Source organism: Hyalella azteca, unplaced genomic scaffold (genome assembly GCF_000764305.2).
Source record: "Hyalella azteca isolate HAZT.00-mixed unplaced genomic scaffold, Hazt_2.0.2 contig14037, whole genome shotgun sequence".
Lineage (NCBI taxonomy): Eukaryota > Metazoa > Arthropoda > Malacostraca > Amphipoda > Hyalellidae > Hyalella > Hyalella azteca.
Window position 1 is genome coordinate 1 of NW_025943937.1, and position 72,089 is coordinate 72,089.

At 38.6% G+C, this 72,089-nt stretch overlaps 5 protein-coding genes across 5 annotated transcripts; all 5 read left to right on the top strand.

Moving 5' to 3' along the window:
* Positions 1–12,038: 12,038 nt before the first annotated feature.
* On the top strand, positions 12,039–13,775 carry LOC108677604 (SNARE-associated protein Snapin-like). The gene is made up of 3 exons (XM_018165851.2): positions 12,039–12,639; positions 12,876–13,041; positions 13,466–13,775. Exons 1-3 carry the CDS (start codon positions 12,494–12,496, stop codon positions 13,598–13,600), a joined length of 447 nt encoding a protein of 148 aa, XP_018021340.1. The 5' UTR covers positions 12,039–12,493; the 3' UTR covers positions 13,601–13,775.
* A 25-nt stretch (positions 13,776–13,800) lies between these two features.
* On the top strand, positions 13,801–16,284 carry LOC108677603 (methyltransferase N6AMT1-like). Its single transcript, XM_018165850.2, has one exon. The coding sequence runs from the start codon at positions 14,291–14,293 to the stop codon at positions 14,945–14,947; it is 657 nt and encodes a 218-aa protein (XP_018021339.1). The 5' UTR covers positions 13,801–14,290; the 3' UTR covers positions 14,948–16,284.
* A 1,470-nt stretch (positions 16,285–17,754) lies between these two features.
* Positions 17,755–38,580, top strand: LOC108677598 (putative uncharacterized protein DDB_G0282133). Its single transcript, XM_047883920.1, has 7 exons — positions 17,755–18,100; positions 31,312–31,491; positions 31,984–32,075; positions 32,881–35,552; positions 35,835–36,186; positions 36,616–36,852; positions 37,261–38,580. Exons 1-7 carry the CDS (start codon positions 17,985–17,987, stop codon positions 37,314–37,316), a joined length of 3,705 nt encoding a protein of 1,234 aa, XP_047739876.1. The 5' UTR covers positions 17,755–17,984; the 3' UTR covers positions 37,317–38,580.
* A 1,580-nt stretch (positions 38,581–40,160) lies between these two features.
* Positions 40,161–48,729, top strand: LOC108677602 (40S ribosomal protein S3). The gene is made up of 4 exons (XM_018165849.2): positions 40,161–40,337; positions 44,994–45,313; positions 45,594–45,781; positions 48,497–48,729. The coding sequence occupies exons 1-4, from the start codon at positions 40,293–40,295 to the stop codon at positions 48,706–48,708; spliced, it is 765 nt and encodes a 254-aa protein (XP_018021338.1). The 5' UTR covers positions 40,161–40,292; the 3' UTR covers positions 48,709–48,729.
* Positions 48,730–49,716: 987 nt separating this feature from the next.
* LOC108677600 (ras-related GTP-binding protein C) lies at positions 49,717–58,515 on the top strand. The gene is made up of 8 exons (XM_018165848.2): positions 49,717–49,907; positions 53,623–53,798; positions 54,502–54,730; positions 55,099–55,282; positions 55,710–55,855; positions 56,165–56,307; positions 56,603–56,757; positions 57,283–58,515. Exons 2-8 carry the CDS (start codon positions 53,659–53,661, stop codon positions 58,005–58,007), a joined length of 1,722 nt encoding a protein of 573 aa, XP_018021337.1. The 5' UTR covers positions 49,717–49,907; positions 53,623–53,658; the 3' UTR covers positions 58,008–58,515.
* The last annotated feature ends 13,574 nt before the right edge of the window (positions 58,516–72,089 follow it).

Genomic DNA, 72,089 nt, shown 5'->3' on the forward strand with positions numbered 1-72,089 from the left:
ACACAGCACTGCCAGTGTTGCACACAGCACTGCCAGTGTTGCACACAGCACTGCCAGTGTTGAACACAGCACTGCCAGTGTTGCACACAGCAGTGCCTGTGTGAATCACACTTCGGTGAATGGTCAATGCGCGTGACGGCACTGAGATCAGTGACGTCACAGGCGAACAACGAGCTACATCCGCAAAAACGGGCTTCTGATGGGTCAACCTTATGCTAGTTGAACCATGCAAACGAGGTTAATTGTAACACTGAACTTTAATTGAAGCGGAAAAATGAAAAATGCTTTAACACGTTGACGCCGAAGTGGTACATCTGCGTAACACAAAGTGTATTTCTCCAGGACGTAGTGATACATATTTCAGGGTTGCCAGATGGCCTAAAAACGGCCACGTCCGCGAACAAAAAAGGCCTAAAACTCGGTATATACTAGTATATTTGTAGGTGCCGGTGTGAAAATTTTATTTCCTTTTTGCTGTTTCTGAAATTTAACCAGGAAGTACCCCTGGCATAAATTTTAGCCGGCCAACGCAATTGAAAAAAAAACTAAATCGCGAAATTTGTCCGAAAAAAATGTAATACCCGTTTGGGAATTGAACAAAAGGAAGTAAATATTACCAAATGTAGACATGTTTACTGAAAAGAACATGTATTACACTACTTCTCTACATAATCTCCGGACAAATTTAAGCATTTGTCGTATCGTGTCACGAGTTTTTGTATACCAAGTCATATTCCTCCGCCGCCAGTGTATTGAGAGACGCAGTCACGTGTAACGTGCTCTTTCAGTTCTTCGTCATTTTGATACTGTCCCTGCCACGAAGTCCTTGAGTTTCGTAAACAGATGAAAATCTAAAGGAGCCTGGTCCGGACTGTAGGGTGGATGGTCGAAAATTTCCCTCTTTAATTTTTGGAGAAGTTGTTGTGAGTTGTGTTATCCGATTCCGAGCCGTATGCGGCCTGGCATTATGATTATCGTGCAGGAGAATGACGCCAGCGGCCAGTAGACAACAACAGACCTCGCCGTCGATTTTGAATTGCCCGCCGTAATTTTTTTTTAATGTTACACAATATGCATTGGCATTGATTGTGTCTCCACGAGTCATGAAATCGATGAGCAGTACAACTACACCTTGCCCATGGTTGAACACTTGAACTAGTACTAGTAGATATATATAGTTCAACCATGGGTTGCCCCACGGCCCACGTATTACTATTAATACAAGATATGAACTGATATAGTAGTAATACCTAGTACAATATGAAGCAATCGGAACCACCGTGTTAAAAACAGCTCTGACGTCAGTTACAAGAGAATATATATTAATAATATATCATAATAATATAATATATAACAATACAATATTATATAATAGGGATGTGGTATAACATAAAGGTGTCAGCTTTAATTAGCCATTAGCCTGATTCATAGTGGCAAAGCAGAGAGTTTTTTAGACTCTCCTTCAAGTTCAATTTCAAGTCCTATAAGTAGACCAGAAAAGTATCATGGATACCAGCATCATCAAACATAAGATATTGGCTTAAATCTTGGGTAAATGAGAAAATTAAAAATGAACTGATTCTAAAAAATCACTAGTTTGCCACTATGGCCTGATTAGGCCATGTTGGTCGGTCGCAGATTGGCCACCTTGCCGATTTCGAAAATAATTCTTACTACCTACTAACTGCTAGTTTCGAACCCTCACTTCATGGAAAATAAAATAAAATGGAAGATATGCAAGTAAATTCCAGTTAGGGTAAACGCGGTATATTCCGACATCGTAGGTAATTCCGTCACTTCTCTAGCTTTTCCTTTATATTAAGCTTTGTTTTAGTTCCATGCGTTCATTGATGGTTGAGATGGTGACGTCATACATTTGCGTGTCGAAATACTGCAAAAACACTAGGTCTTGGCCATCTAGCGGGAAAATATTGAGATCCAAAGAGAGACAATGCATGCCACGTGGTGAGATCATCGAAAAATGTGTCAAATAGTTGCTGACGCGTAGTGAAGTGTTTTGAGAGTCATGTGAAGGCAACAGAACTTAACGCATACGGTTCTTTTTTATAGCTTTTCATTTCTCGATGCGTCCTTAAAGTGTCGGAATATACCGCGTTTACCCTATTCTGAGAAGAATAAAACGTTTCGTATACCGTTTCAGACGGCGTTCTGTTGGTCATTCCATTTTCACTCGGATACTGTGTCAATTGAAGGAATAAATATACAACTAAAATACAAGTTGAATGGATAATGATGTGATGATACACTGAAAGCCTTCTAGCCTATATAGAGTTAGACAAACAAGTACTTGAGGCTTCACAGGCTTGAGCTCTTTATAAAAGCTCTTAAATTGGACACAACAACAAATTGCATCGATTGACATTTGACAATATATATTGATAGAAGCAATGAAATTTTCACTGGTATAAATAAAAAATAAAGAAACAGAAGTGTACCTATACGGCTAATTATTGCCTATACCTAGTCTGCCTAGAGTCTTAGGCTAGAGAGAATTTTAATAGCTTTTCCTAATCCGGATATGTAATTTTATCGACATCTTTTGACCTGCCCGTGCCCAGTGCCCACATTCCCCACTCGGGCCACTCCCCAGGAGTCGATATGGACAACTTTTCCTGCCTCTGCGTTAAAACGACAACAAAGATTAATAAAAGTCAGTATATTTTAGATTTGCATACCTACCTCGGTACCTCCAGCCGCTCCAGGCTTTAACATTTAGTTCTTTATAACCAAGTCTGGTCGTTTGAATCTAATTATCTACACGTAATCACGTATATATGTATATAGGCTTAGCAGCCACTAGCCAGCATGATGAAATTTTTTTTCATTGCACTGTGGACAGTGGATATGATGTGTTTAACTGAATAACTTTATTATCTACATTTCAACGGAATCAAGCAATTTAATCATTAAAACTAATCAATTCTGCATGTACCATCTTGCATGTTGGATGTTGCCATATTTTTATATCAAGATAGGCCTACATCTTCTTAGTTCTTACAATTAAGCTTGGCCATAGGCATATGGCTCACTTAACAAGTTAGCGCCTTTGAATTGAAGCCGTACATATGCAATATGGACCGAGCTCATAAGGTCTACTGGAAAATGCCTCTTAAAATTGGACTTATGCTAATTGACTCCCCATAAAGTCCTGGATAAACTGCTGCGCTTAAGAATTTTACTCAGGCCATATTGATCCGTTATCATTGAAGTACGACAGCCGTGCACAGAATGTCGAGCCTTTCTCGTGACTCTCCAGATGTATGTCGTTATTGTGGCTGCACCACGGCCTATACTCACCACTCACCAGATGCTTGTCATTGTCGTGGCTCTCCCGCCGTCCCGTGGCCTACTCACCAGATGCTTGTCGTTATCGTGGCTGTACTGCAGCCTACTTACCAGATACTTGTTATCGTGGCTGTACCGCGGCCTACTTAACAGATGCTTGTTATCGTGGCTGTACCGTGGCCTACTTACCAGATGCTTGTTATCGTGGCTGTACCGCGGCCACTCACCAGATGCTTGTCGTTATCTTGGCTGTACCGGGGCCTACTCACCAGATGCTTTTCGTTATCATGGCTGTACCGCGGCCTACTCACCAGATGCTTGTCCTTATCGTGGCTGCACCGCGGCCTACTCACCAGATGCTTGTCATTATTGTGGCTGCACCGCGGCCTACTCACCAGATGCTTGTCATTATTGTGGCTGTACCGTGGCCTACTCAGCAGATGCTTCTCGTTATCATGGCTGTACCGCGGCCTACTCACCAGATGCTTGTCGTTATCATGGCTGTACCGCGGCCTACTCACCAGATGATTGTCGTTATCATGGCTGTACTGCGGCCTACTCACCAGATGCTTGTCGTTATCGTGGCTGCACTGCAGCCTGTACGCTTGATGTGGCATGTCATAGGAAAATGATCATGAATACAATTAGAGTTTAGAAATGAATCATCTTTTTTTTTCATCAAATTTTTCTGGCGGATACAATTAGAGTTTAGAAATGAATCATCTTTTTTTTTTCATCAAATTTTTCTGGCGGACAAGCAGGCGGTCTATAGACTATGGCTACGCACAGGTCATATTTTTTTACGTGAAGTAGCACGTATTCAACATAGCCGTCAGAGTTTCCAGATTTTGATCTCAATTCTACAGTGCTTCTTGCGAGGGAGTTCCTAAGGTAGACAATTAATCCACCCTTCCTTCTCCCTTCTTTCCGGTCCACGCACTAGTGTTGGAATCCTTCCATTGTAATTTCTGCATTGAGGATATCTTTTCTTAGATGCAACTCTGTTAGTGCAATTATAAAGATCCCACCCTCGTCGGCCATCTCATGCAGCACGTCAATCTTGTGACGCGCTGTCAGTGGGAAGAGCCCCTCAATGTTGGCCAGCAGAATGCCAGACTCTTCCCTTATTGGTGCGCTTAAGTGCGTCTCCACCACTCTGCCTGGCGCCCCTGGCCCAACAGCTCCTGCATCTGGAGTTGAATCATTTCCAACTGATGCCTCATTTCTAAAAAAGCACCAAAGGTAATCTCTGGCTCCCCGCGTGCGTCCCTTTCTCGTATGCTTGGGCCACTCCCTGGAGTAGATAGGTCATCCCTCCTTCTCCAAGAACTACCCTCCTCAGCACTCCTTCTACCAGTGTTTCCTGCAACCCTATCACTGCCCTGTATTCCCTGTGATGGTATGGACTGTGAGGGTGAGGGAGTGGGCTGGCGTCCAGCAGAAGCCCTTCTTTGTGGGGGTGAATCATTGTTGCCTCCTCTTCTGTTGGCTTCCTCCATTTGCTTCCGCAATTTTATGTGCAGATTTTATGGCTGGTGCAGCGGAGGAGGCTGGTGCAGTGGAGGAGGCTGGTGCAGTGGAGGGGGCTGGTGCAGTGGAGGAGGCTGTCTCTTATACACATCTAGATGTGTGCAGTGGAGGAGGCTGGTGCAGTGGAGGAGGCTGGTGCAGTGGAGGGGGCTGGTGCAGTGGAGGAGGCTGGCGCAGTGGAGGAGGCTGGTGCAGTGGAGGAGGCTGGTGCAGTGGAGGGGGCTGGTGCAGTGAAGGGGGCCGGTGCAGTGGAAGGGATTGGTGCAGTGGAGGAGGCTGGTGCAGTGGATTTAGGAATTATGAAATTTGTATTTGCATTATTTTCTTAAAGCCTGGTCTCACAGATACCACACATTTTATATTCCCCTGTGTTCTGTTATCGTAGGTGCATTTGCTTAAGAACTTTCAAATTAAAATGGATTTCTTGCAACTTAATGTTATGCACACAAAGTTGGACATTGCACGTAAAAGTATTTCTTTCCTGAACGATGTTGGGTAGCTCACCTTCATATGCTTTATTCCAACACAAACTCTAACATGCAATTTGGCTGCAAGATGGTATAATTAGGGACACCCCCTATGGTAAGAAGAGACCCCCTCCAAAGGATAATATGGGACACCCCTAAAAATGCATTTACAGTAGAACCTCAATTATAGCAAAGGCTCCAGTTAACAAAAAATATCAATCAACAACAACAAATTTTGATTACATTTACCTCAATCAGCAAAAAATTTTCACTTGACAAAAAGTCAATGCATCATCAGTCACCACAAAATTGTGCATAGGGAAACATAGAATGAAAAGTAATTAACCTAAACTATGATTTATTTCTTGACAAATATGATGGTTGTCACTAAAATATTCCTCTCTGTTTCAGCTATGTTCTTTTATGATCTTTTTTTGCTATAGTGAATTTACTTGACCCAACTACAATGGTGTGAAATTACAAGCCTTCCTGTAAGCTTACAGATACAGAAGAAATGCTATATATGGCTGCTGAAGTGAAGTTTGCAGTGGACAAGGTCGTTGTAAAATGTAAATGCTCCATGGCATGTTAATGGATATGGTAATATCACATCAATAATACAGTAATGTATGAATCAGGGTTAGTGATTTTTTTATTTTTTTTTAAATAAAAAAAAATAAAAAATCAATAATTTTTTTCATTTTTCATGATTTTTTAAATTTATTTGATTGTTTGATTTTTTTCAGCTTTTTTGTCTTTTTGAAGTGTTATTTTTTATGTTGCAATTAGCCTACTAACAATAGCAGTATAGGTAAAATTACAAGACTATATATAAAATAATTAAATGCAGAGAATGGATATAAAATATTTGAATTGTGCACATGTTTATTTCAAACAGTGTTAGCTTATCTCATAACTTAAGTCTCGTTTCAAGTCGTATGAGGTTTGTTTGGTTATTGTTCAGTTTATGTTTAGTATTGGTTTATTGGTCTGAATTAAATGGGAACAGTGCAGTCACTACTATTTGGTGTGTATAGAGGATAGAGTCTGGTAGATTTATTGGACATAAAACTAGTAGATCTATTGATAGTGCTGTGCACTGTGCTATCAGCTACCTATCTGTTATGTGACTCTTCAATATTTAGGAGATCTGCATTCCTGAAGTGTTTTTGTATATTGAAGCCAGTTAAATGGTCAATATTTAGACATTACCTTGCTCCATACAACAAACTTTACAAAGCTAATGAAAAGACGTATCAATAATTCTTTACCCAAAAATCCCTAAGTGGTAAACACCACCTTGGCCTGTTGGCCATTATTGAAGGCAATAAGTGCCCTTTTTAGCCATCCATTATGATCCATATACTGTTATTGTTAGTAGGCTAGTTGCAACATAGAAAATAAGACCTCAAAAAGACAAAAAAGCTGAAAAAATAAAAAAAATCAAATAAATAAAAAAAATCATGAAAAAATCAACAAAAAATCATTGATTTTTTATTTTTTTAAAAAAATCAAAAAAAATCGCCAACCCTGATTACCATATATAAGACTCTGTAGAGTCTGAAACATAAAGAAAAAAACATTAATAGGTGCATCAAACATAAAATATGTTATATAGGTACCTATGGTAATTTTAACTTAATTTCCAAGCCGGTCAATGTTACCCCGTCACGGCTGCCATTAGGTGGTCAAAGTTACCCATTGGGGGGTGGTGCCCCCCATTTGCAAACTATGACACTTTCCTAAAATTTGTCTTTTGCATATGTAACTAGAAGAGTTCTACTACAATGCATCAAAACCTGGAGTTATTTTACCAAAAAATATAAAAATTGGAGGGGGTACTCCGACAGGCTTTAAATAATAGTTTTTTTTTTGTGGGTCACATTTTTAATTTTTTAACCTATTAGATATGCAAACTTTTTAAATCTTTCTATTGTGTTGTGTAGCCTCAGTATTAGGCTTTTGATGACCATTGACAAAATTTTTCTATGTCGAATAGTTTTTGAGTTTTGGGGGTTTTTGTTAAAAAAACGAAAATTGGTCAAAGTTATCCCACCGGTCAAAGTAACCCCATTTTACGGGTAAAATGGGGGTAACTTTGACCACTTTTTCTTTTCAAAATGATGCCATTTTTTTACTAGATAAGTTAAACTTGAATTGAAACATGCAAAATACAGGTCTATACTCTAACTTCACTCACCATAAATTGCTGGCTCCTGCCTCTCATAGTTTTGATGTAACTTGAAAAAAAGTGATGGTCTTTGTTACCCCAGCTCTTAGGGTTTCTTTGACCGGGTGGCAAAATAAATTTTATTTTTTGGTAAAATAACTCCAGGTGGTGGTGCATTGTAGTAGAACTTTTCTAGTTACATATGCAAGAGACAAATTTTAGGAAAGTGTCATAGTTTGCAAATGGGGGGCGCCGCCCCCAAAGGGGAGAAATGTAACCATCTAATGGCAGCCATGATGGGGTAACATTGACCGGTTTGGAAATTAAGTTGAAATTACCATCAGGGTTGGCAATGATTAAATCAAAATGATTAAATCATGTGATTAAATCACTTGATTTTTTTTTTTAAATCATGATTTTTTTTATTATTTTGATTTTTTTGATTTTTTCATATATTTAAAAATATTGAGTGGCAGTCTTTAATTTATATTGAGGTATTGTTATTCATGGTTTAGTATAAATGTACTATGAATGACAAATTGGTATGTAACTGGTTGCCTTTAGTGTGTATTAGGTTCCAATAAATGGAATGTTTTTGGTACAGAGGTGTCAAGAGTGCAATACATTGTACATAGCTAGCAGCTTAGCAAATTCTTATAAGGCTATAAGTAGTCTAACTATTTGACCATTTGTTATATATTGATTACAATATACAATTTAAATGTGTTAGCTAGCTTATACAGGGTGGGACAGAACTGATTGAACAGTTTTGAGGCAAAATAAAAGAGTAATGGAGATACATAAAGAAGAAAGTTTATATTCCTCATGATTAGCATAACATACCATTCAAAATACTTATGTTTTGAAAACAATATCAGGAAGATGGGGTTTGTTAGCTGCATCACACTGTTGGAGTTGTTCTCGGAAGTTTCCTACAGCATGTTCACACATATGGTGAGGTATGGCCATAACCTCTGCTGCAATAATATGTTCCTTTAGCTGTGGTAGGGTTGACCCCGCTAGCCACTGTAAATCACCCCTCAGAGTCTGGGAACATGCTTTTCAAAACATTGAGTGACATTCGGGCTGTGTGAGCTGTAGCCCCATCCTGCTGGAACCACACGTCTCTCAATGCTTCATTTTCAACAATGTTTTCCATCCTGGGCTGCAAGAAATTTTGCAACATTGAAGCATGGCATTTGGAATTCACTGCCATGGTTACTCCCTCCTCTGAGAACGACTCCAACAGTGTATTGCAGCTAACGGCCCCCATCTTCCAGATATTGTTTTCAAAACATAAGTATTCTAAATGGTATGTTATGCTAACCTCTAGGAAAATAAACATTCTTCTTTATGTCCCTACATTACTCTTTTATTTTACCTCAAAACTGCTCAACCAGTTCTGCTCCACCCTATATATTGAGAGGTTGAGATTGTATTGACCTTTTAGGCAATTAGAAATATTTTCCACCCTAATACAAGTATTCTAATTTAAATATTTAATTTCAATCTTAAAATATGTGAATTTAAAACTAGAAACAAAACAATTACCGTAAAATGGGGTTACTTTGACCGGCTGGGTAACTTTGACCACTTTTCGTTTTTTTAACAAAAACCCCCAAAACTCAAAAACGATTTGACTTAGAAAAATTTTGTCAATGGCCATCAAAGGCCTAATACTGAGGCTACGTAACACAATAGAAAGATTTAAAAAGTTTGCATATCTAATAGGTTAAAAAATTAAAAATGACCCACAAAAAAGAGCTATTATTTTAAGCCTGTTGGAGTACCCCCTCCAATTTTTTTATTTTTTGGTAAAATAACTCCAGGTTTTGATGCATTGTAGTAGAACCCTTCTAGTTACATACCGTGTATGCAAAAGACAAATTTTAGAAAAGTGTTATAGTTTTCAAATGGGGGGTGCTGCCCCCCAATGGGGTAACTTTGACCACCTAATGGCAGCCATGACGGGGTAACATTGACCGGCTTGGAAATTGAGTTAAAATTACCATAGCTACCTATATAACATATTTTATGTTTGATATACCTATTAATGTTTTTTTTCTTCATGTTTCAGACTCTACAGAGTCCTATATATGGTAATTTTAACTTAATTTCCAAACCGGTCTATGTTACCCCGTCATGGCTGCCATTAGGTGATCACATTTTGCCCATTTGGGGGCGGCGCCCCCCATTTGCAAACTATGACACTTTCCTAAAGTCTGTCTTTTGTATATGTAACTAGAAGAGTTCTACTACAATGCACCACAACCTGGAGTTATTTGGAGTTATTTTACTAAAAAATAAAATTGATTTTACCACCCGGTCAAAGAAACCCCAAGAGCTGGGGTAACAAAGACCATCACTTTTTTTTAAATTACATCAAAACTAACCATCACTTTTTTTGAAATTACATAAAGACTATGAGAGGCAGGAGCCAGCAATTTATGGTAAGTGAAGCTAGAGTATAGACCTGTATTTTGCATGTTTAAATTCAAGTTTAATTTAGCTAGTAAGAAAATGGCATCATTTATAAGAAAAAAAGTGGTCTAAGTTACCCCATTTTACGGTAAAAGAATGGCATCATTTTGAAAAAAAAGTGGTCAAGGTTACTCCATTTTACGGTATCTAATTTGTCAGATTTATAGGCTTGAGCGGTCTTTTACTGATGATAAAAATTTTGCAGTAGTTCATTAGAAGTGCGTGTGAATGGAGAACTTGAAGACTTAAGAGATACTTACTTGCAAGTTATGCATTCTCACCCTGTTTGTCATCCTTGATTTTAACACCCTCCATCAGAATGGCCCCAAACTAAACCCAAACCCACAATGGGTTACATCATTGGTATCTAAGGAGTAAGAGGACAGTCTCAGGCTTGACTACTACTAGCTGCTGTGTGTGTTGTAGGCTTCAGTCCCATGTGCAAAGAGTTGTGTTCACTCTCCATAGCAATTGTTCCAGACAGACAGATTGAGTGTATCGTCGAACTTCTATGGCTTATTGGGCAGTACACTTGATCTTGACTGGTATATTTGTGAGCTACCTTGACTCACAATATTTGTCAGCAACCTTGACTCACAATATTTGTCAGCTACCTGCAATACTTCCTCTCAAAGAACTGTTATTGGTCAGAGTTTACCTATGGTGTTTTTTTAGAAATGAGGCAGCAGCTGGAAATAATTCAACTCCAGATGCAGGAGCTGTTGGGCCAGGGGCGCCTGGCAGAGTGGTAGAGATGCAGGTAAGCGCACCAATAAGGGATGGGTCTGTAATTTTGCTGGCTAACATTGAGGGGTTCTTCCCTGGTAAGAGTAGGTAGTGGTCAGGAGGCTTGTCTGGTATATGGAAGAGGCTGCCTTGTATAATAATGGACAACATGGTTTCTGGCGTAAAAGTTCCTGTTTGTCACAGTTATTGCAGCACCATCACCGTCTTGTGGCCTAGCTGGAGGAGGGAGCTGGTGTGGACGTGGTATACCTAGACTTTGCTAAAGCTTTTGACAAAGTTGACCATGGGGTGCTCTTTAGAAAGCTGAGGCTGTTGGGGGCAGGAGAAAGCCTGTTGAGGTGGATCCACAACTTCCTTACAGATAGGGTACAAGCTGTCGCAATTGGTAACTCAAAATCCAGAGAAGCGAAGGTGAAAAGCAGAGTACCGCAGGGCTCAGTGCTTGGACCGATCCTTTTCCTTGTCCACATTGCTGATATTGACTTTGGAACTCACCCACGCATCTACATCGTCATTTGTGGACGATACAAGAGTGCTGATGAAGATCACAGATCAACTAGACTGCGAGAGGTTACAGGATGACCTATTGTCAATATATGATTGGGCCTAGTGAACAATATGCAGTTCAACAGCACCAAGTTCGAAGTAATGAGATACAGAGTCTGCACAGAGATCGGGATGCTGCATTGCTACTTGGCATCAGATGGCACAGAAATTGAGAAGCAACTAGTTCGAGATCTCGGAGTGTTGATGAGTACTGATGCCACGTTTGATGCCCATATCAAGGAAATAGTCTTGCACAGCCAGCAATGGATGGAGTGGATATGGCAGATATTTCGAACGAGAGAAGCAGCACCAATGATTACACTCTTCAGAGCCCTTGTCTTGAGTATTGCTGCCAACTTTGGTTGCCATTCAAGGCAGGTGCGGTGCGGAAATTAGAGGCAGTGCAGCGGACCTTCATGCACAGGATCAGAGGCATGAGGGAGCTGAACCTGAACTACTGGGAAAGGCAGAAACACCTGGGACTGTACTCACTGGAGAGGAGAAAAGAAAGGTATATCATACTGTACACTTGGAAGATGATCACTGGACTGGCTCCCAACATTGAGAGTGAGACCTCCAAAACAGTGACACGTTACAACGATAGGAGGGGTAGACCGTGCAAGGTTCCCCCATTTAATAACTGAACAGCGGCCAGAGTACAGACTCGTGGTGAGGGATTGCTGTTCATTGTAGGACCGAGGCTCTTTAATGTCCTGCCAAAAGCGCTGGAAGGAGGGGAGTTCACCCTTGCAACATTCAAGAGACAATTGGTTGAGAAAGATCCTGGATTGTCCAGTAATGGGAAACTACCCCCAACAAGTGACAAGCAACTGAATCTTGCACCAGCTGGCCCAAAGGAGGGCAAATATACAGAACACGTCCAACTTTACATCCGGGACCCAAGGACAGGGTGATCTGCCTAGCAAAGACTCGGAGATGGAGGATGACAAAGGCCGCCAGCGCATCTGCGTGACCGGGGATTTGGAAGTCCCGTACTCATCATAAGGTCATAAGGTCATGTGGTATATTCCTTTGGCTACTCTTCTTAATTTAACCCAAAGTATAATTTGTAATTCCTGCTGTCTATCAAGTAACCCAATACAAGTGTAAATTTTATTTGATACATGTAATGGTTTCTGATCCTAACTCTACTTTCCTGTTACAGCAGTCTTATTGCTTGAGAGAATTAATATCAGTTCAAAAGAATTTAACGTGTTCCTGATCTTGTTGTGTCTTGGAAAATCTAATGGCACAAAGTGAGAGCACTGCTACATCAATTGGTGAGCAAACTGATGACTTAGTTCCTCCTACAAGAGATGTTTTGGTTGATGGGATCATGGGTATGTTGAAGCCCTGTCTTGATCAGCTTGATGATCGGGTTCGTCAAACCAGGTTTGTGTATGTTTATGGTTGCAGCTGTCATAGTTTAGAAATTTTGTATCAATGTCTTCATTTTCGTAGATTTTTGCTATATGTAGCTATTAAATTAGTCAAGATGATCCATACTACTACATTGTCTGTTGCTAATTTATTCTGTAATAAAACTTTTGGTGTTCCAAGGATAATGAGCTTTAACATGGAAGAAGTGTTTGATAATGATACCGTACTAATCAAAGTATGGATTTCAGAACAAGTCAAAGTGATTTACAGCTGCAGTTGGAGGGACTACAGCAGCAGCTGACTGCAGTGCAGCATCAAACGCAGTGTCCGCTTCAGCTTGATCTATACATAAAGAAGCTACAGAATGCCAAGAGAAGAGTTGTTGTTGTCAACAATATCTTACAAACAACCCAAGTAAGGAATTATTTCAGTTTAAACCTTATGAAATCATACTTTTGTAATGTACCTAGAATAATTTATCTTTAACTGACATGAAAAAGATTTTGATTACCCAACTGTTGGATGATGTTTTGAATTGCATGTAGCTACTTAGTGATGGTAGGTATATGTTACATCTTGATGTTCTTCAATGAATTATGATGGTACATGTGGTACGTAATTGTTCTATAATTGAAACCTGCTTGTTATCTTTCATTGTTACAAGATCTAATATAGGTATACATGTTGTTGGTAATGGTTAGATCAGTGGCATTGTCTCCCTAAGAAAAGTAGGTACTAGGTAATATATTTATACTTCTTTGAGGTTGCTAATTCTATAACTTGCATTATGCCTGAGGCAAAAAATAAATTTTTTTATAATCAGTAATGAATTTTTCAGGAACGTCTAAATAAACTTCATGTTCAAGTCACCAAGGAGACAAGTCGGCGTAGAGCTCTCCTAGACCCAACTGTGTCAAGTCCTTCTAATTCCTTCCTGGCATCAGCTGATGCAAGAAATTCTGCACTGACTTGATCTTCACACACCACCATGATCACTCTGGCAGCTCACGAAGCCATTACTTCTGTTATTGACTTGAACAAATCCTAGTCACTTTGTATCTATGTGCTATTGTTTGCAAGTTGTGGCAGTGTTTGTAAGCATTTAAAACGAAAATAATTTAATGAATAAATAGTAATATGTTCTTAGAGTTTATTCATAAAATATCTGAAGACTGTTTATTAAAAATGTTTTGAATTTCTACATATTTTATTTAAGTTGTGATTGATCATTCAGATAAGTTTGTTTGAATTCTCATTTTGATGCTCTGATAAAATCAATACTATTTATGATGTGATCTAGAATTCTCTCAGTAAAGGTTGTCATTCAAATTATCTAAACTTCTTCAATATTTTTATATATATATGCGCATCTCTGACTTCAATATTAAATTAATTGCATCCAATTTTGGTGCAAACTTCAGGCATACACTAATATGTGATATTTGGACCTGAATTTGATCTCTCTCGTACTTTTTATTATTATTTGATTTCATCTTGATTGCAGATACGAAATTTTGTGAGTCTAAATTATTTTGATGGGTAAAGTCCTTCATTCTAAGTTGATTTTGAGCCAAATTTAGGTGTAAAATCAGAGTTTTGTTGGAGGAGTTGCAATTAATACTACGACTCCTTTACAGAATTTGTAATATAGAACGTCGTGGCGATGTCAAAGATTGCGACACCAGACATTAGTCATTTGACAGCACAAGATTACGAGAGTATTTACGAGCCGGCTGAGGATAGCTTCTTGATGCTAGATGCATTAGAAAATGAGCTCCCTTTGATAATGGCTATGAAGCCTTCCTTGTGCGTGGAGGTAGGACCGGGTTCTGGGGTTCTGATCACAGGCCTTGCAACAGCCCTTGGGCCCGCTTGCTCATATATTGCTGCAGATGTGAACATGAAGGCGTGTATGGCCACGGTTGCCACGGCACAGAAGAACGCTTGCAGCGTAGAAACGTTTTGTTCAGACCTCTTGTCCGGCTGTGGTCGCCAACTTGATGGGAAAGTTGATGTGCTGATATTCAACCCGCCATATGTGGTGACTCCTCCAGAAGAGGTTGCTGCTGGAGACCTGCAGCACACCTGGGCAGGAGGTCGCAAAGGACGTCAGGTGCTAGACCGACTCATGCCTGAGGTTCCTCGCCTGCTAACGCCTCAAGGACGTTTCTATCTTTTGATTGAACGCGAGAATGACCCTGAAGAAATTAATGCCATTTTTAGATCAATGGAGCTTTTTGGGAAAAAAATATTAGAGAGAAAAACTGGGCCTGAGCATCTCGCAATTTGGGTTTACACTAAGCTTGATCGAGCATTGTGATGGTTAAGATCATCCTTTCATTTTCGGTTGAGACATCTTTTTACGAATTCGAAACAGGTCTAAAAATCCTGGCATCTGGAGTTATCCCTAAAATTTCTTGGTATAACTGAGATCTGTGATTGCTTCGAGATGTTTCATCGTGAATGAACCTCAATGTTTTATCACAAATTTTAAACTGCATTACGCATTATTGTTTATAATTTGCCTCATCTTAATATTATTAATCTTTTTTGTAGTTCAGATCTCAACATTCCATTATTATTGTTACAACTCTGTACATAATCCTAATATAACCCGTGTAGACGTAGAGCTTCGCTTGCACTAAGCTGCATTAGGTATTGACCACCACTTACTGATCTCAGTGCCCAAATTTAGTGAGACTATGGCTAAAATTAATCTTGGTTCACGAATATATGTCACTACATTGAATTCAACCATAGTCTGTCTTAACTGAATGAGTCTGCTAAGCCTACCTAAAAAACACTATCAGCTACATTATTTCACAGGATCAGAGCAATTTATTCTTCTTTGATAAACCATGACACCTGCTTTTGTGCGACTGTCTTCCTTCTCAGTCTTGTTTCGTGATGTGAAGTTCAGCGTTAGATGTAGAATTTCGGTTAATCCAGCTTGATCGCCATCAGCACAATCTCAATCTTAGTAAAATCAACCCGCTTTTCTTCGCCATCCGCATATCGCTAACTCTTGTCTTGCATATCGGGAGAACGAACAGTTTGTGCCAAAATTCTGTATTAGAGTTTATAGATCAAATTAGTGGTTGCTTTGGTCGCGTTTAATTCTCACGTCTCCCGCATGCTAAGTGTATTGATTACCGCTTCAAGGTCGGTTATTTTAGCGACTGATCAAGAGCGAATATATTAACTTGAACTTCATTATAAAGTGAAGAAAATATGGAGAAAATTTGTCATTGTTTTGTCATTGTCTGTAAAACGTACGATGTGCGTCATCTATGTCATCATGACAACGTTTCATTGCATGCATAAGCAGTGCTTACATTTTTTCCTCCGCACGATTGGTCATCGAGAATTCAATTTTACTGTCTAGACTTAGGTTTAGTTATTTGTGTAATACTGGCGCTGTTGTTTCTGCATTTTTACTTGGCATGACTTCGCTTTTCATCGATCTTACTATTCTTGTAGTCCTGACATCCAAGAGTGTTAAGCTGACAACAGCATCAGCGCAGTCTTATTCGTCATTTTTTATATGCATATTATTACCATATTTTTTCTATGCATATCATTACCATCTTGATTATTACTGTTTATTAGAATACATTTGTAGGACTCACTCAAGTCTAAATACAATCTTATGACGGAGCATTATTTTTTCTGCAATTTTCCTGCCGCAGGGGGTGTGGAGCAGCTGGCATTTCCGGTGATGTTCTTGGCATCATTTTGTTATCATTTTTATCAAGTAATTACTCATTGTAAACGAATGCCCGTTGCTTGTTTGGAACTATTGCTCGTGGTAATTGTCCTCTTGCCTTCATCATTTTTATCGTCATTGTATCTTCTATCGATGTCCACTATAAAGCATTGAAATGAAGCAATATACCAATAAATAATTCAGCGAAACAGATCGAATGATTCAGTATCTTGCCGAGAGAAATTTTTTGGATGTATTCTCAATGATTGTTTGTACTCTGTGAAAGCAAGCACATTTTAAAATAGCTTCATGAGGCAGCTAAGATCAATAATGAAAATACAAGTTTGTGCTAAGACTTTAGAATTGCTCCTGAAGTTAATTTTCTTTGCTAGCCTCTGTGACTTTATCAACGAGAATTTTTTATCTTGCCATGGCAGTGCCTTTCGATGCGCTGTTAGACCTGATATTTCTTTAGCCGAACTTCCTGGTCGCGGAATATTCTTGTTCCTGAACTTTGGTCCATGGTCGCGTGTTATAAATATAATACTTACATATTAATATTTATCAATATAAATAAATATTTATATGCCGCTGCTCACACTTGGAGGTGTATTCCGGCGTCCTCCCGGCTCCCTTAGCAATCGGGCTTATTAGTGAAGAATTGCACAGTTGTTTCAAGTCATGGGTGATTCGCTTAGTTGTTATAAGGTTTGCTTGCAACACAATTAATTTTATCAAAGGTCATTTAATGAACGATCGATGCGTTTGTGACACACTTTTATTATAATGACAACGGAGCCAAATGCAGCTCACTAACATGAAGAATAATTACTAGACTGGCATCTATTACTCTTCTAATGCAATCGTTAGCTGTTGCATTATTTTTGTCGCACTATCAGGAACAGTCCCGTCATCTTTAATCGATGTCGGGTAACATGAACGTTGTTATAAACTCGCATTTATTAGTGTGCTGGGTGAAAACGTGTTACAAAAGCTTAGTTAAAAATTTAAAAGCTAAGAATAGTCCATAAAAATTCGTATCTTAGTAGAAAACGTTTCGGAGTCCAGCTCCATCGTCAGTTCGTAGAATCTAGAATTCAGCAGCTCCTATCTCCTTGAAATTGTGAATAGATATTCTTTTTGTGCTCTATTATTTGTAAATTTAGGTTTTTATTTTCGTTCTGTGCTTTCAATTGTATTACTTTGTGACTTGCTATATGAATTCTAGATTCTACTAACTGACGATTGAGCTGGACTCCGAAACGTTTTCTACTAAGATACGAATTTTTGTGGACTATTATTTGCTTTTAAATATTTAGTTAACTTGCGATTTTAGCAAACAAGTGACATCAAAAGCTTAGTTTCTTCATATTCTAACACAGTACTATTAAATTATTTATTTTTTATCAGAAAATTTATTTGTGATAGAAAAACCTTACCGTGTTATTTTGACATTACATGGCATGGTCCTTAGTACTCCCACGTTTATTAATGTGTTCTGATTACATGATGTTATATATTCAAGGCCAGATACATCGACCCTCACGTTAATTAAGGCTTTGTTAAATCATCAAATTATTAAAGCGTAATGTTATTTTGACGCGGCCAATTAACCGTGCCATAGTGAGAAGACTCTGAAGCGCGTGTCGCGATGTGTGCAGTGCTAGTCGACGGGCGCTACCTGGACGTGCGGGACAACATGTTCGCTCTCACCGTGCTCGATGAACTGCGCGAGTTTGACGACAGTCTTGAGGCAGATCCACAGCGGTGAGCACCTCCACAAGTCTTGTTTAGGAGTTACGGGAGCTTTGATGATGTAATTGTTCGTTTCTTCCTGAGTTATATGTGACGGTAAAAAAAAACTGATCTTCACAAGTCATTTTTACGAGTTACGAGAGCTTTAGTGATATAATTGTTAATTCTCTCGCGAGTAAGATGTGACGGTTAAAAGAACATGATCTTCACAAGTCATTTTTACGAGTTACGAGAGCTTTAGTAATATAATTGTTAGTTTTCTCGCGAGTTAAATGTGTTGGTATAAAGAACATAATCTTCGCACGTCATTTTTAAGAGTTACGAGAGCTTTAGTGATATAATTGTTAATTCTCTCGTGAGTAAGATGTGACGGTAAAAAGAACACGACTTCGCACGTAATTTTTAAGACTTACGGCAACTTTGGTAATATATTGATGTTCGTTCTCTCGTGAGTTAGATGTGACGGTAAAAAGAACATGATCGTCATACGTCATTTTTAATAGTTAAGAGAGCTTTGGTAATATATATTCGTTCTCTCGTGACTTAGATGTGACGGTAAAAAAAACAAGATCTTCGAACGTCATTTATAAGAGTTACGAGAGCTTTAGTAATATAATTGTTAGTTTTCTCGTGAGTTTGATGTGATGGTTGAATACATGCTTGTGGTTTCAAGTATACTACTCACATCAATTAATCTGTAGATCCCTGGTGCATATGGTCGCTAATGCTACTGAGGCTAGGTCATATATATGCGGCACAACGAGAATGTGCGGTGACAGCTGCTGTTCCACTAAGAATTTCTCATTTTTGTTATTTCATTCTGTGGAATGCTCCCCCGTCCGTTTCGCGTTGCTTTGTTTCCGTAGCCGCCTTGAGCTTCTTCCTTTCAGTTTGATTTCGTAGTTGTGTGGTAAGACTTTGGGCTTGAAAATTTCAAATTTGGGTTCTTGATAAATATCTCACCTGTGGGCACTGCCTACGCTTGTTCCTCAACAGGCCCATTCGGAGAGTTCGGCTTAGTTTCGTTAATTTACTTCTTTAACTTTCTAAGTTCTTTTACTTTTAACTTTCAAATTTTCTTCTATAACTTTTAAAGTTCTTTTGCTCAGGGTGCTCAATCTACGTCTTGGGTTGTATAGTTCGAGCAAAAATCTTTTCGCCTCCAGGCTCGTACTCTACGCATTGTTTTTTTTAATCATTTAACCTACCTGTCCCACTAATCCAACGATTTTTATATGGTTATTAGGATTATTTTTGTGAAATTTCGATTCTTAACATCGCGAACCTATATCACTCCAATTTTCTAAACAGTTCCTCAATAAGCTTTGTTATCAACTGAGAATTTGCAGACATCATAATATGTTAAAATTACCATGTATTGCCGGTGACAATATCTCTTCCCAAGCTATCGAATAATTTTGATTCTTAAAAACTGGAACGTTGCTTGTTTCCACGGGCGAGTATAGCATATATAACGGAAAAAGTTTTCACTTGCTACGCTCAGATATAGAATTAACGAGCTCTGGAATTCGTGGCCGTGTCCGCAGTCGCGTAGCCTTGAGACTTGTAATGGTGCTCATAACGGCGCTGCTTCCACGTTAGGACGGAAGCGTTCGTTGCGAAACCAAAAACAACGGTGAAGCGGCATGAATTTACTGAAGTAATCTCGCACTAGGATGGAATTAGACTTAATTTTTGACGCCTCGGATACTTTCCGGTTTCGGTCTCCTCTGCCTGTTTTTTAAGATGCGCGTTCACATAAAGGAACTTCACTCGATTCGCCAATTTTATCAGCACTCTGAGGCGTTAATAACATTTCAGTGATGTATAATAAAACGGAAACGATTAATATATTTCTACACGATTATACCCTTTCAATTTACCCATAAATATGCCATTCAGATTCGAGTATAGGCAAGTTTCGTTTACATGACCCATCGTATACCTATTTTTCAGAACTCGTTTGATTGATTTATTTCCGTGTTTTTTTTAGCAAATTCTGATATAGTGACCCGAATTTTTTGTTTTTGCTATACTTGAAGTTATAACGCCATGCTCGAGATTCAAGACGCTTAAGTAATTAGTATTCATTTGCTAACTTCCCACTACTGTGCTCAAGTGAAGTTTTCATCACATTTACGTTAAAAAAAGCATCCATCGAGGTGATGTTGAACAATACTGCTATCGTGGTTACTTACAGAGTTATTCCCCACGAATAGCTACGATTGAGGAAAAAATTAGCCCGACTCCTAGACTCCACTCAGACAGAGTGGAATGTTATCTCCAGGTTACTGTTTTTTTTTTAAGTTTCAAGTGGACAAAAGAATTTACAACCGAAATGACCGTGGAATAATCGTAGTGGCGTGTCGAATCTGTTGTCCCATGCATCTTTCCTGAATATATTTGTTAACGACAACATGTCAGTTCAATTTCCTACTAAATATCTATGGTAATTTTTTAATTTATCACATTTTATTTATTTTTTATTTTTACATTCATGAACGCTGATTTTAGCATTTGTTCAACTCGTTTTGCCGATTGGATTAGCCTTTGGATACATGTGGTGGTAGGTGTTATATAAATTTTTATGCTTATGAATCACGAATCGTTCCCAACATGTTCGTGCATAAATTAAAATGGTATATTTACGGATAAACGACATAAAATTTGTCAAGTTCCAAAGAAACCTGTTCGTACGAGGAATGAACGTGACCGAATCAAGCTGCTCGGCGTAGTCTAGGGCTGCTAGCTCGCGACGATGCGATGGCGATCTAGTACGCTCAGTAACTCAAACGCAGCCGTGAGTGGTGGGTGTGCGCCAGTCCTGTTCAGCCTCTAAATCTGTTCTATTGCAACTGTCTCTCTAATCAAAACTGTTTGATGCATCTGAAAACTTACTGATGCACTCAAATGAAAAATTTTTGTTCAAAATTGATCGTTGCAAACCAAAGTGAATACAATATTTTGTGGACAAAAATAGTGCGTACTACTTTCTTTGGGACTGGGAGTAACGTGAAGAACGTTTGTTGCTGCTCTTCTTTGTTTTTATATCAGGTAATTGCGCTATTGAAACCCCTTTGGACCAACTCATATTTGAAACTAATGATATAATTATATAATTTTTTTCTGAATAATTTTAATGTCATGTCTCGGTATAAATTACGTGTTATCTCACTTTGCTTGATTGTTGGGTTACAATGACGTCATAGTTTACAAACGTCATTGGTCGCGTCATTGAGACGGTCGCGTAACAGGTTTTGGCCGCCCTCTAGTTGCATGTGGTAGTGGTGGCGTCAGCCCAGCTATTAATTGATGAATTATGTTCATATTCAATACCGAAATGATTGAAATCAAATGCTAGAATTGTCTGGAATTTATACTACTATTAATTTTAATTGAACTGTCGTCTTTCTTAGCCAGGCTGTAGTGTGGAAAAAAGAAATGCTTGTACGTCGAAACCGCATTTCATTTATAGTTATGTCGGTAGGTCATGTGAGTGAGTGACGATGTCTGCTGGAGTGACGATGGGGGTCGCGTTGTTATTTTGAAGTGAATTTTCTTACACTTGCCGTGCTAGAACCGGAAAAGAGGAAGCCTAAGTTTGTCGTAGCTTAGATAAACAGCATTCTCCCTAACTTGGCGCAAACTTTGTTCTGGAATTGAGTTTAATGAAGAGAGAGCGTTTAAACCTATTTTTTTATATTTTTCCTTGACTGAAAGCAGACGTTGGTTTATTAATTCATTCTGTCCGTCATGACTCATGACTGCTCATTTGCTTTGACATTACCTAGCAGTTCAAGAAATAATTCAACTTTCTATACCAATGAAAGTTTGACGAATTTTAGATTTTGTTGATACAAGTTTTCATAAAATAACTTTGTTATTCCTAGTTTCTATTTTTATACGTTTTTTACCTCTTTGATAGCGACCTACTTTTCCATGCGCCGAGATAAAAACAACTTTTCCACGTGGTGCTCGCCTTGCCTTGGGAAGTGAAGCGACGAGTTGTCGTTCTATCGTATTACTCAATTATTCACTTCTTTGTTCTTCAGTCTTTTGCTCTGTTCGTTTGTGTTGAGAATGCATGGATTTGTTGGAGAATGAATTTGTCTGAATTTGCCCTGTGATTTCAATTAAATGAGTTTACGAAGTTCTATGTATAAAATACCCTGCCGGCTAACCCGGCTTTGCTCGGGAATGATTACCCGAAACATTTATATTCATTTCATTTCATCAGCTAATTTTTCATGTGTATTTTTAATTTTTTTATTTAAATACATTATTTTCACCTTAGTTTTCAATCTGAGTTTTATTCTTAGTTCTTTTTATCACTAGGCGCGGAACTGTCGAGTGCTTCTGCCCTAATTAAAAAAAACGCTCATATATTTACGATAATTTTATCTCTTTTATATCCTCAATATAAATTGGGGCATTTTTAATTTCAAATCAATTGATGCTAAAATGGTAGATTGAGTAAAATTAGTGCCGTTCTAGAATTTCTTTACGTTTATTCCATATTTGCTACCTACTTTTTATATGTATGTATAAGTTTAAACGTTTTGAACTCTGAATTGGAGGCAGATAGTAATAAATTTAATATATATTTCTTAAAAGCGTTTTAACGAAATAGTTTGTGTGCTAGACTAAGAACTTCTGAAATATTAAAATGTTCAGTTTTCGGTGATGAAGCGGCTGACGGTATATACATACCTATGCTAGTGTAACTTCAATTACATTGTTAGAAAAAACGGTGAAAAAACGGTCCCACTGGCGTTCTAGAGGCCGGTTGCCCCGTGAAAATAAACTGTTTCGCCGTTTTTATCAGATGTTTTACGGATTCCTAGTTTTAAATTAGCATAAAAGCGGTGACACTGTGTTTCTTTTCACGTGCCGACCGGCCACTGAAACGCCGGTAATACCGTTAACGGTAATTTTTCTAACAGTGTATGCGCCAGTAGTGCAGCTCAAGGGTTCTTTGTTTGAGCTGTACATGCGATCACATCCTTGACACGCGCGGCGCCACTCCAGCGACCAGCTCCTGTGGCAGCTGTCAGCGTGCGTTACAACGTGTTTCTGTTACAACGTGTTTCTGTTACAACGTGTTTCGACACGCGTTACAACGTGTTTCTGTCACGCCCCTCCATCTGTAATTCTCTATATATTATTGTCTTATCGTTCAATTAATCTCATTTCTTATCGAATCATGTCGTATGCTAGTCATTTTTATACTACAAATGTTTCGTTAACATGCACGACTAAAATAACTTCACTAACGTCAGGTAAAGTTTGGCGCTTATAATATAAGTAAGTACGAAGTTCAATTTTAAAGTGCACTGTAGTTTGTACTGCTGAATTTGTATTCACTGCAAGTGCCCTCTCATTTTTATGTTATACCAATAGAATCGAATGTGAATAGACTCGGTGTGTTGCTTCAAAAGTTCAAACATAAAGCTCTCTCACAAGCCTATAACACTAGATATAATAAAAAAACAATAACACTAGATATCCAAGAATATCCACCAAAGTAAATCAAAATTATGAGTTTCTGATGAACTCGCAGGGTTTTAGTCCTTATTCTGGCACTTTCAAATTTACCAGCTGCCGTCATCTGGTGTAAATTAACATCATATTTTACCTCGTACATGAGATGTTTTCGCGCATGCGTGCTTCTTGTGAGTTCTTCAATTTCGCTTTCCACTTCCTTTTTTCTCTTTATCTGGATCTTTTGGTTTTCCCGTTTTACGTATTAAATGAGACTTGTGTCAAGTGATAATAAATTATCTTCTTCGGAACGAAAGGTTAACTTGCTTCACCTACACTGCCGGCGCGTCGCTGCCTCTTGGCACGCGCTCACTGCGTGCCTGCAACTCGTTAAACTATCGATTTATCGTCGCCTTGCAACGCGTCTGCGATCACACCAGCAACTACCAGAGTAACTTTTTACTAAACTTCTGACAAACATGGCCTGTATCTGTTTGATGAGATGCGATTTAGACAGCCTATTTTTGTTGATCCTAGCTGTGCGCTCTGTCGTATTGTTACTGAACGATAATATTTTCAAATCTCACAACTTCAGTGTTCATCCGTTATTTTTCAGTCTTCATGTTTGTTGTTGTTTGCCCCTCGTGAACTCAATTTTATGCACGGGTTATTTTTTTTATTAAAATAGGTACGTCTCGTTGCCATCCATCTCGCCATTTACTATTTATCCAGTTACCTACACTACACTTCTATTCACTAGCACCATTTTCTTCTTATCAATTTTCCCGAATTCTTCATAAAACATAAAATAATTCGAGGCAATAAGAAATTAGGGATGTAACTCATGTAAGCTATGAGTTAGAAGCGCGTGTGACACCAGCACCGTTATATGTAGTAGGCGTGTAGTATTGCATCATGTGGGGGCCGTTAGGCCGGCCGTGACCCTGCGCTGCTCAGCTCACATCCCCTGGCCAAGCTTCCTGCCTCATCTTCTTCCTTGTACACTAATCCGGCCTGTGTTATTGGACAAACTTGAGCTCTATAACGTATATATTCTTGCAATTAGCTGGTCTTACAGTTATAGGTACTACCTGGATGGAATTCTGAAAGTAACATATGTAATATATATAAGATAAATACAACCTAATACTTGTAAGTTTCAAAACATTGCCTCCATTATAGGAGGCCATTTATTGAAGTATGTAGCATTCAATACATGCATATGTAGAAAACACTACATAAATATCCCCTGCACGCAGCTTGAAGTTGCTTTGCAATAGCAGGTGTTAGAGTTACTCATACACTCCACTATGTCCGAGTAGTGGCCTTGCACTGCAACTGTTACTTGCACTCCCGTACCGTCAATGCTGTGGACTGCACGCCTACGTGTTTAAGGTCTCGCGCTTCCCTGACCCTGAAAGGGCCTTATAACGGCGCTTCGAGCGATTATTTATATTAGAGTTCGCTAGCCCTAGCTTGTCATTTCCGCATGGGAGAGTTCCGTTTATCCAGTTCCTTACTGTGGATGATGCCTGATGCCCCGTTTCTTATCGTCTAGTTCAATGCACAATCGGGCTGATTTTCCTCCTTCAAGTGCATGAGGCTATTTCTGTGGATATTTTCTTATTGATCACGTAATTTATTGTTATTTTTTACGTTCAAGTGAATATGATCAACGCTTTCATTTAACAGTGCTTACTCGTTCATGTAAGTCTTTGATTTTACAATGTCGAGCTTTGAGTTTTTATAGATTAATAGTTAGCTATTCTAACTCCAATTCCTTCTGAAGAATGTTTTTTAGAAGATGAGTTTTAGATGATTGAATTTTGAGATGCCATATCATCAGTGCTTGCCAGCAAGAGATTCTTAAGTGATAGACTGTACGTATCAGGAACTTTCTCTCGCAGCTATTACCTGTCACTTCTTTGTAGCCAGTGTCACAACAATGTCCTTTCGTTCAACCTTATCGCTCTCTCTTAGCATTATTTTTCTCTAATTTAAAAATTCCTAAATTTGTTGAAAATGTACGTGCACAATAACATCGATGTATTTTGCATATTTTATTTAAAGTTGGTACTAGGTAGTATTTAGTAACGGAAGAGGAGATTACGTTGTTATTCATACAGTTAAGGTCGGCTCTCGACTCGAGCCGCCATACGCATCGCGGGTCTACGCAAAACGATGCACACGACGTTTTTCTAAACTGTTCATAAACAATTGAAGAAGGGAAATATTCTTTTATAGTTTATTGCGAGGTAAAAATAAAATATATCTGCAAGGTTTTTTTGTCAAACTCGATTTTTAAAGTCTTGATGTGTGGTCAGCCTTGCTCATGATATTCGAGATCTGCCGGACTCTAACGCTGAGCTGCCATATAGCGAGGCAGCGACACACTTTCTCTCTGTCCGCGCTGACCGTCGCTGCATGGCGCATGCAACGCTGTCTCCTCTCCGTGCGTGCATTGAGTCTCGATGGTTTTTCTGTGCATTCGACAGTTGTTTCTGCAGATCTCGCTGCTGTGTTGTCAACGTGTTTCCATCTATTACTCTTGATTATGACTAATTTTGTACTGTCAAACATTAAAAACAATTTTATTATGAAAAAAAGAGATCGGAACATTTAATGAAAGCGACTGATTCAAGAAATATTTGCTGAGCATGGTGATTGTTGTCTGAGAATGTAAATAAATTATTAGCAAAGCCTATTATAGGAGTAATGTAAAAAACATGAAACGTTGCGACGTTCGTGAGCAAGTACGCGTGGCTTGCAGCTGTCAGTGAGTTTCGGGCGTGTGTCACGCCGTGACACACTGATTCAATTGTGGCAGCTTGGCAAATGTGGTGTGGGTTAATTCAATGGTTACTCAATTTTTAGCGCATTTTCTCATTTATGGGAAAAATGCACTATTGTGCTCGTCATGTCCGTCCGTCCGTCTGTCCGTCCGTCTGTCTGTCCGTCCGTCTGTCCGTGACCTAAAGTTTTCGTCGACGAGAAAATGCGCTCTCTGTCACTCACTGCAGTGAGTACTGAGTTATATTTTTTTTAGATTTCGTACGCTAAAGTGACTAATTTAACAAGGCTCACATTTGTAATTACATTATCTAATCGGAAACTATTCTTGTTCTATGGTGAAATTAGTGTTGCCTGCAAATTTCTAAATTCACTCGTTGAAGGGAGCATCTATTTATTTACATTTGCTACGACTTGTTGATGGCCGTTTGTACGTTAGGCGGGCGAGAATCTCGACGTATCTTTAACGTAAATAAACCAAGCCAAAACTTGAAACGGCTTGACCTGTATGAGCTGTCACTAAAAATTGTTTCATTCAAAATTAAGCGTACCTTTTCTTGTCTGTACGGTTCGAGAATTTGAAGCAAGCTTAACGTAGAGACCCGATTATTGTTTCAGTCGAAATTAAGCGTACCTTTTGTTGTCTATACGGTTCGAGAATTTGAAGCAAGCTTAACGTAGAGACCGGATTAATTCCAGATAATTACGAATTATTTGTCAACAACAAATATCTTTGATATTATTTAGCGCCATATGTAAGTTTCTTTTGTAGTAGATGGAGTGGTACAGTTGCCGCAGGCATACTTTGAGTAGCGAAACGATAGTTCGAATTTGATACTGAATTGGATTGAAGTTAATGATTATTTTTCACGCTTCTTTTCTGTGCATGATGCGGGATAAGCCAAGGTTTCTCAAATTTTTGCTCAACCAAAAATCGTTGCGAATTTGCCATTGAAATTATTCTATGTTCTTCATAAGCACGATTCCTTCGTTATTGTGAAAATTTGAACGACACGCTAGCTTCTTGAATACAATGCAATTATTACAATTATAATTATTATTATTAGTTGTTAGTGAGCGTCATAAGCGGTTGGTGGAGCTTGTGATTTTGGCAGCCTGGCCACCGTCGGCGCTCCATGTATTTATAGTGACTCCGACGCTCGTGGTGCGTGTGTGATGCTTCGTCCCTGCAGCGCCTATATTTTGCTCACCGATCACACTGTTTGCATCGTGCCTTTCTCTCTCACAATTTGCCGTTGGCTCCTGTATTCCCTTTTACTTGTCAATGGTGTGAAACCTACTGCTTTTGTAGGGTTCCTAACGAACTAGTTTTCCCACTGACCAATCTCATTACTGTTTTTAATATTTCAAATAGCTTTCTATCGTTCCTGCTGTTCATACAGTTGTTATGACACTGTTACGAATTCGATTGAACGTTTACGTGTTCTCACCAGTTGAGTTCAGTCACGAAGTTGACCGTGATTTGCATTTATTTGACTATAATAGAGCCATGAGCTGCAGCCACATTATCCAGCAGTCAAGAGTAACCATGTCAAGGTCTCGTTCCCTCCAGCTGGTCATCGCTCGCCGGTCTTGCATAAGACGACTGCCATGACTTCCAGACCTCGGCTGTCTACTCGAGGTGATTTTGTGAGAAAGTAGCTTGTATATCGAACGCGAATCTCTTCACATTTTTCTGCTAGCGAACTCGATAAAAGATAAACTGTGTTTCTTTAGTTCGGAAATTAAAAGCTCTCGTTTTAATATTCTTGTGGAATAGAAAACACGAGCAAGAATAAAATATGAAACGGGATTCCCATTGTGTACCCACGAGGTTCACCAGCTCAAGTTCTCATTACCGCTCTCGAGTGTATAAGTTGTGTGCATCTGTACGAATAAATCTACAAATACTCTTTTAATATTAATTCACGAGTTGTACAAATCTGATAGTTCTAATATTTAAACCTTGATATTCACGCATTAGTGTCCCTGATGTTCATGCGGTCGCGGTCTCCTCCGTTTAGGCCATCGCTCTCCATACAAAGAAGAGGCTCCTTTACCGCCCTCCTCATTTGCCGACGCAGGATTGCGTTCTTATTGATTTTGGATTAGCGATCGACACCATGGCGTCGGCCTCAGTGGCATCTGGCGCCCACATTTTGATAAAACAGTTGAGGGGCAAAAATCCATTATGAGAACAATGTTGAGAAATTTTACCGTTAATTTTCATCTAGGAATTTAAGCCATTTGCTCTAATATCTCTTCATGATTTAGTTCGTCGCTACTTGTTGCACGCTTTCAAAGACATATTGGAGACACTAGAAAAAAGTAGACGGCATTTTTGTATAATTATTATTATTTGGGGGGAGGGGGTGGGGGGGGGGAAATTGGAAAAGGCTAATTGATATCGTTTGAATGTTGCCTTCCTTTTACAAATAGTGAAATGCAAATTCACTACCCCTAATTAACATAAAACTGTACACAATCGTTTGATTGGTTTGTGATGCGCTAGCTCGATCTTGGGGAGCCTGGGCTCGCTAATATACATAGGTCATGCAAATCACGTTCAACCGGCCAAGCGAGTCCATACCAATTCGTGCTGCAGTCTCTTCCTGATGTCTAGTACTGTTTAATATAGCAGATTGTTCAATGCATGACTGAGATTTTCAACGAAACGAAACTGGGTTGTAATTTACTCGTTATATTGATTGTATTAGTTTTTCCTGTCGTGAACTAAAATATCTATTTTTGGAACGGCTGCTCATCTTAGTCCATAGCTGGAATAAATATATAAAGACAGCGGATGAACCAAGACATATCATAATTTTTATTTGCAATTTTCAATTGTGCATCATTTCAATTGTGCATCTTAGTTTTCGGTGCATCATTTTACCACGAAACGTCGCTATTTTCCTTGTGACGTCTTCATCAGGAGCCAAAAGTAAGGCTCCGGCCGGTATCGATCCCTCAGTTTCGTGCGCTTGTAACATCACTTCCATAGTGATGTTACAAGCGCATACTTCCGTAGTGATGTTACTTTGTCACCTTCCTCGTATGTATTTGGTTAATTTTCTTTCAAATACAAGTTACACAAATAAATTTCAATCAGAGCTTGATTGTGCAGTTTATTAATAACTTCCCAACGACCGTCGCATTACTGCCGGCTGTCAGCAGTCGCTGTGACCCACATGTATATAACCCGTCCATTGCACTCATGCAGTGCACTGCTCAACGCGCCGCCTTCGCGAGGCTCGTTCGTTCTGTTCATTAATTGCACTGTTAAACGAGCTGCCCACGTAAGGGTCATTCGTTTCAGAAATTTACTACCTGCACGGTTTGGTTTTCTCTTCATCACAATTAGTTTGGTCTTATGAGAATTCTTCCTCTGAATTTACTCGGATAAGTTTAATGACTTTCGATGTAAGCAGAGGTGGGCAGTAGCGCGCTACATGTAGCGGTAGCGGCGCTACATTTAAGGCATGGTAGCGGTAGCGCCCGCTACATTTAGAGCATGTAGCGGTAGCGGCCGCAAAATTTAAGGCATGTAGCGGTAGCGCCCGCTACATTTAGAGCATGTAGCGGTAGCGGCCGCTACATTTCAAAGTAGCGCTGCCCAGCTCTGGATGTAAGTTTTTGCGTACCTGCTATCTTATCGATCGGCGGGATGAAGAGAAAAATATTTCAGCGAAAATTCATTCATATTCTAACTTAGAATGAATTTGCTCAATATTCTGAAAAATATATGTAATACGAAGGATTTTTGATAACACAAGATTAGTGATTGCGGTGTTGCCCTCTCGAAATTATATTGGAATGGAGTGGCGACGCGGACTCGAGTGGTCAGACCAGTTCCTGGTTGTCGGTCCAGACGTCTGCGCAAGGCTCTTGCACGCTCCCACTTTGCTGTATTACTTGGCTACCTTTGTTCACTTACTTGTTCCGATCGACTTACTTGTTCCGATCGACTTGCTTGTTCCGATCGACTTGCTTGTTCCGATCCGATTACTTGTTCCATTTCCTGGTTGTCGGTCCGTACGTCTGTGCAAGGCTCATGCAATCTCCCACTTTGCACTATTACTTGGCTTCCTTTGTTCACTATCTAAAGACGAGTGATACAGAATATAGAATAGCGCATTGAATACTAGGCCGTAGCGTAGAATTGTAATAAATTGTTGTTTGAGAAACTTAGATACGTACTAATACATTTCTTGCACTTCACATAGAATCAAAATACAAGTGTTGCATCCTTATTTATCAATTTTATTTAATTTGCAATACTAACGCTTCAGGGATCCTGCTCACCTTATTTTTATACTTTTTTCTCGTATGGTGCCTCCTGATTATCAAGTACACATTCTATTTTTCACGTGTCGACTTCGAACTTTTTAATATAGTACTCGTACGTTCCGATTTTTATTAATCCCATCCCAACGAATCTAGATCATTGTTACCTCAACTAACAGGAAGAATTTTCAAATACTGTGATGCTCGTTGGACGCACAATAGGTCTCTCTGTAGCTTGTTCTGGTAGAAATTTTCATCGATTGCGGAACGTATTGATGCATGATTTTGCTAAAGAGTGAGACTTATTTGTATTTATTTGTACGTCGCTAGTACGACTAAGGCCTAAACCTGTTGTGCGTAACTAAGTGAGCTCGCCATGCTTTTCAGCAGCTAGGAGACCAAGTATTTATATCGTGACGCGCATGAAAATGTGAGTCACGAGGGTATTTACGATGCGATATTGGCACTTCTTGTGCCGCGCAATGATGGATAGACTGTGTCGGACTAGCGCTGCGCTGTCATAGTCTGAAGCACTCTGCTCTTTTCCGGCGTGAGCATCAAATCATCCGGCATATCTTGCATATAACATGGTGAACAAATTTTTGTCTTTTAATGATTTGAAAAAATCGTGAGCATTCAGAAACTAATTATGAAGTTTTATCTTGCAGAGTGTTGGTGCTTCCTCCTCTATCAGCCCGCCACCGCTACCTGGCGCACCAGTTGGTGCAGGAGAACTACCCGCGCTTGCAGACGCTGAGTGTTGGGGTCGAGCCTGACCGACGTCTCACTGTCAGAGCGGCAGATGAACATCAGCTTCCTGCACAAGTTTTAAACAACATAAGTCATAAGTGAGCCAGTCTTCGCTGATGTGGTAGAGCCAAGGAACTTGTGTTTCCCTTCGTAAAGTTGTACTTTGCTTCGCCATTCGTTGTATTGGTGACGCTTCTCCTTAGAATCTTGTTGAAATTAGTTGTTTGTAAGTATTTGTTAATCGTACATGCCTGCTGTATTTATGTATGATTCAGTTGCACGTTACAAAAACTATCGAAGAACGATCGTTTGCATCGAATGGGTTTGTTATCGATCAAGCAATTGTTATCTGTTAATTATCCCGGGAGTGTCATGACTGATTGCCGTCACTAAGCATCAAGTTTCTTCTAATAATTTGTTCTTTAATATTTTTGCCTTTTCATTAATGATACTTTTTATAACAATCAGATGTTTCTAATTCTACTGAATCGAGTACGTGGGTGCTGCCTGCAACCCCTTCATTTGCGTACTTGGATGATTTATGCACTTATCCACATAAGCTGTCACTGACATTACCTTTTTGTTCTCAGAACAATAGTCGCCAGCATGACGGGTGATGTCGAGAGCTGCCCAGGGACTTCATCCTTCTCTACCTCCCCGCAACAACGTCAAGCCAGGAGATGTGAGAGAGAAATTAATTCTTTCTATTCTTAATTCTGTGGCGCACCAAATTTTTTTTTTATTCCTCATACATCTGGTATATTCTAAATTCTGTGACGTACCAAATTATTTTTTTTTTTTCATTCCTCTTAGCCTATTTGGACAAATTCTTGGTATTGTTCGAACCTTCTTCTAACTTGACCGATGAGCCCGTATTTGGTACAGATGATTACGTATCTGTCTTGAATTGTAATAAATGTGTAATCACATGAGCAACTTTTGTTTGGTGTACACATAAAATAGGTTTAAATGTTAGGAAGAATTTAGTTTATATTCTTCTATTCTCGTGCCTAAAGCTTCCGCTCATAGAATATCGCAGTAAATTGGTTGTTTGTATTTACTTAGAGGCTGTATGAAAAGATTAGTGGGTATTTAAATCTTAACATCGTTTAAAACACGACGGTAATTTTTTCCTTGTTGGAATCTAATAAATGTGTTATATAGTCAAATGGGGTAAGACAGGATCGCAGCCTTCATGGGGTAAGAAAGGACCAGCCCATGGCGTGCATTCTAATTGCACTGAATTTAATTTGACAAAAGAATATGTTAGAGCAATCAATAGCTTAGAAGCCTATTGCATAGATACACCTTGTGATATGTTTAGGATTTTTTAATTATTCATGGTATAGATGCTACGGGCTTGTTAGTGATTTCGGTCCTGTCTTACCCCATCTGACTATATATATCATTAACGTGAAAAGCTTGCTATGCTGTTTGTTTTCATGTTGATAATGTTTTCTGCAATGTAATGAAAATTTTTCATTTAGGCAAAATGACGGCTGAGATCTACAAACCTCCCGCTGCTCGCATGCAGCGTCGTCAACAGCCTGAACCTCAACAGACCCAACATCAACTGCCGCATCATCAACAAGCTCAAACTCAACACCCGCGACACCAGCCACCTTCGCAGCAGCAGCCTCAGGCAGCTGATCCCCCTGTTGTTAGTCTCCCCGCGCGCAATGGCGGTCATGGACCCAACCGTCGACAGCCGAGCGCAAACCTGAGACAGGAACCTGCATCCTCGACCGCACACAACAGAACGCAGCACCTCAAGTCGCCTCGCTCGGGCCGCAGGCCTCCTCAGAACAACCGTGTCTCTGAGAGCGACCACGCGTCGAGCTCGTCTCAAGTCTCGTCTCAAAACGCACATTCTGGTCACGGTGAGGATTCCATCACAGCGTCTATCACCTCAGATTCCAACCAAGCAAATTCAAACTTGAACTTTGTGAAGGAAAATGTGATTAATGAGTCGAATAATACAACGAATGATGATAACGAAAATGTGGAATTTGTTAAGGCTTCAACAAAGCCGTCCTGCAGCGATTCATCATCTGGTTTGTGTGCTAATGAAAAGCAACATTTCGATCTAAGGGACCATTTAGATCAAAAACGGCTCATGCAGAGCGAGGATATCAGAAATTTGAGCAACGCTGTTGAATCCTTGTCAAGCAAATACTTCAACAAAACGGCTGGTGCTTTCTACAAGAACAACCGTAATGAATACCACAACGCACAGTCACCATATGAGCGTACACGTCAACAGGATTGCAGTGATAAAGTCTTGGCTAATAATCATGTTAATTATCAGAACAACTGTGGAAAATATATGGGGGACCCCAGAAGGGCACGTCCTGATCAGGTGTTATACGTGCCACGGCCGCGTCGGCAATATGGCGTCGATAGCGAAAGTTATGGCAACAGCCGCGCCTCTCCTCTCACTGACCACAACTACCGGCCTCCGTCTCCTGCCTTCTCTATCACAAGCATCGTGTCCGAGTTCAGCGGGCGGCAGCGTTATGAAGGGGACAACTACAGTAGACCCTCTAGTCGTATGTCTATTTACGATAATGAAGACGAGAGGTTTGACGGAAAGCCTTCTCAAAACGGCAAATGGTACAACTCAAGCCGAGAGTCAACCCCTAGTGCGCACAAAGTAATGCAAAATTCATCCAGGCTTAGTCTAATGTCGATTAAGCTTATTGAAAAGACATTGAATAATGAGTCCGATCGCTCAGCGGACAGAAATGAAAGCGTTAATGGTTTCCCTTCCGATGTGCGGCACAGCAATAATCCTGAGCAGAAAAGTTGGGAGACTCAAAGTATGATGCGATCGCCCGTCGAACAAATGGGAAGAGCTAGTAAGAGTCCTACACCTAACCGTGACAGTGTTCATAGTAAAGAAAATGTCATAAATATTGTTGAATCCAGCCCGAGAAAGCGACGTTCGCGCAGAAATCGTAAGCGCCGATCTGGTAGCAGGGATCATAGCTTCGATTCGATGTCGCGAGATCAGCGTGGAAGCCTCGGCAACTTGAGTGTTCAGAGCGGCTACAGCAACAGGGGCAAGAACAGCGGCCGTGGCTACCACAGACCTCAGGATAATTCACACGCAGTCTACAACGGGCCAATGAAATATGAGGGCCCGGCTAGCATAGCCACGAGTCGTGTTAGCAGCCGCAATCCCAGCCTCGAGAGGAATGAGTATGGCCGGTGGCATCAACAGAAACCTGTGACCTATCCCAATACTCCGGTGAAAAGTCATTACTATACCGATAAGAATGGTTCCCACGATGGCGCTAATTCTCCCGAATATTCTTCTCGCTTTGATAGCTCGTTGTATCGCCGAAATTCCACTGATAAACCTCTATCTGCCAAACCTCCTTTTCACAACAACGACTCGAGGCGTAATTCAGTTTCTAATCGTGTGCCGGGATCCTGTTCTAGCTCAGCGCTTGGGACTCCCACTGAAAACCTTTCACCCACCGAGGAGACACACGAACAAATTTTCAGCCGAGTTAATCCCCTTAAATCTCAGGAGCAGAATGATTCTAAATTAGCAGAGAAATCAAGCGATCTAACTTGCAGTGGCCAAATAATCCCTTGTAAATTAGATACAACAACATGCCCAAGCACATCAAACGAGCTGAGACCCTCGGAAGGTCGAGTAAGCTCTAAGACAACGGACGGCCGAATGAGCCCTCTGACATCAGACGGCCAAGTAATCCCTATGACATCGGAAGGCCAAACAGACCCTAGTACATCGGATTGCCGAACAAGTCCTAAGACATCAGATAGCAATTCCAACAGTAATTCTTCAGCCAAGCGAAATGAATCAGAACTAGTCCGATGCAACAAGGAACTACAAGAAGTAACTGAAACCATCAGCTCATTACTCAATGATGAAGATGATGACGAACCGTTAGACTGGGTAGCGGAGATGGAGAAAGAAGACCTACGGCAGGAGAAACTCAGAGTGCTGAAAGAGCGTGAAGCAGCTCTGCGAGCTGAGGCGCAAGAGCAACAAAAACTGCGCTGTGAGAACATCGCTGCTCAACTGGACCGCGAAGATAGTTCTTGTGGCGTTGACGAGCAGACACGGCGCAGGATCGGGACTGCTATTGGTAGAGATGCCAACATAGCGCCGCCTCGTCAAGATTATGTGAGAGCTTTTTTACTATTCAAATGTTAATAAAGGTTTCCCAAGTCCCTGTTTTTTTAATGTGTACTTGCAGCACTTTGTTGAATTTTGAAAACATCTATATCACAATATTAATTATAATATTTTGGAATATATTTCTATCCTTTACAGATTATGAAATTTTGATATCCAGTAATACGACTTTTTCATGTGTCACAACTTTCATCTTATAAGTTGACCATTGAATTCACTCGATGCAAATCCGTTGAAATTATAAGCTTACGATTCTGAATTCTTTTGCAGAGTGCTTACGAACCGAGCCCTGCGAGGCAGCTTTACGTGCACCCACACGAGCGCAACTCTCCCTCCAGGCACACCGGCAACAGCCCGCCTCATCCTCTCCTGCGCAATGCTTCCTCCCCACCTAACAAGAGCAGCCCCAACTCCCACAGTTCTGGGGACTCGCCTGTATCAGATGACAACGGCGGGTGTCAGAGCGGCCTCGCTCATGTCCTAGAACTTTTTGATTTCCCTTCCAGCTTCCGCACCGCGGATCTGGTGGCCGTGTATCAAGGCTACCAGGCCGCAGCGCCTGTGGACATTAAGTGGGTGAACGACACTGCTGCTCTCGCTGTCTTCTCTTCACTCGCCATCGGTTTGTGGAATTGATGATTTTTGTAGCGCTGCGTTTCTTTGTAATGAATTAAATTGTCTATTGGGGAACTATCTAATTGTCTATTGAGGAACTTACTCTAACCTGAACATTTAGATACTTGCTTGTTTGCCGGCCAATGAACTAACAAACTAACTTGCATGTTTGCCTCTTCAAGAATTCAGAATAAATTTATGTATAGAAAATAAAAATCCTAATCTCAGCGTATGATGTTTTAAATACTAATGCTCTTGGATTCATTGCATGAATTTGGAATTTTAGCTGCTATGTCATAGTTTATTTAATTATCTCGGATTATTGAGCACCTAGTTTAAAATCTTATAGGCAGTACTAGTTTTAAAGATGCAAGATGAATTCACATGAATTCCTTCATTGCAGCCGAATGAATTCACATGATTTCCCTCATTACAGCCGAAAAAGCGCTGTGCTTGCAGCATCCCCACATCAAGTCGCGTCGCCTGGCAGATGCGTCGGCAGCAGCTAAGGCGAAGGCCGTGACCATCGACGAGGAGCTGTTGCCAGCTAGGCCGCGCCCTGCGACCAGCATGCTGCTCGCTCGCCGTCTGCTCACGGGAGCGTTGGGTGTACGCGTCAGCCTCAGTCGCGAGGAGAAGGAGAAGGAGGCCCGAGCAATCAAAGACGCTCGAGGTGGGCTCTACCGTAACACATTTTTAGCTGCACTAAGTTGCTCTTTCGCTGGATTTACGTTTTGAAAATATTACAATAAAAACTTAGAATGTATCGTTATAGGATTATAGCACGCCGATGTTATAAGAAGCTTTCTCTAAATGTTTTTTTTTTCTTATTTTGAACATGATTTTCTTGCTCCAAGGTGATTATCTCTCTTTTCGAAATAAGATACCCTTTAACATGTATTGATTTATGCAACTCTCTTATATCGAATTTCTAGTTTAATGTTATTTACAATGAACTAAGTATGTATTGCACATTTTGTTGAATCGTACATCAATAGTATATAATATTATTATTTCAATTTTAATTTTAAATGACGATGCGCAAGCTTTTACCATAATTTGCTAATTGGTTGTTGTTCAGATCGCAAGCGGATGATAGCTAAGCAGAAGGAAGACGTCTGGGAAGGCAACGTGTGAAGGCTGTTCGAATGGCTGCTTCTGACTCGCCCTTGTGATATTTGTGTCAAAACCTTACCGAGAAAATATTGTTCAAGTATTTACATGTGAGCTCCTGATTAATGACGTGCTCTCACCGTCTAAGTTGTATTCAAGACTGATATTACTGATGATAAACGTAACATTAGATGTACCGACCCGTATATTCATACTTAGATATACGTACCGAGAGGCATTCTTAAGCTCATATTTTTCAGTGTGATTTTCTTGTAGGTTTAAGCTATTTAAACTCTCCTGGTTCCTGGCTGATCCTCTGATGACTGAAAATTTCATCTGTATATTTTCGAACCATAAACCTCCGCTGTCGTAAGGAAGTATTTTCTACGTGTAAGATTTTTCTGTGTAAAATTGTACAATAGACGATGTCGATGTTTTAGGCCAGATTTCAAATAGCGACCTGTTCTAGCTGGAACCCTATTGTAATCTTTGTGTCAGATCAAATGATATTTTATTATTCATGGTGTTATTATGCTTAGCACCTATCATCATCTACCTTTATTACATACCTGCTTGGATATCATATCGAATGACATTACTTCTCTCATAATATGCCTGTTACAATTTCACTTATGAGTGATGTGCACTTAAAATAGAGCTTACATTTTTGGTGTTTGTACATTGCTGATACGTGGTCGTTCAATTGAATGCCCTCAATTCAGGAATTTCGTGCATGGCAACTAATTTTCTCGCTTTTAATTTGGATTATAATTTACTATTTAATTTTTACTCTTTTTTCGCTAAGCGAAGTTCTTATGATTATTTCTCTTACCTACGTTTGACCGTCAATCGTTTGTTGATGACTTGAGTTGCATGCAAATTATCGTCACTATTGCGTATAGCAACACAAATTCTAAACTCTTAACTTAATATCGAAGTAGCGTTTCTCTCTCTTACGATCAGTGAATGTTGAATGCTACTTCAAATCCATCGACAGATTTAAAGCGGCATGAAGTCCCTCTTTTCAATTCCTCCAACAATTTTAAGCAATATTGTAGGCTATCGTTGTCCGGAAGAATTGGTTAATAATTGGTCCGCAATAGTTCAATAAGAATTTCAAAAAGTGATTATGTCAGGTGTTACTCTAGTGTATTTATGTTCGTGTTTGCATCAATGTGCTGGTGGCTGTTGGTGTGTTGTAAATCAGTTTATGTAAATTCTTAATTAAATAAGTCGTTTGTGTTGAGCACAGTTGCAATAACCACATGACAATACATACTTGACCGCATTTTTTGTATTTCTCTTTCCTTCTCATCCTGTTTACGAACGCTTTAAGTACGTTAGTCATGACGAACTGAAACGGAGATTTCTGAGGTTCTCAATTGCACGGTTTTCCATTTCCAAGAATGTACGGTGCTTGCTTACAAGTCCCTCTGTAATTATTACTGCCATTGCGGATGTCATTATTGAGGCAAGCAATTCTTATCCCAGTCATTGATTAAAATTTTATGTTTGGAACGTAGAAACCAAAATTTGTGAATGGTCTTGAAAAAAACTTGGTTGTTTCGTTGTGCTTGCAGACCATTGCATCATAATCAAAAATGTTGAAATTATAGAAAAAACGCCCGGTTCACATGTGACCGCACTGAGAACCGATTTCGTAAGTGGTTTTTAGCCCATCACATATTTTATCATCTGTGCCGTATTAGGTGGCTTGTTTTTAATGCTTGCTAGGCCTTTGATCAACTTAATTTGTTTTAATAGTTGACTTTTTCCTGCTAGCTTTCTCATTTTCATGTTGGGTTATTCCAAAGTTGGAAATAAATAGGGAAAATAATATTTTTTGACGGCACATTGGCCAAAACGATTAGAAAACATAACTTAATTACAGCTTAACTATTTGTCTCCATTTGGGGGGAAATTCTTTCATCCTGGTTTCTATTATAACCTTCAGTATTAATGAAGACAATTGAAACATTGTATGGAATATTGCTTTTAATAAACATTCCGATTTGTGTCTTCCAGTGAGAGGGCAACTGCATTTTTAGCGCATTTTCCCATTTATGAAAAAAATGCACTATTGTTCTCGCCATGTCCGTCTGTCCGTCCGTCTGTCTGTCCGTCTGTCTGTCTGTCCGTCCGTGACCACGTTTTCGTCGACGAGAAAATGCGCTCTCTGTCACTCACTGCAGTGAGTACTGATTTATATTTTTTTATTAAACACCCAATCAATGCTCAATCATCTTTAGGCGGATCGCTCCTATTACCAATTTTAATGCTCTAATGCGCACGCATACCACGCAAAAATTTATCAAATTGAAAACGATCCTGACCTAAAAACATAGCTCTTTATCTACAATGTGTCCCTTTTAGATCTATCGGTATGTATATATATTTATTTTCGCTTCGTATTCGCGTACTTCACAAAGCGCTAAGTCAGTTAGACGTAAGAATGCGAAAAGTTGGTGTTTAGTTTAGTATCTAGTCAGTAATCACTACAACTGCGTGAAATTGCAACAACGGCGAGGAATCTGTGTGTGGAGGCAATTTCGAGCTGAGATTATTCAAATTGTATTACGGTATTGATGTATGCGGGATGTCTGAAATGAAATAATTCCTACAGTAAATATGGAATAGTAATAGATGATATTAACGTACAAATCAGCCGCATTTCGAATTGTGTCCCACGAATTTATGGCAGTTAATCTATCAAAACTTATTCAATAATGGGTTTAAATAAAAGAAAAAGGTGCGCTTGCTCATCAAAAAAAAACATTTGGTCATGTGTGTTCTCACTATTTTAACAGTCTATTCTAAATGTGCTGGTATAAGGAGTGGAAATGCCTTAGATGATACCGCCACTAATTTGAAGCACGACTGTGTGGCAACATTTGATCTGGGTCCTGTCTTAAAGGTTGGTCGAAGAATGGAGTGAAATAATCAGACGTCTGAAAATATAATTTTGAAGCTATTGAACCAAATTTTTAAGCTTTCTTGAAAATGTCTGCAAGTGCAAGGGTTTCTGCTATAAGCAAGAAAAAGAAGGTTAGTTTACGTTTTAAATGACAAATAATGGTTCGAAACAGGGAACCTCCGTAACAACTTGTTTATGTTCACAAGTTATGGTGTTAGCCTAACACCATAACCACTGTTAGGTGAATTATTGACGTGTTGTAAATTTTTGAAAAGTGGTATAATAAGGTAGTATCTCATATACCGATCTCTTTCCTTGGTTTTTAAGCGGCTAAAAATTCTGCAACCTGAGAAACAACTTGATGATGTAGCTACCTACAAACTTGAAGTAGGCTTACTCAATTTTTTCCTTACTTGTGTAATTGTGTTATTGTGTAGACTTGAGTCGACACTCCAGTAAGTAATGTTCAATTGCTCCTTGTTAAGATCTCAATGAATGACTCCAGTGTGCCAGTTTATTTGAAACAATAAATTTTAAGTAAGTAGATTAGGAAATTAAAGATGAACTGATTTTACAACATGTCCCTTCAGCTTCAGTGCTTCACTTCTTGTTTGTTTTCTACAAATCTTCTAAATGAAGTTTGGTAGGTATAGGCTACCTAAATGATATTTAACATGCCTATAATTGTCTAGTCGATCTGGAATTTTGCACACTTTAGTTAGTTTAGTATTGTTGGAGACAATGCTAAAATGAATTGACAGAATAAATAATTTTAAAAATTCAAAAAAGTTTTGAAGATCTTGAAAAATTGTTAAAATATTCATTTCATTAGTTAAAACAGGGTGCATACCTACCAATCATGGAAAATCTGGAATGTCCTGGAGTTTAATTTTTCATTTTCTAGGCCTAAAAAGTACTGGAATTTCATTTCAGATAATGGAAAATAGGTACTGGAATTTGCAAATAGGGTAAACGCAGTATATTCCGACATCGTAGGTAATTCCGTCACTTCTCTAGTTTTTCCTTTATATTAAGCTTTGTTTTAGTTCCATCAACTTCCATGCATTCGTTGATGGTTGAAATGGTGACGTCATACATTTGCGTGTCGAAATACTGCAAAAACACTAGTTCTTGGCCATCTAGTGGGAAAATATTGAGATCCAAAGAGAGACAATGCATGCCACGTGGTGAGATCNGTGATATCGAAAAGTTTGTTGGTATTGTCCAATCGTGAGATTTTTAAGATTCTGGATGTGTTTTATTTTTATTTTAGAATGTATTCATTGCAAAAATGTGTCCGCTAGCCTACAGATAAACGACTAGTTAACTTGATTCGGCGTTGGCAACACGGGATTGGATTTCAAACCACCCGCGATTTCGGAAGAGCGGCAGGCAGTTTCCAATGAGCTCAGTTTATATGATTTCACTGCAGTGGAAGGTGAGGTGGTGTAACGCGGTGGTAGGGTTGATTTTTCGATACGTTTTCATATATTAACATGAGAATATATTAACTATACAAAATTCCACAGTTTGACAGTTGACCTTGCTCCAGGTCTCATAGTGTGGCACGAGAGTCGTTGTAAAATTTATCTCAAGGTCATCTGGTCGTTGAACAACCGCATGCCAGTCGATAGTCGATAGGATTTATGCAGTTGATAGTCGATAGGTTTCTTCAGTAGTTCGATAACTTAACAATGAAAACACTAGTCGTTAATAATGAGATAACCTTAAGTCTATGTACATAATATTCTTTATATACAACAACACCTAACAGATAACGCATTAATGGTTTAATTTTTCAAACCAGCGGTGCCTTCTTAGCCTCTTAGGTTTCTTTACTAACGAATTCACCGCTTCACCTCACCGTAAATATTGTGCGTAAACAAATGCAAGCTTTCCCTAAAATACGGAGGTCACGCCTTACTCTTATCCAGAACTGCTTACTCAGTTTTAAATACTCAATCACCAGAATTATCAAACCTCAACTCTATTTAATATATTGCTACTTGCATTTGTTCGACAAATGCGAGCCACTCACAAATGGGATTCGCGAATTTCATATTCTCTCAGGCATATATAAGAATACCAGTTAGTTACAATGGGACCTCTGTTATTCACGTGCGTACTGCAAATTAAGCGTAACACATTCCTGAATCATTCATCACAGAGTGAATTTCAACAAATGAAATGATCTAAACGTAAAAATCAACCTTGTAAATCAAGTCACGACAAGTACAAGAATCGGCAACAGGACATGGGCCTATTTCTTCAGTGAATCGACACTTTTGCAGACCCGCCTACGGTCCTGGCTGCGGATTCGCGCAACTGAACCACTCACAAGTCCTTCAATACTGAACGAATTTGCTTGAATTTTATTTAATATGTGAGTTAGGAGTAAACATTATTGATACGCTGCCGCAGGAATTAATACAGATTGTTTCAAAAATTAATTTTTAATCGAAAACAATAAACATATTTTTTTCTCAACCCAGACACTCATAATTCCTTCAATAGAGAACAGATTTGCTTGAATTTTGGATTATGAATATTTAGTATCGAAACGCTGCCGCAGAAATTATTACAGATTTTTACATTAATTAGTTTTTAATTAAAACGAATAAACGTATTTTTTAAGCAACCTAACCATTCATAACTCCTTCAATACATAACGGATCTGCTTAATTGCTTAATTAAAAGCCTAATAGCTGTTAATTAAAACGTAATTTAGTAGTGTTCAATATTCGTTAGTGTTCTAATTCAAAGCCGTGTTGTATCCCAATACAGCTCACACAGCGAACGGAATTCAAATACGTTGATGTCGGCATTACGTATCAGTTAAATTTGAAGAGCTGACGCAATACGACTCACCACGTGTCAAATATTGCCACACATAGTGACGGAATATAGGGAGTTTCCATTCTAAAGGCTTTTTAATAAATATTAAGCATTTTAATGAGTTCACAGCTCGTAATTGGCTCTTCATGGCCTGGATATGGAATTACCAGATCAAAGAAATGGAATCATAGCTTGCAAATCCATAAAACCATGGCTTGGAAAATCCAGTCATGGTTCAGAGAGTAGATTTTTTCCTCACTAGCTCTAGATGAAATATCTCTTATTTAATTGTCTACAAAATTGCACAATCAGGCTGCAAGATTCCAACTGTATTGGAAATTTGACACTTAGAGGGCATGGTGTTTGTCATAAGTAAAATTCTAATCCTGCAGTGTGAATTATATGAATTTCTCTGCTTGTGCCTTGCAGGTAATTAATTTTTTTCAAATGACCCTTGCTACAATTTTCTGATGCAAATGAAAAGAAAAGCTTGTTTTTGCCAGCAATTATATTAGTATTAACTGTTGAATGTGCATTTCTACCTGCCATTTATGTCAAATTCTGCCAAATATTCTAGATTTGTCTGGACTAATGACTTGACTAAAGGAGATCTTAAGTTCTTTGAACTTGCACGTGTAGAAAAATCAATATTGAGTCAATTTTAAGTGTTGGCAGTTTTGGCAGATTTTGTCTCGTCTCGATGCATGTTGCATGGTAGGCATTTTGTGCTTATCTCGAGGCTTAACTGACAGCTGGATTAGGTCAATTTTTGTTTGAACCTTAAAAAAAAGGAAATTACAATTTATAACTGTTGTCCAATTTTTTTAGATGTTTCATATATTAACTTGCTAATCTGCATTTTGTTGGTGTGAAGAAAAATATGCCTATCTTTATTAAACAAAACTGATTTCACAAATTCTAATGGTGATAACTTGTGTCTGCTATTAATTTGTCTTCTATTTTAATTGTTCCCCTTAATTTCTAACAGATAATCGATCATTTAAAAGGCAATTGTTTAATCCAATTTGCTATGCAGGATCTACTTGATCTTTGTTTGCAATCCCGGTGTTTGCGATAAGTTAAACTCTGACTGCAAAGATCTCAATATAATCAAAGAAGAGCTATTGGCAGTGAACTAGCTACATAAATGCATGGCACTAAAAATTTGAGAACTCCCAAATGAATCTTTCTGCCAAATATCTAACATCAATTAGACTTTACTGACACAAAGAATGTAAACAACAGAAACCTCACAGCAATTTTAGTAGCTTGTGTTCATGTGTAATTTTTAACACGTTTTTAACACGTTTTTCTTAGCTTAGCTTTGCGTTTGTTTGTTAACACGTTTTTCTTAGCTTAGCTTCGCGTTTGTTTGTTTGTTTGTTTGTTTATTTGTTTGTTTGTTTGTTTGTTGTTAACATTGACAACGAAAATTAGCCCACATCAAATTTCCAAAATTCGTGTGTTGTGTGCTTTTCGCTTTAATCATAAATCTGCCGACACGCGTTTTTTGGGGCCAGCCATAATTTATTTTCTACTATTTAGTCCACAAGAAAAACGTGTTATTTTTTAAAAAGTTTTTTTAAGTATTTTTTATTATTTATTTTATTTTAATAAAAATTTATAAGAGTCAAGGATGAGATACCCAAGGGAGCAGTTGCCTTTCACCCCATTTGTTGTTTTTAGAAAATCCCATGCAAATAAAGCTAGTTTGTTATTGTGCATATGGATATGTGGTTTATGTATATTTTCTTTTCAGATGTTTCCAATTACAGAGATCACAAAATGCAAGTGATTGTTTATTTTTGCACGTTTGTTTTGTTTCTACCTTGAGTAACAATGAGCAACTTACCTTCTTGTTATCAATGTTTTTTCACTTTATTACTGTACTGACGGTTTATGTATTAGTTTCAAATGATTCTCATCCTAATTTTTCCCCATTTGTTTTCCAGTTTGTCAAGGATGGAGTTTTTAAGGCAGAATTGAACCGCTTCCTTACAAATGAGTTGGCTGAAGATGGCTACTCGGGTGTACAAGTGCGCCACACTCCTGCCCGTCGTGAGATCATCATCCTTGCCACACGCACGCAAAATGTGCTTGGAGAGAAGGGTCGAAGAATTAGGGAGCTCACTGCACTTGTGCAGAAAAGGTTTGAGTTTCCCAACAACAGTGTAGAGCTCTATGCTGAGAAGGTGGCACAGCGCGGTCTCTGTGCAATTGCTCAGGCTGAGTCTCTCCGGTACAAGCTTGTGGGAGGACTTGCAGTCAGGAGGTAAGAATCGTGTCAGAAGTTTATGAAAGCTACAGTTTGCAGTTTCATTTCTGTTGAGCCAATGACATATTCATAGTAAATAATTTAAATTCTGTTATCAGCTATTAAGATTATTTTAATTCACAAATTTTCATGTTTTGTGCCCTACTCAAAATTGATAACTTGCTGTAATTCAAGAAGTCAAATAATTAAATTATTCTGATTAATTTCTTAATGTGTTGTGTAACATATTTCTAAGTTTGGTTTTCGTGATCCTGTTTACTATTGATTTTGTTGACAGGGCATGTTACGGTGTGCTTCGCTTCATTATGGAGTCTGGAGCCAAGGGCTGTGAAGTTGTGGTGTCAGGCAAGCTGCGAGGTCAGCGTGCCAAGTCCATGAAGTTCACTGACGGACTCATGATTCACTCTGGAGACCCCAGGAGGCACTATGTTGACTCTGCTGTGCGTCACGTGCCTCTCAGACAAGGTGGGCTTCCCTGTATATTTATTCTGATATCAAAGAACCAGCTTATAGCATGTTTTGAATGCCTTCTGACCGCTGAAACTAATGTCGACTTAACCAATTTGTGTCTAAATCATCTCCAATATATTATTGGGCGTTCATCCTTTCTGATGTACAAGGATAATTCTGTCACCATGTCAGCTGAATGATGCGCCATGAGCTCTCTATTTTTTATTTCTGTTTATTCCAGCCAAACCACCATTTTATGTGTTAAATGAAAAAAAACTCTTAGAGTGAAGTTAATTTTGTCCTTGACAACTACCCACTGATCGCTCATTTAACCAAGTGTTCTCATCCTTGTGTAAGAGTAAAATTATCTGAATCTCTCCTTATCTTCGAGTTCGTATTTGGCAGAATCAGTGGAAGCTATCACACCTAATGAAATTAATTGATATTTATTTAATGTCCCTTCTTAGTGCAACTTGAGTTTGAGTTTAATTTATAACTAGCAGCGGTGTAACAATATACGTCCATACTAATACCTTCTCAATATTTGATAAGGCTTCTCTGTGGACGAGATTAACGTGGTTTATCTTGGTTTGGTGCTGCAATTTGCATCTACCTTCAATGTCGCCACAACATTTCTGTAGTATAACTTCATTTCTGTTCGAATTCAGTCTACGGTTACGAAGAATTGTTTTGATTCACTTTTCACTAATTTGCTTTAGCGGTCCCTCATGCTCTTGTGAGATGCGTGTTGGACGAGTTGTTTATTAGGTCAATAGGTTGGAGGGAAATAGTAACCTCCCCTCCGTGTGTGAAGTCATTGCTTATGACGCAACCTCACCATACAATAGGTCATGTTCGATTTGAAAAATATTTTCTTCATTTGTGGGCAGGAACTTGTTGGCACAGTTTCTAATACCTGCATGCATGAGAGGCGAGGATTCACTTAGAACTAGATCAATGCTCTTATCAGAACCTCGGTGACCGCGGCAATGTTGTAAATGGATCGCGGTATCATTTTTCTTACATTTGATAGCTTTTATTATGATTTTGACGTAATGCTTGATCCTCACAGTTTGATCAATCATTGCAATGACCGAAGCGTGTACACAGTTATATTTTTATCCCGATTCGGACAGTTTTGTACTGCAGCTATTGTCAGAGTAGTTGTTTTATGTGCTCGCAGATAGCACCTGTCCTATATCAGTTGAGGCAGTTGTTTGACCACGACGTCTTCTGATGATCTTGGATAAATGCTGTCCACATTCCTACTTTATTGTGCTTCAGTTTTGAGTGTATAAATCATATACTATTGCAATTTTAGTTTAGCTGGCAATTATTTTGAGGAACCTCGAAGCATTTCAGATAATTTGTATTTCTCATTTGCACATGTCACGTTTACTGACCACGGGTTAATGAGTAATGATCAGGAATGTTATTTTATGTGTTAGTAGAGTCACATAATTTATTTCAGTTATATTTTCCTGTTAAAAGTGACATTGAACTTGTGTTCATTTATTAAATTATGTTTGTCCTCTTCGATGCCATCCGTGCAATGCTTGGGAGGTTTCTATGGGGACGAGAATAACGTCAGCTTGCAGCATGTACTTAGATTCGTCTGATTACTTGACTGCGCTGAAACATGTATTGTATCGTCATAAAAATCGCGAATAATATGAGCAGGAGTACCTATACATCAATATTATGGCTGGACGCTTTCCTCTCTCGATAACCACACTATCTGGTCTAGTGATCTATTACATTTTAGAATTTAGATTGTGCTTGCATCACTATGAATTTAACCATCCTGTATGTTATTTCAAGAAACTGACTTCTTATTTGCGGACTATTCATTCACTTTGATTGGTGCCTGCTTTATTTTTAATTTAATCATTTGCTTTATTTTTAATTTAATCGTTTCAGAATTCTTAATTATTTGTGTGAAGGTGGAACTCGAAACGATTGAATTCGTCCATTCTAATACCGTCTCACTGTGTGGGAAGGCTTCTCTGTGGACAAGATCAAAGTGGTTGCTCATTGATGAATTCGCACTCAGTGAACATCGTAACTGTAGCCACAACATTTTACTGTTAAAGAACTTCTTATTTTCGTTATAATAATAGGTCTGTTAATGGATGTGTTATCATGTGTATTTATTTTCTTTTACTTTCGTCTAACTTAATATAAGGAAGGTTCCAATTAAAAATGCGGGCAAGAATTAGTTGCTCGTATTTCGTCCATTCTAATACCTTCGCTCAAATCGCGTGAAGGCTTCTCAGTGGACAATAGGAAATGTGGTAGCTCGAATGTCAGAGTGTTCTCTCCAATTGTGACGCACTCTGATGTTACCTCGACATAAGATTTTTTTCGCACATGCATTAATGCAAAAAATTTGGCATAATTATTTTCTTTCTTTGATTCAAAATGTTACCGATATTTTTTAAGCCAATGAATAGGCATACTATCGTGGTGCAGAAATTTAATGTATCGTTGACTTGGAATTTAATTCCGACTATCTCTAATTCCTGTCTGTATGAACGGAGAGGCATCTGTGATCTGTGTAGACTAGGTTGGCGATTGGTTTATAACTACGTGTGGAACGCGTCAGATTTAATAAAATTATCCGACAGAGCAGTTGACCTGTGATCGAAAATCCGACGACGACGATTTGTAGCACATAGTTTTATTTTAACCTGATGATTATAATTGAATGATGCTTATTTTTTACTTCAGGTGTGCTGGGAATCAAGGTAAAGATTATGTTGCCCCACGATCCTACTGGCAAGAACGGTCCCCGCCTGGCGCTGCCCGATCATGTGAGCATTCAGGACCCGAAGGAAGAGAACTTGCCTACCGAGCCGCACTCGGAGAGCAAACTCGAGAAGCCCATGCTCCCCACCGCTGCTACAATGCAACAGCAGCAGCCCGGTGGTCTGCCTGCTTGAGAATAAAGCTTGTGCTTGAAACCTGTTTCCTTGACCTGATTTCTGGATAATATGACGGTTAGATACTCTTCAGGCTCTGGTCTAGTCGTGTTTTTGTTGACAGGAAATCGTGGTCCATGTTCATCTGAGAATGTATTATTTAGAAGTATTAATGAAACAAAGCTGGAGTTGAGGTGCGAGTAGTTATATAACTTCTGAAAATCTTTGAGAATTTAAACTTGATATTTTCCACTCGCGTGTGGCAAATATGTTTGTGCTTACTTGTCGCATGGTACGTTAACCCGAATTCATTTTCCAATGTTAATTTTATGAGCTTTTTATTTTTACCTCTAATTACATATCAGACTCCACCCTCAAATTGGGTCCCACGGAAATATTGCTAGTTAATCACGAGGGCGCAGAAACTTGCATAGTTCTTAATGGCAGATTCGTTACACGTGAGCGTAAAATAAAAGTATTACCAGAAAATGATACTCCACAGTAACATGATAGCTCTGACCTGTCTGCTTGTGCATGTTAGTTCAAATTAGTATTAGGGTACGCACACAGTGAAAGCAGGTTTGCCCGCGCGGGCAACCGGCTCCAACCTGCCACAAGAATGAACATAGGATGATAATGTAAGTGTTCACAGTGAAAACCTGTACGAATAGGCTTCTGTGTTCTATGGTTTCAGGCGCCAGCTTGAGCAGGTAACCAGCACGCTGGCAACCTGCTTTCACTGTGCGCGTGCCCTTAGGGGATTGATAAATGAAAGCATTTGATGTGGTAAACTGTCTGAAAGCAAGGTTGATATTGGGTCTACTGTTTTACTGAGTAATGTAATCTGAGTATTGTTTCACCGAGTATAACAAATAATACTGAGTAAAATTTATTATATAGTGCAATCGCTTTCTAATTTGCAGCAAGATACGGAGATTCTCTTCGCTTTTTACTTCCATGTTTTCCAAGCCGCGTGACTACTCTCACCCACTGCAGCGGAACACGACGTCACTGAGCGATACGTAGTGTCCAAGGTCTACAATTGCATTGAAATTGCGCTGCGTTTGTGGAACGTGTGCGTTGTAAAATAACGATTTAACTTTATTCACATCCAAAATTTACTAGGATAATCGCAAGGCCGTCTCTTCATTCTTGAAATATCTTTCACAATATGACTGCAGAGCAGTGAGTCCATGAGTGACTGAGTGGCGGTCCTTGCACAATTGAGGCTGCACGCCCGCACCGTACTGTGACTGTCTGTGACCGTAGGTTCGTAGCCAATAGCCATCGTCCGTCGTTACTGACAGGGTAGAATTCTAAGAATGGAACTTCGAAGTTAGCTTTTAGGTTTAGGCTAGCTAAATATTATGCTTTTGGCACTTCTAAAGAATCCAGCGTCTCTGATGACTGATGTTAGATTGTTGGCCACCTACGGCATCATAACACATGTAAATCCACATTAAAAAATTAATTTTTGGATTTTATTTTTAAAATTAAGAAATAAAATGTTCAAAATTATTTATTCTGTAAATTGATGGGCATGCTTTGTCTCTGACTTCACGCAAGTGTGCAAAATTTCAGGTCAATTGGACAGGTAGGCTGGTTCGCTGGTAGCCTGGTAGGGCCGTAGGCGTAGGGGGCCTAGGCCTAGTAGCTGGTAGCCTGGTAGCCTAGCCTAGAAGTGTGTTCAATATTGATTATTGATTAGACCTATACATTTAGGTATACCTAAGTTATGTGGGAGACAAAATTTTTTTAATATCAAAAAATAAAGTTTTTTAATACCTAGCTAGCTATCTTGGGAGTTGGGCATGAACCACTATGCAGAGGGTGGATGCAGCGTCGGCAATATATGGATTTTTAAGCCCAAAGCGTCGCCGGCCATTTTAAAGATGCGTCGCCGGGTAATTTTTGATGGAAAGCCATTTACGCTGAGTAATGACGAACTATTTACAAGCCACGAACTTATTACAAGGTTGCATGCACGTGTTACCCCAAATAACTAATTTTACCCTAAAAACAGTCCGGTTGTACAGCAAGTGTCAACTGAACAAGTAATAAAGCAGTCTGACCGCTCTAATGCGACCGAAACTACGCAATCGAAAAAATGTTGTTTACATTTTTTGCGGGAACTCATCGCAACTGATTTCCGGACAAGCTTCGCTGCATCGTAATCCATCCAACGTACCGGAAACCTTACTTTTTTTCTAAATAGTTGGCTGAAGACTGAGAAATATATGAAATGCAAGAATTTCAATCTAAATGTGTCGGCAAGATCTTCTGAAGGCGAAAATTTTGCCGATAATGCGTCGCCGTAGGTCTTTAAATCTTCGTTCACTCTCTGCACAGTGGGGCATGAAGAGGCATATACGATCTGCAAACTTGTTTGCTAAGTTAATAAAATCACTTGACCGCTTAACTTGCAACTTTATGAAAAATTAAAAAAAAAATAACCAGAAAATTCACAAAAGAAAAATGTTTTGGATACCAGCTCCATCTTCAGTTCCAAAACCTAAAACACAGTTACAACTTACAAACAATTAACATTAAATTCACATTGAAGCATAAATTGCCAAATGAAAAACAAATAAGAATGAAGTAAATATGGGCACTGGGCAGACAAACCTATCTATTTATAATTTTGATATCTCTAGATATCTCATTCACCAAATTTCTGTATCAAGAAAATTCATATATTATTGAAAGATAATTAAAGGCATACTGTACTGAGTATTACGTCTGTTCCTCCACAAACTGCTCGTGCGCGGCAGCGCGACGTAGAATTGATGGCCGGGATTGCGCAAACACGTGCGCGAAGAGAATCAATTTTCATTACATTGCGCCAACTGTGCACAGCAATAGCTTAAAAAAGTGAAAATGCGCGGGAAAATTCACCGAAAACATACAGTCATACATCATCCTGAGTGTGGTCCGCATGGAAGATATCTACTTGGTGAGCCGCGAATGAAATTTTGGAGCCGTGGTTTTACGGATTTGCCAGCTGTGATTCCATTTCTTTGAGCCCTGATTCAATTTCTTTAAGCAGTGAATTTCATATCTCAGCCATTAAAAGCCATTCACGAGCTGGCAGCCGTGAACTTTTTATTAAGCCCTGTGCATGTGTTACCCTTAATCTCTCATTTTTCCCTAAAAACAGTCAACACTAACATTTGTCTTCACTTGATTGGCAACTGATAGTCTGATGATCTGATCACGTGTGCAGTCTTACCCCTCTGATGTGACTGCAACTATGCAATCTATACAGAAACATTTTAGGTTGACTTGTTGTTACATTGTGCAGGATATTTTGGTGGGATCATTGAGCATAGTGGCAAAGCAGAGAGTTTTTTAGACTCTCCCTCAAGTTCATTTTTGAGTCCCATAAGTAGACCAGTAAAGTATCCTGGATAGGGTAAACGCGGTATATTCCGTCACATTAAGGACGCATCGAGAAATGAAAAACTATGAAAAAATAACCGTATGCGTTACTCAAGTTCTGTTTGCTATAGGTGACTCTCAAAACACCGTACTACGCATCGGCAACAATGAAACGTCACAAAATGTTGCCATATTTATATAAAAGCCTTTAGAATGCAAACCTACCAAATCCCTATATTCCGTCACTGTGTGTGGCAATATTCTGCATGTGGTAAGGCGTATTCCGTCCGCGCTTCAAATTCTACTGATACGTAATGCCGTCATCCACGTGTTTGAATTCCGTTCGCTGTGTGAACTGTATGGGAATACAGCAATCCCTTGATTAACGTGGTTAATAAATTCCCCAGTTTTACCGTGTTAAGCAAAACCGCTCTAATCAAACTTAAGAATATATGGGAATAATTATAATGAATCCTCAAAAATAGCAAAGGAAAGGAAAATTATGTAGTTTGATAAAAGTGAGCAGTAGATATGGCAGCGATCTTGACCGTTGAAGGCTAACGAGTAACTAGCCCTTTACGCACTGAATTATGTTTCAAAAGTGAAAAAAACAATCTGAATTACTTTTCAGATCACGTGCAGTCTTTGTGTTGTACTGGCAGTAGCGGCGCGCCTACTCCATCGAACGTCGTTCGAACGAGTTCACAACATGTGACGCTACTGTCACACTCGCGGCTAGACTCCAAACATGTAATTACTCTCGGTAGAAGCTTTTATAGTGTGCATTGTCTCTCTTTGGATCTCAATATTTTCCCACTAGATGGCCAAGACCTAGTGTTTTGGCAGTAGTTTGATGCACAAATGTATGACGTGATCATTTCAACCATCAACAAACGCATGGAACTAAAACAAAGCTTAATATACCTAAAGGAAAAGCTAGAGAGGTGACGGAATTACCCATGATGACGGAATATACCTCGTTTACCCTACCACATCATACCAGCATTATCATACTTAAGAAATTGGTTTAAATCTTGAGTAAATGAGGAAATTAAAAATGAACTGATTCTAAAAAGGCTCTAGTTTGAGTTGAATTTTATGAAATGACATGTTTGCCGAGTGCAAACCATGATTTTTTCAATCAAACAAAAATACATGACATTAGAGCCTGATATTTCATATCTACCTACTGAAATAATGTGATATTAGAGCCACAATAATTCAGAAAAAATAGGACTTTTCCAGCCCTGCCGATCATAGAGGCTGAAATTTGAAAATCACTATCAGACACTGGCACTTTGTACTGCTTGGCATGTACGTGTGCTGCTGAATGAGGGAGATGTGCAAGCAGGTTTCCTGTTCTAAAACTCCTTCCTTTATGCTCCACTGGCCTAGTTTTAAAGTTGCAAGATGTCATAACAACATACGCAATTGCGCATGACGCACTACTAAATTATTAAACTAGGCATGATTGCATAGGAACAGGGTGATTAGATGGTATTGTATTGCAATGCTGCTCATTTGATTTTGCTCAAATCTGACAAATGTTTTTTTTCCCAGTTCTATGATAATGGTAGAAGTTTGTGATTCATCATGGCATCATATCAAGGTAACGAGTTTGGTTCAAGTTTTCCTGGACAGCAGCCCCTGTATGGCCCCGAGTATGGTGATGACCTGGCATCTGGCTTCTCCAATGACCTGAAGCCCAAGATTCTCCTCATGGGGCTCAGAAGGTGAGATGAAATAGCAATTAGACCACAGCCAAACTTCACTATTTTTTATAGTATGGATATTACTTTTATTTGCTGAACATAGTTTTGTGCTTAACTTCATTCTATAGATAATAATGAGTCAAGAAATCATTTTAGAGTCAGTTTTTGATTTTGAATAGGTAGATTTCATTTCAATGAAGAATTTACTGGTAGAAGTTGAAGTCTAATGACAAACGCTAAAGAAAATGGATATTTTCTGTCCCATCAAATGAAACCAAATCAGAAGATTGCAATTTTTTTCATTTTCTTTTGTTTACAAATATTAAATTTCATCATGTTAAGCAGTTATAAATCCCACTATTGGTTGCTTGCCACTGAATTTTTTGCTGAATGTAAAGCATGACTTGACTTCTGAGGATGATAGTGTGTCAAAGTAAAAGTTCTAAAATCATTTATTATTTTTAATGCATGAAAGTGAACTTATTACATTAATTGACATTTTAGTGTCATTTTCAACATGGACTTTACTGGTGAAAATTATTGTCTTCATGACAACCATTAAAAGATAAGATATTCTATGAACTGTCCAATGAAAAAATCAGAATATTGGTATTTTCTTATTTGTTCATTTTCATTTGTTGACAAATATTTATTGTAATTTAGGTGAGAGGTTGGGCATCCCAATATTGATTGCTAGCTGCTGAATATCTTGTTCATTTTCCAGGAGTGGCAAGTCTTCAATACAAAATGTTGTATTCCACAAAATGTCTCCCAATGAAACTCTCTTCCTGGATTCAACAAACAAGATCACCACTGATGACATCACCAACACATCTTGCGTGCAGTTCAAAATATTGGATTTCCCTGGACAAATAGATTTCTTTGATCCCTCATTTGACTCTGAAAAAATATTTGGGGGAGTTGGCGCCTTGGTTTTTGTTATAGATGCTCAAGTGAGTTTACTGGCCAAGAAATGTATAGTGCCAATAATAAAAAAATGATCAGAATTGGATGATTATTGATCAGGATTTCTGATTCAGAATTGATCTTAATTTCTGCACAGTTATCTATTTTTTTCTGGTTAATGCCTGTATTTCCAACCATGCAGACATTAGCTTGCTCAAATAACATAATTATGCAGATCAGTGACTGAGAATATATGTTTTTTTTCAGCAATAACATAAATGATTTATCAATACAAATTATTAAGTGATCTTGATTCTTGCCTATTCCACAATTTCTATGATAAATCCACAACTTGCAATAATTTGTTATAAGTTTTCCATAATTGTTCTAAATGTTTTATCTGACTGGATTTCAGGATGATTACATCGAGGCTGTTGTTCGCCTAGGGGAGACAGTGAGCAGAGTCTACAAAATTAACCCCAAGCTCAAGTTTGAGGTTTTCATCCACAAGGTTGATGGCCTAACTGATGACTCAAAAATAGAAACGCAGAGAGACATTCATCAGAGAGCTTCTGATGATCTACATGAGGCTTCTGTTGGTTAGTTATTTTCTTTGAAATTTTATGAAAATTTGATTTTTGTCGAGGTAGATTTATTGTAGAAAAATTCTGGATTTTTGTACAGATGAATTTGTAAATTCAGAAGTTTAGAATTGTGGTTGTTTAATTGGTGAGTGGAATTTTGAGTTACCTTTTGTATACATACCTTAGAATGTTCTACTTGACGACTTACTATCACGTCTGCTTTGCAAGCAAGGAAGCTTCCTAAATGTGTAATGTAGTTCAGTTGTCCAACCATTGGAATTATGATTGACACTTTATAGTCTGGTTGTTGATGCCACATTAAATTTACATATATCTTCAACATGCAACTTAATTTTACATTGAATAATTTTTCTTGATCATTTTATAAAATTATTTAAATGCTACAATAATTTTGCTGTAATTTAATCTGATAAATTTGCAGGTATCCCTGGACTCGAAAACGTGCACCTGAACTTCTATTTGACATCCATTTACGACCACAGTATCTTTGAAGCATTTAGTAAAGTGGTACAAAAACTGATTCCTCAACTACCAACGCTCGAAAATTTATTAAATGTATTTAACACGGTATGTTGTCATTCAATTTGATGCTCCATGTTGTTGTTGTGGTTCCCCGGTCTCACTTTTACAAGAGACCCCCTGATGCTCATGTTGAATATACCTCTCATACCAATAATAGTTTTTCCCATTGTAAAAGATTTAATGCATAAAAATTACATTTTAGTTAACAACATTTTTTAATTAACCCCTGTGATCTTAGATAATTAAACTTTTAATTAAAATCATGATCATGGTCCCCTTTATCTACGCTGCGTTATTGAATTTATACGAGGTTATTTTCATTCTAGTAACATGACTCTGCGTTTTACATTTCAGAATTCTGGGATTGAGAAAGCCTTTTTGTTTGACGTGTCTTCCAAGATTTACATCGCTACTGACTATTCCCCTGTGGACATGCAGAGTTACGAACTATGTTGTGATATGATAGATGTTGTTCTTGACATCTCCTACATATATGGGTGAGATTTAAATTATATGTATGATACTCTTCGCTAAATAATAATTACAAGACGGAAATTATTTTTTATTTGATTCAAGTGGACAATTTTTTTACATAACCTTCCTTAGGAGTGATGGATTTCTTCTAATCCTTATAATTAATTCGTCTTTTTCATATGTTGGTGCTCTTATTTGCGTAAAATTTACTCGAATTGACGATTTTCATTGGTAATTTGTTCATAACTTGCCTCATTCTATGTTCCCTCTTTGCAACTACTACGCTATGAAACATTTCTGATACATGCATTGTGACAGGATGGAAGAAGAAGGGCCGGATCACATGTCGTGCTTTGACCCTGCCACGTACAGCGTCATCAAGCTCAACAACAACACAGTACTGCTGCTATGGGAGGTCGCTCGATACCTCGCTCTAGTCTGCATACTCAGAGAAGAAAATTATGACAGACCTGGTGAGATAAGCCCTCCTAATCATTCTCAATATAATCGGTTAGCAATATTTCCCTTTAAATTTAGGAGTCTTTAAGATAAGGTTCTGTTACATCCTTGTATTTTCTTCTTTTTGATGCAACTCGTTAAATTATATGGTCAAATTTCAAAATTTTTTCTTGACTTTGAGACTCCCTCGGGGAAATTGGCGCTGTCACTGAATAAATTATTGATCTTAGGTTATTGTCAAATATCATCATTTGTTCAGTGTTTTAATCGATGATGATCTCGAGCGAAGATGAATACTATCCTTCTTGAGGATGATGACTTTCCTGAAAGCAAATTCCAACAAAGCTTAGATTTATTTCACTGAAGGACAAAAAAATGCCTAGATTGGTTATTTGATCTTTCAGAATGATTTGTGTATTCACTTTAAGCTGAAAAATGCTCTTCCCTGCAGCTTTTGTGTAAGGGTATTTACTCAAGATTAACTTTCTGCGAAGTTAGGCGCGAATTTATTTCAATCTATCATCAATTTTTATTTACAGGTTTGATTGAATATAACTACCAATGCTTCAGGAAAGGACTCCTTGATATTTTCGATGTGAAAAACCGCCATTCTGACTTCGAGCCATTACAGCTGGATGGAAAGTCTAAATTGAACGTAGGTCAAGGCAGTTCCTCAAAGTTGGAGTTGGAGCGCGGCAAGAGCGATACTTATGCCCAGAGGCTTGGTTACGAAACTCTGTCCTCTCTTGGAGCCCCTGCCCCAAATACGGCGCAACACCGACGCTCAGAACAGAACTTGTCTGGCCACGGCTCTGTCGTAGACGGACTGCAGCAAGACAAGATGACGTCCCAGTTCTTCGGAGATGACGATAGTTGTCACGGGGACGCGTTGAGAGCTGAAGGTTGCAGCGGCGGACATCGCGTTCCTGGAGACGGAATGCTGCGATCAGCGAGTGAGGATGGCGCGAGGGGAGGCGCTGGTGATGGCGACGCGAGAAGACAACAAGCTTCTCACCGCCCTAGTGCCAGGTATGCCAGCGAACAACAATACAACAAGCTGCCTAGCAGAGCAAATTCTGGTGGCGCGGCTGTGCAGGAGCTCATGCGTGGCTATGTTATCAGAGCGGGCGGAGGTAGCGCTGCTACCACCGGCTCCAGTGCCCTGGCCGGAGGGTCGGCTGTTGGCAACACTTACGTCATGACTGATGACGCTGGCATGGTTCTGGTGAATGGAGATACCGCCTCCTCTGGAGTCTGTTCCTAACGCCTGGCTAACACGAATCGACTTTACTCAATTGTTTGCTCGAAATGTAATTACAATTTCGTTGTAATTATAATGGAAACTCTTCCCCACTTCAGGTTTATATGGAATAATTAATGGAACTAGTTTTAGTGTCAAATTGGACGATAATGACGAACATTCGTATTTTACACAACGATTCGTATTTTACACAAATAATCGGTGTATAAAGTGGAGGGCAGGTTGCCTCGCTCTTACAGTCACAATGCCTCATGTCTTTACCCTGCTGTAAGTGTACTCTAGATATTTTTGACATCTTTATAACTTAATATAACTTATAACTTGATTCACTGTCCTCTTTTCTCTAGAATAAAGGCAGGTGTGTGTACAGTGTGTAAAATATGAAAATAATTGTGTTACCTAAGCTCTACTAAATCTATTATTTTGAAAAGAGTTCTTTTATCTATTTATACAGAACAAATCTGCCTTCTTCTTGTAGTATTGCAGAAAACAAATAAAATTTCAATCTGTATTACTACTACTTTTCATTTGCCTTCATCATGATCGACACTTAAGATCTTTTGTACAAAACTTTAGCGCGACCTCACTTGAAATGTATGGTCATTTTTTAAAAAATAAGAGGCTATAATAAATTGGCTAACTAACGAGTATATAATCAGTTGGGTTTTATTGTGAGTTTGTAGTAAGACTATGAGGGTTTTATTATTTGGGTTGAGAGTAGTGAATTTAAGACAGTTATCCATAACGGCATCTGGCCGGAGCATTGCCACAGCACTCTGAGCCTCAGTGACGGACAACCAACCTGCAGCATCTGGTCCTCTTCTGAACTCTCGCCGAGACCCGTCCTCCGTGAGAAGACGAGCTGTTGCCGTCGCCCTCAGATCTCACACCTCAAGACTGCCACCCCAGACGCTGGAAATTGTCACGGACGCACGCTGGAAGTTTCACTCCATAGTGAAGATGTGGCGTCGTTGGCAGTAGTAAGGAATCTGACTGGTGGGCTGTCTCTGAACCGTACTAGAGGCTGGAGTTATGTTCAATCTTCAAACTTGGATATGAAGAAGAGAGGAAGGTTGCCCACATAGAATCGCTAGAAATGTTGGGAACTGTGGCTAGCCAAATTAACATAGGAATAACTCAAACGACAATCTTCCCACTGAAGGATTTTATTAGTCATTATTTTATTAATATAGTAGTAAAATATTTTGTTTAGGTTTGGTGATATATCAAGTTGACATTTTTCTCTCCTCTGCAGCACGAACCACGTACACGCCAATCACAGCTAGCAGCGCGTTCAATATACGTGCGTCCGGAGTGCCACCTAACTAATAGTCACATTAATCTCTCAATTACACACCGTTCTGGTAATGAAGTATAAATTTGCGCCGTGCAAACATCGCTGCTTTGCTACAACACAAGCTCGACCATATGTGACGACCAGACTTCAGTAAAGATAAGTAATTTCCAATATTGCCTTTGAAAACCTGAGAAGAAAATAAATCATTCAGCAATCGATCTTTCGATTGCCAGGTTACGCAAATAAAGAAAGAACTGGACTAGTTCTGGTAAATTGAGATATACTTGTTACGATCATGATGATCTGCATTGCTACGCCTTTGAAGCGGGTTGCGAATAAAATTATTACATGCGATGTACTCATTATTAAAATTATTACATGCGATACGCCATATAAACCACATCATCAATTTCGTTTTACTGAAACCAAAATTCAGACGCGGAACTTTCTTGAACTATTTTGAAACTATTACTGTCATTGACAGTACAATTATCCGTAACAAGAGAGTGTGGATCTTATTTGAAATTTGGTTTCTCCAGACTTTAATGAAAAGTCAAACTTCATTTTCCCGCAGTCAATTCGTCAGAAGGACATCATAGTTCCTTCGGACAATGCACGAGAGGTTAACAGTTCCTACAATGTTAACAGTGATGCGAACGTGTGGAGTCATTTGTCATGATTTGTGACGGTATTTTTCATGTTACACAGATATGTATTTCCAGTGTGTAGAGGTAAGAGACGAACCTCTTACATATTTCCCGTATTTAAGAGGTTCTTCATTAATTAACTAATAGTAATTAAATATATTTATATAGATGAGAAGTTTATTTCATTTCAAGATATAGTTACCCATTTCTAATCACTTGGAATGATCTCAATTTTTTGCCGATTTATTAAAGTCATTTATCAGTTTTTTTAGAGCATCAAGATTTGGTTATATATAATGCCCGTGTAACTAAAGGGTAAAGTGTAACTAAATATGTAATAGTCTAAATTCATGACAAGACCTCTCAACAGTTAAAACATTAAGACCACACGCAGAACCTACGAAAGGCGTATTTTTTAGGTCGCACTTTTTTACAGAACGAATTGCTCTCAGGAACTCTTGGCTAGCCGTCACTTACTTGAGTTTATGAATGAACGAAGTTAAATGTGCGTTGGCGACAGAGCTCCCCAAAGTGGCAAGTCTAACCAGCGATTTCCTGCCGAGAATGCTCTCAACGCATCACTAAGAAACGACCGTGAATAAGACGATTTGATCACAAAAGACGAAGCTGGGCAAGCACGAATGTTGCGTCTCTGTCATACGTCAAGATGGTGGTGTGCGACGTGCAGCCCTCACTGCGTGAACGAAGACGTGGCCACTCCATCTCCTGGCCTTCATTCGTTTGCTCGTCAAGCCTTCGTGATCAGAGGATTGGCTGTGCTGCCACTCCGCTCACTTGCTTCGCGCTCTTGCTTCATGAGCACCCTGAAATCTTTACTTATTCAATTATAAATTAATATCCTTCTTACGATCCCTGAATTAGTGGTTATTTTATGCGCGAAAATTATTAGTTTTCAGCGGCAGACAGAAATTATTCAAAACTAAACTCGATGCCGATTGGAATTTAGACTTGCCACATAAGATACTTCTTATGAGAGCAGTAGAAAATCTCTTGCCATTAGGTTTTCGTAGTTGACTATGCCATTAGGTTTTTCAATCCTCAATCAAAACAAGGGTTATGTTCACGTCCTAATGACATCAATAGGTTATAATGATTCCAATTTTTGGCCGGGCACACTACAAGGTATTTTATGAACAGGCTCGATTCTAGCCAATTTGCGCGGCAGCCATGATAGTTTTCACCATGAGTTTTCTTTGTTTATTTATCGTACCATCATCAAGTGACGAGTGTTTGCAAGTCATGGTCGAGCATGATCTGCTGCATCACGTATGAACCAGTTTTTTTACCAGAATATTCCACTGCAGAATTTAATTTTAGTCTACTTGAACTTAGAGAATATTTGGTTATTCAATCAACCGAGCCATCAAGTATAATGCTTTGAACTGAAAGTTTATAACTTTGCTCGTTAGAGTACGAAGTTCAGTGATTTTTTTTTTTTCAGTTGAGTATGGGTGCATGACTGATTAACTTGGCAGCTGCAGCTCTCAAGCGGCGAATAATATTATTCATCTTATTAATTCATTTTAACACAATTGAGACGCAAAGATCCGCATCAGCCCTAAAGCTATCAGTAGATTGGTTAAATGATTTCCAATTTATGGCAAAGAGAAATAAAAAATTGTATTGAAGTTAACGCATTGTAGCATTTAAATATTTATCGAGAACGTTCGTTGCGTAACTTGTGACGTATTATTAATGAATTTTTTTTTCTGGTATTGTCATGCAACGCGCGCGACTGAGTTTTATTAAAAATTTTAAGAATAATTCGTTCTCCTACTCATAGGAGATAAAAAAAATAATTTAGGAAGATAATAATTTAACGAGTGCTACTCCTATGGTATGTTTATTTTCGATGCTTCTGCTCAAAATATTTCGCTTATCATCTTGCACGTCTCAAATAAATTCTAACAGTCAAATCGTGAAAAAAACCTACCGATCTTTTGAAGCTTTAGCATTCGCTAATCCCTTGCTAAAATATGTCCGGATGAGGTGATTTAACTCACGAGGGTGAGAAGTCCTGAACGGACGCGCAGCAAAACAAGTTGCGTTTCGTGAGGCCCGTCTATAGCTTCGGAAAGACAAAGATCCTAAGACAGAGCGGCCTCACCTTTTTTATTTAAGAAAATTCTGGCATTCACGCTGACTGGAGCTACTGAACATGAGATTAGAGAACATATATCTTCAGGTACGACACTAATTCCACCACTTCTTAACCTGATGACAGGGATCTGATTCACTTAAGCCATGCTTCGTGTTGACCAACCGTATGCAAATTACCAAGTTGCTAGGACAAACTCTTAAACTGTGTGTACCAGCCTTCGACGCACACTTAAATTGATTCATTGTTGAATTATTGGCTCCGATGATGCACGCTGGTAAATCGCCTACTTTTTATTTTGCGATAATTTTTTTTGCATGATGTTCACTACGTAACATTGTACTTTACATTCTTTAAACTTCCAGTATTAAAACACAATAATTTTAGATTTCATGGTTCTGCAATCTGAAATTTATGTTTTTTTTTATTGCCGAGTGCTTGAAGTTTATTGTACAATGCGTACTTAACGTTTAACAATGCGTTTAACGATCGAGGCGTTTTTCCTTAAAGTTAGAAAAAGTTTTAAAATTATTACTAGTCACACTAGAGGTGAAGCGAGTAATGAGGTTTGCCCAGAACTAAACTAACCGTTTGTCAAATTGTTTATCTACATGTGACGCGTGGCAAACTTTCCAATGAACACAGTTAATCAATATGGAAATGGGCTAATCATAGAGAGCAAAATGTGCCTTGTAGACAAGAGTAAACTCCTGCATCGACAAGCCGCATGACCAGTTCTTGCCATGCGTGTACTGAGACCGTTTAGCAGTATTCTGGTACGAATATTACAGAGAAAATTTGCGACTGCGTTTAGACGGAGCTGCAACTATGCTACTGGACTAGGCAGGCAGGGCGAGAAGATTGACTAAAATGATCGATTCAGCAAACAGGTCATACCGATCCATAATTGCAGGGTCATTGCTGGTCTTTTCATGCTTAAATTGAACATGTATCATCCCAGCCGAGGTTTGAAGAGTAAATAACTGCCCTATGGCCGGTTCATTAAAATGAACTACGCGATCACATGAGGCAAGCACGCTGCTGTGAAACTATTCTGGGTATGTTGTATTACTGATCGCTTTAATTTTAGGTAAAGTAATGTTTCAGACAATTAAAATTTCTGAATTGTGTATTAACTAATTGCATGCCATTATACTTTTTGCGCGTTATGCATAAGCAGTTACAGTTATAACAGGTCACACGTTATCGAATGAGAACTTCAACTCAAACATTGAATTCAACTTGAACATTCCAAGATTGATATGACGATTAGTATTATGATTTGCACAATATTCGTTATAATTAATTATTTAGAGTGGACGTCGTGTACACTCATGGTTCTTAACTTCAGTGCAGTATACCGAAGTTTTCAACTCAAAGCAGAATAAATTAAGCGTTTAGATCGTAAGACCACTTTGTTGTTTTGTAATTTGTGACGATATTATTCAAGGCATTTGCACTCTAAGTGTTTCATATTTTTGTAATAAAATTGATAAGTTTTATACCCGTATATCTGCTATAATTGATGTAAACCGTTTTTGCACGTGTTGTTGAAAACTTTTCATTAACGTGTCCAACAGCCCTCGTTTTCATCATGCATATAAACCCAGCGGACAATGTTGCCGAATTTATTTAGAGCTCGGCACTTTAGGTGTTTCCTAATATTCATTTAGGGAATATCGTTCGTTAGTTTCTTACCTCCATGGTTTTGAGAAATGGACAGCATTTTCCCATGGCAGCTGAAAAGTTGATGATATGACATAAATTCCATTCAAATAAGCTTACAAAGGCCAATAGGCTCACTTAATTACATAAGTTATTGCTGGCTGAGACTCCGTTTAGCAAATGCATTTTTTCTGTTGTGATGCCAGAAGATGATGCTTTAATTCTTGTAACAATTCTAAACCCAATTGTTTAAATAACTTTTTATCGATCAAGTGCATATGATTCGACCATGCAACTCAATTTGGTCACTCACTTCAGAGTTTCAAAAGGGACCGTGCCAGAGAAAATCATGATTAAGAGGAAAGCCTGAGATCACTCTAGATTAACGGGGGGCTTTGCTTTGGTGTTGCGAAGCAGAGAAGCCGCGCTGTCCTACTGATCTACGCCAGAGATTAATTTGTGGGTGTTGGAAGCGGACAGCAGCGTCTCGTGATTAATATGACCCAGTCATTAGTTGCTGTCCGCGAGACTGGAAGCTTTGCGGAGCGAAGTTATCGAGTGCGATGACTGGGAAGATGCGCGTCAGTTGTGGTACTGGGAAACAGGCCGTGGGCCTCGATCGTTGCACAGGGTAACCGAGCTTGTTTGCCCATGTCCAAGTGCGGTTGACAATGGAATGATCTGCAGCTATGGGGATCTTTACGTAATTTGTATTGAGTTATATTGCTCAAAGTTAAATTATTCGCAAACGTGGCTGAGCCAGTGTATCACAGAGAAAGAAGAATAACAATTCTACAAGACAAAATGCAAATACAACAGAATGAAATAAAGCAGTTTTGTTGTATTCGTTATTTATCAGTTGCTTCATTTTCAACGTCATTTTATTCCATTATAAATTTTATGGTCTTTCTGTCTAGCGCAGATTCTAATTATTGTTATTTCATATTTGCTACATTTAGCGCAGAAAATTATTTTACCGCGCGTGAGGTTGTCTAGAAAAAGTAATTAACATATTTAAACCCTCTATGATAAATAGGCTTTGAGCATTTTACTTACATCGCACTAGGTATAAAAATATCCCTGTAATCAATCAATGAACTTGCATTTAATTTCTCATAGCTCAGGCCGGGACACACAACGTGCGCTCATCAAAGGCAAGGTAAGCGTATTTTTGCAGACATCCCTTGGTGGCAGCGGCGAAGTAATTTCCTTGCTTCCCGGTATATGATGCGGAGCAACGGGCAACAGCGTCGAGGGAGGGTCGGGTATGTGGCGCGTATTTATGAAAGCCATCAGTCTCGTCGTAATGTGACGGACATCGCTCCTTCTGATTACCTGTACCAGCTTCGTCTTGCATGTGGCCTCAGACGCCTCGTCTGTCAAACGGAAGCTCACTAGGACGTGAGGCTTATAAATAATCATAGTAACTTTAATAAATTAATTGCGGCATTTGAAATGAATAAACAAAGAATTTCACTGTCAGAGAACTTCGAGAATAGACAAAGTTTGTCGTTTAACTCAGCTCAAAAGTAAGACTGGAGATTCGTTTATCGAAGAATTGAATTTTTGATGAAGTATTTAGCGCATTTTCTCATTTATGGATAAAATGCACTATTGTGCTCGCCATGTCCGTCCGTCCGTCTGTCTGTCTGTCCGTCTGTCCGTCCGTCTGTCCGTGACCTCAAGTTTTCGTCGACGAGAAAATGCGTTCTCTGTCACTCACTGCAGTGAGTACTGAGTTATATTTTTTTAATACCTTTACCCAAATGTCAAAATATTTAGAATTAAATAACAATACAAACCCAGAAAAAAAACTTGGGCTGCAAAAAGTTGAACAATGGCAATGCAGAGATCAGGCCGGAGTGCTCGGCTCAATTACGCCGAGGTTTGCAATTATCCGCTAATTGCAGTGGTGGTGAGCAGATTACGTTTGTTTTGATCGGTAATTTATCCAATAGTGGCTGTGTCCGGAGCACACGACACTTGACGGATGAGCGGTCGCGGCAACCAGCTCGTCCAGTTCGCCTCGACGCTACGCAAGTCTTACTAGTCATTTTAATTTTTTTTCTGTTAGTTATTATCTCTCATTATTCTTTTCTACTTGTCTACCGCATCTTTGTATGCTTTTTGCTATTATCATTCTTATCTTCCATTTGAATATTCTTTCTGTTCATCGTCCTAAACAATAATATCATCAGCAAAAGATACGTGAAAATTAAAAGATTTTTGACTGATTATTTTGCGGCAACATTAATTTTCAACATAACCCCGCACTACAAATTACTTTGTTGAGCACCGCCCGCAGAAAACTGCGGTACATCCACAATTTTGAGTATCAGAAAATAGTAATATTGTTGTTGCACATAAACGATCGCTGCCGTCAGAAGCAATGAAATGATCGAATATAGATAGCGTCAATAATTGACCGAGACCTGGAGGACAGCTAAACATGCGTTGAGTAAAGTAGTAGTCATAGACACAAAACATACAATTCATAAAATTTTTTCCAAAAGTTGTCTTTCGTACAAATTCACGAACGATTTTCATTGGAAATTTGCAACGTTTCCTACGCATTATGTTGCATAATGCTTTCTCCTTTAGGCATCCACTGGCGCTTTTTGATATAATTATTCTTAAATATATTTTAGAGTGAGGAAAATCCTGGTCGTCTTCGCACACTCATCAAGATGAGTGACTTAGATATAATGCAATTTTTATTATGCATCTTGAGTAATGCCTTAGCCTGACGTTTGACCGCACACATAACTGATCGTGCATTAATGACTGATCATCAAAGTGCATTAATGACACGTTTGTAAATTTCCGGTGCGTGGCCTTGATTAAACGATGCCGTAAAATTAAACGAGATGACGTCATAGCTCAAGGAGCGAGGACCCATTGATTATGTTAATGTGTACAATTTTTAACATCTTCACTTAATAGAGCGGCAAGAGGCATGAAGGATTCTATATAGGACGATTTTGCACAAATGTAGTATAATTCGTCACGTGTGGACCGCGAAGGTATATATTACAGGTACACTACCAACGTCTAGTAACGCTTCACAATAAGAATAATAATTATTTGTTATTACAACTAACTTAATTAATTAAAGCTATAATAATTTCAAATATAAATTATTTGAAATATAAATATAAATTAAAGTTATAATAATTTCACACAGAGACTTCTGACGAACACTGAAGCTTTTTCGAGAAAATAATTAAACTGAATTTTGGTCAAGTTTATTATTAATCTTACTAATACGGGCAGCTATAACGTCAACTAAATAAATACACAAGCGGCCGGTTGTAAGAGTCTGTGTTGCTCAATACGGCTTGTTATTTAATGTTTATCGAGGTTTAATGTTCATGTTCATTCTACCTCTTTTATTGATAAAATAAAAGTGGTTGCATTTCATATCATTACGGTTATAAACACAGTTCATACTCTTTTTCAGTTTCAATACTCTTCGCGTCTCTGAAATTCAAGGCCGAGTTTTGTTTTATATATTATGGAACATGATTGGCCTTCAAATTTTCATTAGGTGAGTCATCCGGTAACTAAATTATATTGTTGCCCGCACGAAAATCGCGTAATATGAGGTGAACGAATGTAGAAAATTTTTATTTCTACGTCAATGCAAAAAATTATGCAGATATTATTTTCCGGAAACTTCTCGGTGCCAGAAAATATAACGATAGCTTTAAATTACTATTTTCGATTTATGCACAATATAACATTTGTGATTCATCGTGCGCAGTCTATTAAAATAAAATAGGATTTTACAGATAATCTTTCAATTCTGGAAATTAATGATGATGATACAACGAGATTTAAACGCGCACTGAATTTGATTTAGAAGTACACCTAATATGCAATATGAAACAAGAGTTTTGATTGACTATGTCTTTCTGTGTTTTCGTTGCATAGACATATCGACAGCAACATATATTATCCATCAAATTTATCATCATCTAAGAAGTTTTTTACGAACTACGGATAAAACCCGGTATAATTAGAACAAACCTGCAAATTAAATTCCGGTGTGCAGTTTTTGTTTTTGTCCACAATCAATAAAGAGAAAAACTTAACAATTATTATGAGAATTTCTAGCTATGGGTACTCGCAGTGCGGGCAGCACGGTTAATCTTCTTAATTACTCAATATTTAATCAATAAAAGAGTTGGCTACCAACTCATCAACTTAATTGATGGTTACATCAAATGGGTTCCTTCATAGCAAAACTGCACAAAAGTTTCGGAACTGAAAACTACCGCTGACATCGGAGTGATGAAAGATCTCGGAGAACCAGGGCGCTGTTTTAAACCATCGCTGCCGAAATAAGCGGTCTGCTCCATGGATTTGTTGATCGAAGATTGCAATAAGAGAAAAAATGAGGTTTTCGTGTAGAGCGTCTGCGCGGAGAAGGGCATTTACTCCACCGGGTTGCATATTCATTGAAAATAGGGGCGTCTACTACGCTGGGAAGAGTTTACAACAGAGGAGGCCCCTTAATACACTGGGAAGTAGATTTAAAGTTGATATCAGAGGACGAAGTCTACTCCACTTTAAAGTGTTTACTCTGTAGGAGGAAGTCTACTGCGCTGCATGCGAAGTGTTTACTTTGGAGTATGGCATCTACTCTGCAGGGACGTGTTTTTTTGGAGTAAGGCATCTACTCTGCAGGGACGTGTTTACTTTGGAGTATGGCATCTACTCTGCAGGGACGTGTTTACTTTGGAGTAAGGCATCTACTCTGCAGGGACGTGTTTACTTTGGAGTAAGGCATCTACTCTGCAGGGACGTGTTTATTTTGGAGTAAGGATCTACTCTGCTGCGACGTGCGCACATTGGATTAGGCCGGGAATCTACTCTACTCTGCTCTTGGGCAGAGACGAGGCTAGGAGGTGCTTTTGACACTAAAAGTCTTCACTACAATTATATAAAAGAAATCTACCCTGCCGGCACGTGTTGACATTGGAATAAGGCATCTACTCCGCCTGTAAGTGCTTTCTTTGGTCTTTCATGAAGAGCGTCAACTCTTGCGGGAAGTCTCAGCTTTATACGTGTTCATCTATCATGGTAAGAGGCACCGAGTATGAAGGAAGTAGTATCATCGGAATGCTTTTTTCTCCGCTGGGGGAAGGAGTAAACTCGAAAAGAAAAGTTTACTCAGAATCAGATTTTCTGCTCAAGAAGAGAGTAGCTATACTTTTTCTGGATGAGACGGTTCATTCTGGAGGAGAGCAAATACGATAGAAGGAAACTTCAGGCTCATTCTTGGAGAGGGAATCTACTATGTAGATTGACATCTGCAAAAATTAGCATATATTCGGAAAAAGAGCGTCTGCTATGTAGGAAACTGTCGACTCTGATAGCGATCGTCCTCACTAAAGAATAGTGTTTACCTTAACGTAGAACTGTGAACTGAAGGACGAGATCTGCTGCGAAGGAAGTAATCTACTCCTCATGCAGGGACTTGAGTTTATCGTTATACATGAGCAAAGGGTGTTAACTGTATAGATAAGAATATCTCCTCTGGAAGAGTATGTCTAATCTAGATGAGTGCGTCCACTTGCTGCAAGGATAGTTTATTCTCGAATATAAGGCATTAACTATATAGTGAGGATGTATATTTTGGGGGAGTGCATCGACTCAAGATGTTAGTTTGAACTCGAGTACAGTTTACTTTACATCAGTGAGAATATCTTCTATGGAGAAGCGTTTCTACTCGGATTGAGATTAGCTACTCGGCATGAAGAAGTGTGTCGATTCTGTAGGCGTTTGTCAAACATGAAGGATTTTTACTATTATTGAGGGCAGTATTTATACAGAAAGAATACATATAATCTAAATGAATGAGTTTATCCTGGATACTTTAGAAACTTCAACGAAGATAGCAAAGGTCTTATTCCTAACAACACACAACTGTAACCAGGGATAATAAATGTAACCATTAGCGGGTCCACTTTAGTTGAAAATAAGAAATCATGTTAGAATTGATGATAGTGTTTAAAACATAATACAATTGAAGTTAATTTCGTGTTGATGGCATGTGTTCCGTAAGCAATGACGAATCTTTAGCAGGGTAACAAAGGAAAATATTATTCGTACACATTAGTTATAGCAACTTCATCAACTTCAAATTATTTTCTTTAGCTACGGCTAATTATTCTACAATATACTAGAACTTATACAAGGGTACAATGACTTACCATGATTAGAAACATGATTTCTCAGGCTTATTACATATCAAAACGAAAGACTTAATCAAGTTCGTAGATTTGATATTAGAAGCACGGATACCGTAGATTGAAATGCGGAAATAAATTTGTCGGGGTTCCGGATGTAGTTTAGTTCACAGTTACTTGATTTTCATGTATGTGAAGAATTTATTTTGGGAACATTTGGCAGTAACTCCACAGCAAATGATCAATCTCATTACCTGTCAATGCATGCAATCTTTCTTTGTGATTATCTCGATTATCGTTTATAGTTTTTTCGGTTGTAAAGTTTGCCTTCGCTAAAATATTCTCCAATCAGAGACTATAAAAAAGCTTAGTTGATTTGCATGATTTCAAACAATTGTAATAGTTATATGTTATGCTCGTTAATCTGTTAACGATTCATACTTGATTTATATAATATTTGATTTACTCCGTCCGTATTTGAAATGCGTACCTTTATTTTAAATCTAATTTTGTTACAAGCAGTAATGTATCCATGCACATCAAATTGACTTATTAATTATATATTTCAACTTTACAACTGAAATTCGCTTCTTGTTCATGCTTGGAATTGTAGTTATACCTCTTCAGTATTAATATTAAAAGTATAAAAAAATTTCTAGCAAAAATAGTTCACTATATTGCGTTTAACTACTTACTTGTATTGTACATGAATTGTCTAGCACATTTTAATTCAGAGGCTGCTAATTTTATGAAAATAATTAGAACAGACTGAAAAACATGAGTTGTAAAGCCGTTTTTGTACATTAATCAGAGCTTGTCGGACGTCTATTATATGCAGTTACGATGAAAAAATTGCAACTCACTTTTCATCAATGTGAGGTGAAGCAACGTTTAAAATTTCCAGAGTTAAAAGTTGAGTTAAATTAAAAGTTGCAGCGTTAGGTTAGGTTGCTTTGCAAATGCAAAGTTAAGTTAAAAAATATTGCATTTGCAATAGAGACCATAAGTATTGCTATTCATATTGTTTACTTATTCTGACTTATTCGGTTTCTTCGTCGCAAAGCTCTTGAACAAGTTAACAATACATTAAATATTATTAAAAATGCATACTTTGCTCAACGGAAGACGCCAATTCCTTCTCGACCTCACTAGGAACCGTCCGTGAAATTAATTGTTATCAAACGAGCCTTTACTCTTTATCATGGCATCGGTTATCGATCGGTGCGTCGATAAAGCTCTGAATAAACACTCGGCCGGATTAAAGGCGCAGATGAGCGCTAATTTAGGGACGCGACTTGCGGCGGCCGTGGCAGCGGCGATCGAAGGTGTGCAGCGCACGCCTGCCGCCGCCCCACAGCCATTACGTTGATCAACTCCCGCCTGCCTGCGCTCACGTCAAAAACTGCGCTCTGCGTGTGCTGCAGCAAAATACGCGTGAATCTTTAGAAAATGATGAGAAGGAGTCCATATTCTGAATGGTGAAAAGAGGATGTGAGGGAAGATAGGAAAGTAAAATTTCAGTAAATGTAATTATGAAAAGATAAAATAACAAAATTAATTGATGTATGACGTTGAAAAAAAAAAGAAATATGCAGAGATATGAAACAGTAGAGGTGAATTAAATTCAAAGATGGTACAATTTCTTCCAATGTCACGTTTCTTATAAATAAGAACTCATACTCAACTATAAAATCTGATTTGAAGTAGTTGATAAGTTCTTACACCTTTCTCATAATAAAATTTCACCACTTCTATCGACTTATTTTGCAGAATCTGTTGAAAAAAAAAATTCCCCACAGTCAACAAGAGAATTCTTTGTTTCAATCACTGAGTCATTAATGAATTTTGTGTACCAGAGTCCGGAAATTGAAGCAATAGGTTCACAAGTATAAGTTGAATTTTGGAACAAAAATTGCTGCATATTTTTGCATGATGAATGAACTAAAATTCAAAGTAAGAAAACTTCGCATAAACTTGTACTGTCCTAATTTATAAAATGCAAAAAAATTCCCGTCCAGTACAATTTTTAATTCTATATTCATGGAGTTAATTATCCTACGCAATCAAAAATTAATATATTTATTTAAAGTGCCTCACGAAAACTTTAAATTCGCACAGACGTGTAAAACTTTACAGTTATGCCATTAAATTAAACTAATCAAA

Excerpts from the sequence above, each read along its gene's own strand:
- LOC108677602 (XM_018165849.2), top strand. The coding sequence starts at position 40,293 with ATGTCTGCAAGTGCAAGGGTTTCTGCTATAAGCAAGAAAAAGAAG. Across the intron at positions 45,314-45,593 it reads GGAGGACTTGCAGTCAGGAG|GGCATGTTACGGTGTGCTTC; the intron begins GTAAGAATCGTG and ends TTTTGTTGACAG. Across the intron at positions 45,782-48,496 it reads TCACGTGCCTCTCAGACAAG|GTGTGCTGGGAATCAAGGTA; the intron begins GTGGGCTTCCCT and ends TTTTTACTTCAG.
- LOC108677598 (XM_047883920.1), top strand. The coding sequence starts at position 17,985 with ATGTGTGCAGTGCTAGTCGACGGGCGCTACCTGGACGTGCGGGACAAC. Across the intron at positions 35,553-35,834 it reads CGCCGCCTCGTCAAGATTAT|AGTGCTTACGAACCGAGCCC; the intron begins GTGAGAGCTTTT and ends ATTCTTTTGCAG. Across the intron at positions 36,187-36,615 it reads CTTCTCTTCACTCGCCATCG|CCGAAAAAGCGCTGTGCTTG; the intron begins GTTTGTGGAATT and ends CCCTCATTACAG.
- LOC108677600 (XM_018165848.2), top strand. The coding sequence starts at position 53,659 with ATGGCATCATATCAAGGTAACGAGTTTGGTTCAAGTTTTCCTGGACAG. Across the intron at positions 53,799-54,501 it reads CTCCTCATGGGGCTCAGAAG|GAGTGGCAAGTCTTCAATAC; the intron begins GTGAGATGAAAT and ends TTCATTTTCCAG. Across the intron at positions 56,308-56,602 it reads GACATCTCCTACATATATGG|GATGGAAGAAGAAGGGCCGG; the intron begins GTGAGATTTAAA and ends GCATTGTGACAG.
- LOC108677603 (XM_018165850.2), top strand. The coding sequence starts at position 14,291 with ATGTCAAAGATTGCGACACCAGACATTAGTCATTTGACAGCACAAGAT.
- LOC108677604 (XM_018165851.2), top strand. The coding sequence starts at position 12,494 with ATGGCACAAAGTGAGAGCACTGCTACATCAATTGGTGAGCAAACTGAT. Across the intron at positions 12,640-12,875 it reads GATCGGGTTCGTCAAACCAG|AACAAGTCAAAGTGATTTAC; the intron begins GTTTGTGTATGT and ends TATGGATTTCAG. Across the intron at positions 13,042-13,465 it reads ATATCTTACAAACAACCCAA|GAACGTCTAAATAAACTTCA; the intron begins GTAAGGAATTAT and ends TGAATTTTTCAG.